The sequence below is a fragment of the Lepus europaeus genome, chromosome 8, assembly GCF_033115175.1.
Source record: "Lepus europaeus isolate LE1 chromosome 8, mLepTim1.pri, whole genome shotgun sequence".
In the NCBI taxonomy this organism is placed as follows: Eukaryota; Metazoa; Chordata; class Mammalia; order Lagomorpha; family Leporidae; genus Lepus; species Lepus europaeus.
This window is the reverse complement of record NC_084834.1, coordinates 121,883,122-121,951,840: the sequence shown is the minus strand read 5'-3', so window position 1 is coordinate 121,951,840 and position 68,719 is coordinate 121,883,122. Positions and strand designations below refer to the sequence as shown.

Here is a 68,719-nt window from a genome sequence, read left to right as displayed (position 1 = left end):
AGCCTCACGGCGCACTGTGGAGCGTGGAGCGACAGCCGGTTCCCTCCGGCCACCAGGCTGGTTTCTGACTGCACAGAGCTGTCTTGGGAAGTGATCAAAATGCAAAATTCAGGTAGTTTTTACCACATATGCACATCACCTTGGCACTACGATAAAGCTGAACAATCCCAAGTCAAATCTTCGGAGGTCGTGACCTTGGGATAAAGTCTGGCCGTGCCACGCCCTCGCATCCTGAAGCCTTCCTCCAACCGCTCTTAGAATCAAGGCCCAAGTCTGATCACGGCCCCCAGGCCCCGACAAGGCAGCCCTGCTGCCTCCAGGTCGCCACCTGGCGCAGAGCCACACCCTGGCTGGCCCTACAGCAGCCATGAGCTGGTCAAGTCCAATGTCTGCAGGAGGTCCCAGGCTGCCCGCAAACCCCTACCTGGACCGTCCTCCTCTTCAGAGCCCAGGGTCTCACCTGCTGCCCCAGCCCTTGAGAGCCATGGCTGTGGGGATGGCATCCGCCTGGTAACCTTGGCCCCACGCCCTATGTTCTCACTAGAAAGAAATACTTCGGAGAAGTTCAAAAAGCAACTTTTGGGGAATGTTTAAAAATAAACAAATACCTTATCTCTCTCTCTCTCTTTTTTTTAAGTCATGATTAAAGGCTGGCAAGAGGGCACAGTGGGTTAGGCCTCGGCCTGCGATGTCAGCACCCCATGTCCCAGCTCTGGTTCATGTGCCGGCTGCGAGGGAGACCCGGATGGAGTTCCAGGCTCCTGGTGTTTGCCTGGCTCAGTCCCAGGGGTTGCAGACATTTGGTGAGTAATCCAGAAGATGAAGATCTCTCTCTCTCTCTCTCTCTCTCTCTGCCTTTCAGGTAATAAAATAATTCTAAAAAACAGTCATGTTTACATAAACACGAAGAACTGGTAATCAAAAAGCCGGGCAAATGTGTTGCATAAAATACATTTCTTAAACATATTCCTAGCTCATAAAATAAAGAGGTGCATACAGAGGCCCTTTTTAAAAGAATATTTAAAACCCATTATTTAAATAAGTCTCTTACCAGGCAGTCAATTTAGAAGGCAAAGAAGTCAAAAAAGTCCAAACCTCTCAAACATTTCTATTTTTGTAGCTATTTGTTACAGCAGGGTTGAGAGCGGATAAAAGTCAGGTGAAGGGAGCGGAGAGGCAATTGCTAACCACAGTGTTACTGGTTTAAAATTTGAATTATAAACATTGAATTAATTTTCATTACACTTGCTTTCTTTTGATAAGATCCTTTTAAATGGAGTCTAAATTTTAGTTTAATGCACTTAAAAATAAAACGTATGCCAAGCATCAAAAGGAACCGTGGGCTGATTGTTGCAGCTTTGTGTCTGGGGAAAATGAGTCAGAATCTTCTAGCGCAGAAGCTTTTCGAAGATTCTTAGAAACCGCTATTAACCCTCTGTGGGCACGTGTTTGCTGCTGAAGCCGCTACAGACTGGAAGCTGTGTGGGCAGACACGGGCGGGGCCAGGCCCATGAGTGCCTCCGCCCCGCACTGTCCACAGGTGCTCCTGGTCCAATCAACTGGTGATCAGAGCTTTAGGATGCACGGCCCGGGCGGGAGATACAGATGGTGCAGGCAGTCTAGGGTCAGAGAGGCTGGGGAAGTCAGCCACGCGCACACGGCTCGGGGCGCTGAGCCAGTGGACACAGCCACGGCGGGGTTCAGCTGCTCACCCCGGCCTGGAGCTCATCCCCCCTGTACACCTGGGCGTGCAAACGCCACGCCAGCTCTCGATTGTGCAATCACGGGAGCTTGGCTTGCCATCTGACTTAACTTTTAATTTCCCACACGCAGAATCTTCCCTCCCAGAGCGAGCGGGTCCAGCGACCCACACCTCGCTTTCTTCTGGGAAAGGTGAGGACGGCTGGTGGCTGTGAGCATGGCCTTTATCTCCGAGGCTTGTTTTAGAATAATGGAAGCTCTCCTGTTCCCAAGCCCGCCCGTGTCCCCCCGCCGTCCCTGGAGGAGCCGGGTGGGGATGTGTCCCAGCCGGGTAGGGGGCGCAGCTGAAGCAGAGGTGCGGGGCTCCGCTCCCCGGCAGCTACCAAGCACCCCGCAGGGGCCAGGCTCCCCTCCCCCGGCCCCCACCTCCCCGCTGCCCCAACCTCAATAGGCAGGTGACTGCAGTCCCATGGGAACTGTGCCTGCTCCCCGCTCGGGCCCAAACACAGCTCCTTGGGCTCCTGTTGGTGGCACAGTTGTGGGGACCAACCGGGGCGCCCAGCTTATGCTGCGGGGTTGGGAGCCCCAACTGGGCCCGGAGAGGCCCCGGCTAGAGGCAGCCCAGGCGCCGTCTGCCCTCCTGGGGACGTCCGGAGAGGTGAGCCGGAAAGCAGGGCTTGGAGCAAGCCAACGGGGTACGTGGGCGTGGGCAGCTCCGCGGGACGGGACGGCCTGCACCTGCGCTGGGGTGGCTCCGCTACGGGGTCAGAGCCTGACCCACGGTCAGAGGGCGGGGCTTGGGGTAGGGGTCCGTGCGGGCGGCCAGCAGCAGACCCACACGGGGCTCTCGGCTCCTGGCTTCAGCCTGCCCCGGCCCTGACCACTGCGGCCAGCTGTGCAGTGACCAGCGGATGAAGGGCCGCTCTCTCCCCAGCTCTGTCTAGAAACCGCACCCAGGGCGGGGCACTTCGCCTGCAGCTAAGACCCGGGCCGCGCAGGTGCACCCGGCCTGGCTCCGGCCGCCGGGCAGCGGGCAGGACGCCGGACGGCGCGCTCTCTCAAATAGACGTGTATATGTATACATATTTAAGCCTCAGCGGTCTCGGGCCGCCCTGCAGCCGGGGGCCGCCGGGATGGCGTCGGGGTCCGCAGCCCCGCCCTGGCCAGGTGTTAAGGGCAGCGCACGCGGAATTCTCCAGAAGTTTTTTAGTAAAGGGACTCGGAGCAGCCGTGAGGGAAACGCCATCGCCCCGTTTTCCCGCCAGCGGCCGGCACGCGCCCCCCCTCCGCGAGGGCTGAGGGCCGCTTCCCCGGGCGGGCGACCCCCGAGGCCCGGCCACAGCGCGCGGGTCCTTGGGCCTGGCTCCCCGCCGTGCAGGCGGGCGCCGTCGCCGGCCCAGACGCGGCTTCCCGGCCCCGCCTCGGCCCTTCCCACAATTCCCCGGCCCTGCGGGACCCGGAGCGGAGCTCTGGCCACGCCCCCAGGAGGACCACTGTGCGGCGGACGGCGAGGGGCGTGGCCCCAGCAGAGTGACCGGGGAGGGGCGTGGCCCCAGCAAGGTGAGTGACGGGTGGGGGCGTGGCCCCAACAAGGTGAATGACGGGTGAGGGGCGTGGCCCCGTCAGGGTGAGTGCAGGTGAGGGGAGAGGCCCCAGCAGGGTGAGTGACGACTGGGGGGCGTGGCCCCAGCAGGGTGAGTGACGAGTGGGGGCGTGGCTCCGGCAGGGTGAGTGATGGATCTGGGAAAATGTAAGGATGGTAGAGGGGCCTTCCCACGCTGGGTTTCTGTTAGTCTGATTCAGAAATAGTTGTTGTTGTTTTTTTTTAATTTGTGTATGTTTGAAGATTTATTTATTTATTTGGAAGTCAGAGTTACAGAGAGGGAGGGAGAGGGAGAGACCCTCCACCTGCCACAGCAGTCGGTGCTGGGCCAGGCCCGGAACCAGTGGCTTCCTCGGGTCTCCCTCGTGGGTGGTAGTTAAGCCTCGCCTGCAATGCTGGCATCGCACACGGGATCCAGTTGAAGTCCCGGCCACCCCACTTCCATCCCGCTTCCTGCTAATGGCCTGGGAAAGCAGTGGAAGATGGCCCAGGTGCTTAGGTCCCTGCATCCACGTGGGAGACCTGGAAGAAGCTCCTGGCTCAGTCAGGCCCAGCCTTGGCTGTTGGAGCCATTTGAGGAGTGAACCAGTAGAGGGAAGATCCCTCTCTCTCTCTCACTCCTCTCTCTGTAACTCTGCCTTTCAAAGGTAAATAAATCTTTTTTTAAAAAAAGTATCTTATAGGGGCCGGTGCTGTGGCGTAGCAGGTAAAGCCGCCACCTGCAGCACCGGCATCCCATATGGGCACCTGTTCAAGACCCGGCTGCTCCACTTCTGACACAGCTCTCTGCTATGTCCTGGGAAAGCAGTAGAAGATGGCCCAAGTCCTGGGGCCCCTGCATCCGTGTGGGAGACCTGGAGGAAGCTCCTGGCTTTGGATTGGCGCAGCTCCAGCCATTGTAGCCAACTGGGGAGTGAACCAGCAGATGGAAGATCTCTCTCTCTGTCTCTACCTGTCTATCTCTCTCTGTGTAATGCTGTGGGCATTTGTGGACTAGACCAGTGAACGGAAAATCTCTCTCTCTTTCAAATAAGTTGAAAAAAAAATAAAGAAAAATAAAGCCATCTTTAAACAAAGTGACTATAATGTTGTCTTGTGCCACCTCTGTCCTTTGGGGCTGTGCCCAGGGCCTCCACCTGGCAGGCATCAGGCTGATGTTCATCCGTGTTCTGGGTCCATTTCCTGTGAATCCTCCCTGAGCCAGCATTTAGAGCTCCCGACACCAAGGGTCTCCTCTGTCTTCCTTACCTCCCCTGGTTAGACCAAAATTCCTGAAGGTCAGGTGACTTCTTATACTGCAGTACTTCAAAAAGTTTGTGGAGGGGCTGGCGCTGTGGCATAGTGGGTAAAGCTGCTGCCTGCAGCACCGGCATCCCATATGGGCACCGGTTCAAGTCCTGGCTGCTCCACTTCTGATCTAGTTCCCTGCTGTGGCCTGGGAAAGCAGTAGAAGATGGCCCAGGTGCTTAGGCCCCTGCACCCACGTGGGAGACCTGGAAGAAGCTCCTGGCTCCTGGATCAGCGCAGCTCCAGCCATTGCAACCAATTGGAGAGTGAGCCAGCGGATGGAAGACTCCCCCCTCCCGTAACTCTGGCTTTCAAATAAAATAAATCCTTTTTAAAAAGTTTGTGGAAAATGGAATTAAAGGGTAAGTTTATTCTGGTCCCCAGATACTGAAATTCATGCATAGTTTTCATATATGCATTTCTATGCATAAGATTTCAAAGTTTTTTCCTGACACCAAAATAAAGTTATCTTTTAATTCCGTTTTTCATGAGCTTTTAGGAACACCTTAGTACTTGGCTTTCTACCTGCTTGGGAGGTGGTTAATACTTTTCTAAAAATGCTTATTTATTTATTTAAAAGTCAAAGTGACTGAGAAGGAGAGACAAAAAGAGAGATTTTTTCCATCCACTGGTTCATTCCCCAGAGGTCCACAACAGCCAGTGCAGAACCAGGATCAACGTCCGGGTCTCCCATGTGGGTGGCAGGGACACGCGTACTCGAGCCCTCATCTTCTGCCTTCCCAGGAAGCTGGACCAGAAGCTCGGACCACCAGGACTTCAACCAGCTCTCTGACACGGGATCCAGGGGTCCCAGGCAGCGGCTTGACCCACTGCGTCACAATGGCTGTCCCTGGTTAATGCTTGTGAATGGAGTCAATGGTGGGAGAACGCTCAAAAGAGAACAGACCCAAATGCGATGATTTTTCACGTGTCCTGTCTTGCAGCCCAGTGCCCAACACGGACAACAACTGCAAATATGCAGCCAGGCAAAAGAGGAGCCCATGTTTACGACGAATGGGGCGCGTGGTTCTTTTGTCTTAACTAAGCGTTCCTGCACAGCTCAGATCCTGCAAGCATGGGAGTGCGGGGCTGTGCGGCAGGGCCCCCCAGTGTTCCCTCCCCCAAATCAGTTCAGGGAATCAGGGTGCCACTGACTGAACGGGAGTACAGTGAACCCCTTTCTAAAGGCTTCCCCAGTCCTCCGCACACAGGGAGACTTCAAAGTGCAGGCCACGGTCCCTCACATGAAGTAGCCACTTGATTCTTTTGGCTGTCCATCTCCACTCTACATTTGGTTGACGGTGGCCCGATCTTAGCCACACCTTTGGTGGCCCTCTAGAGTGTGGCTACGCTGAGTAAACCACAGGTAGCCAGAAGCCCACCTGAGGATCTGAGTTCCCAGGTCGGGGGTCACCAGGGCTGGAGGGACTGGGTCCGTCTTTAGGGAACTGGCAGTCCGCGTTTATGATACTGGGATTGGCTGTGTGACCTCCGACAGCTCTTAGACTTCTCTGAGTCTCGCCTCTCCACCCATTACAAGGAAAATAATTCCACCTGGTACGTGGGGGAAGCCGCAGAACTTGAAGCAGAGCAGGTGTTGGGCAAGCACGGTAATGAGCTATTTTGTACATCATTTTACATTAATTCTCCATCCGGGGCTTGTTGGGAACAGGGCAGCATAGAGCCCTTCTGTTGGCTGTTAGGAGCAGGTGAGAGCCCACGCTGTGTCGCCGCCATGGCACCCGCTTTTGCTTTTCAAGGACGAGCTGGGGTGCTGGAGGCTGGGCTGTTGGAAGCACCTGCTGCTGTTTCTTGCTTGAAGAATCGCGGTGGGTGACTGCCGCAGGATCCCAAAGGCAGAGGCCACCACACACGGCCCAGGGCTGGTGGCCGCTGAGCTGTCCAACAGCGCCCTCTAGAAGAACCTCTCACACCACAGCTACAGCCCCGCACCTGCCTAGACCCCACCCGAGCCCGCCTCAGGACAAGTCCGCCCCACACTGGCAGCTCTCAGTGCAAAGACCAAGCTTGCCTTCCCATCTGGGAAGGTACAACCCACTCAGGGGTCTGCAAGAGGGCAGTGATCACGAGGGCCAGGCTGCTGTCTGTGCCGCGGGAATGTGCTCTAAGCAAAGCCCCTCGCAGACCCCTTCTCCATCCATGACCTCCCCAGGACCCCACCCCAGAGCCCACGTGAGGGGCCAAAGGCCGAGGGGAAGGAGGTGCACCTGCTCCTCCCACCAGCTCCATTCCATCTTCCTGCCCTAGCTCACGTGGGTCCACGCCAGCCTTGGCAGAGACACAACAGGCAGATCAGGCTACAGCGGTGTTGACCAGTTGGCTGAGACAGGCACGGTCATCAGAGGATGAAGATTCACCATCAGGAGCCATTTCTATGTCTAAACCTGCTCTATGTCCTGAGGCTACAGAGCAGGAGCCTGGGCAGTGTGTGTGTGTGTGTGTGTGTGTGTGTGTGAGAGAGAGAGAGAGAGAGAGGACTTTGGGGAGGTAACTCCCCATGGAGCTGTGCAGGGTGCACCTGTTAGAGGAGGGTAGGCAAGTCGGCCAGAGGCAACCCCAGCATCTAAGAGGGGGCCTTCAAGGGGCACAGAGCAGGGCAAGGACTGGAGAGAGGAGGACGTTTGGGGAAGGTGTAGTGTCTGCGAAGGTCCCACAGACACCAGCCTCGGGGTCCCACTGCAGCCAGCACTGCCCACAGAGCACAGGGCAGCCGAGGCCACGTCCAGGCTGGGGCCTGGGTGGGGGAGGGAGCATTGCCCACCAGCCCCCTTTTGGTGACTTCGCCTGACGCAGCCCTGGACACAGAGGCCCCAAGGAGACGTTCCATGGTGGGGGCTGGGGGCTGGGGAGGGTGGAGGCTCTCTGCAACTGAGTACTTCGCCTTTCCCGGCCTCATTGGCATCTTCTGTGAAATGGAAGCGTAGCAGCCTCTGTGCACAAATCCCTGCGGCAGGGGTGGTGATGGGGACCTGAAACAAGCTGCCGTGTGTGCCACACGGCACAGAGGCTCTGTAAATGTCTCCCGGGACACCTCCAGGCACGTTATTCGCCTGTCTACAAGTTGCTCATTTGGCCATCATCTCCGGGGGCGTGAGAGCCCCCGGAAGGCGGGGACAGTTTGTCACTCTCCAGGTCTTTGCTTCCCACAAAGGCTGGGGACCTGGTAAGCAGCAGAGAGCCTTCACCAGGTGAGTGGGTGACGGAGGGCGGGAACCACAAGATGGCTGTGATTCCATTCGCCTGCTGCATCTGCGTCTGCTTGAAATTAACTCCCAGATCCTCTCCGCTGGGATCTTGGCTGCCACGCACTTGCTGGGCTTGGCTGGATTATGTAATCACTGTTTTCTGTCTCTAAGTACTATGATTATGACTCAAGTACTGGATGCAGTCATGGTGCTACATAAATAATAATTATTTTAATTATGGTTTGACCTGTGCAATATATTCTAACAACGGAGCTGACTGTGCGTTTGTGTACGTGCACCCTTGCAAGTGGAGGAGAAATGTCCTATTATGAAGGCACAAAGGAATCGCCCCTCTGCACATGACAGTTTGAAAATTGTAACACGCAGAAGCACAATGCCACTGTAATCAGAGCAAGTTTGCAGGAAGAAATGGCTTTGAAGTAGCATATAGTTCCAGTGCATTGTATTTAGATGCCATAGAATTTAATTTTACTGACAATATTTCACTTTGGATGCTAGGCAAAATGGATATATGGCAATGTTTCAGCCTTCCTATGAGTGCCTAAGAGTCCCCGCCTTGTAGATTGGGTGTGATTTTTTTTATTTTTATTTTTTGGACAGGCAGAGTTAGACAGTGAGAGAGAGAGTGACAGAGAGAAAGGTCTTCCTTCCGTTGGTTCACCCCTCAAGTGGCCACTACAGCCGGCGCTGCGCCGATCTGAAGCCAGGAGCCAGGTGCTTCCTCCTGGTCTCCCATGTGGGTGCAGGGCTGAAGGACCTGGGCCATCCTCCACTGCACTCCTGGGCCACAGCAGAGAGCTGGACAGGAAGAGGAGCAACCAGGACAGAATCCGGCGCCTGGACCGGAACTAGAACCCGGGGTGCCGGCGCCGCAGGCGGAGGATTAGCCTAGTGAGCCGCGGCACCGGCCAAGATGGGGTGTGATTTAAACAACGCAATTTGTGTAACACACTCGCTGGCTGCGCAGCATTTAATGAGTGCTCAGTATTAGAATTGCCACTTGGGAAGAGCACATAGCTAAGTAAGCATTCAACGCAAATAATGCCCTCTCTGCATTTTAATTTTTAACTCTTTTAAAAATGTTCATTTATTTGAGAGTCAGAGAGAGAGAGAGAGAAAAATTCTGTGAACTTGTTCACTCCCCGAATGGCTGGGCCAGGTCAAGCCAGGAGCTAGGAGCTCCATCCAAGTCTCCCACGTAGGTGCAGGGGTCTAAGCATTGGGATCATCTTCCACTGCCTTCCCAAGTGTATTAGCAGGAAACTGAATCAGAAGTGGAGCGGTCAGGACTCCAATCGGTGCTCTCACACGGGGTCCGGCGTTGCTGGCAGAGGTTAACCTGCTGCGCCACAACCCTGGGCTGGCCCCCGGGGGTCCAGCATCTTAACCAGGCCAGGGACCCACCTCTTCATTCATTAGTAAAATGACCTCCAGGGGCCAGCGCTGTGGTGTAGCGAATAAAGCCACTGCCTGCAATGCCTGCATCCCATATGGACACTGGTTCAAGTCCTGGCTGTTCCACTTCCGATCCAGCTCCCTCCTAATGGGCCTGGGAAAGCAGTAGAAGATGGCCCAAGTCCTTGGGCCCCTGCACCCACGTGGGAGACCCAGAAGAGGCTCCTGGCTCCTGGCTTCAGCCTGGCCCAGCCCTGAGCCTTGCAGCCATCTGCGGAGTGAACCAGAGGATTGAAGATTTTTCTCTGTGTCTCCATCTCCCTCTGTAACTCTACCTTTCAAATAAACAAAATAAATCAGCCATCCGGCACTTTACAGACCCCAGACCCTCAATGCAGCAAATGTCGATCCTAGCTCTTGAAGTGCACACAGGACGCTGTTAGCACTGGAGGTGGGTGGGGACGGACAGTGGCCCAGGGACAGAACACAGGGAGGAACGGGACAGCCCCTGCTCCTAAGGGACTGACCGCCACGCTGTGGGAGGAGATTACAACAGTTTCGGGATCCTTGTCGGCTCTCTTTCATTCCCATGCGGCGACACTTGGAGCCACGGCGTGGAATGGGGTTCCAGCGAGCTGAGGGGAGGAGGCTGGACTGAGGAAGGCGGTGACAGAGCAGGGAAGTGGCTCTGTGCTTTCAAAGTGACTTTCCCTTCGGTAGAGAACAATAGACGGCTCCTAGCTCGGTTAACTTCAAGTTACTTATCCTGTGTGTGTGAAAGGATTAAGGTGGAGAGAACTGGATTATCATGCAGATGGAAACCAGCCTGCCCAGAGCATTGGGCTGTTATCTCCCAGTCTCCTGATTTCTGGGAAGGTCACAGCAACAGTTGTCTCAGGGTGGTGACCGGCATCTTTGGTGGGAGGGACTGCGTTTTACCCTGGGCTGTTGGGGCCTAGAGCAGGAGCTTAATTGAAAATAAACGCCAGCTATAATTTTTTTAAAGATTTATTTATTTATTTGAAAGAGCAACAGAGAGGGACAGAGACAGATACAGAGACAGAACTTCCATCTGCTGGTTCATTCCCCCAAAAGGCTGCAACGGCTGGGACTGAGCCAGCCTGAGGCCAGGAGCCAGGAACTCCATCCGGGTCTCCCACATGGGTGCCAGGGGTCCAAGCACTTGGGCCATCCGCAGGTGCACTAGCAGGGAGCTGGATCTGAAGTGGAGCAGCCAGGACTCCAGGCAGTGTTCTGAAATGGGACGTCAACTTACAAGTCGTGGCTCGACCTGGGCTGCCCCGCAACACCAGCCTCTGCCCATTGTGATTTTTCTTGTACAAAGCAAAAACGAGACAAGACAATCAGGGGACAATGCTGGATTTCTAGTGAGCACTTCCTGTGCGCTGGGCGCTGTCATGCGTGTTTTCCTTGGGCCAACTCAGCAACTTCACACAGAGCGGGGGACAAGGCATAGGATGTCACAGGCTGGCTGTCCCCACATCTGACCTCCACCTGATGCTGGCATCCTGAACACGCAGGGCCCCTCAAGATCTTGTGGACGGGACCTGCCATCAACTTTTTTTGTTTTTAAATAGCTCTTTTCCCCGATAAAAGAAGTCTATTGAATTCAAGATACCAAATGCGCTACAGACATGCATATTTGTACAGAGCTAAAATATATGAGAACATGTGGCCCCTGATGCAAAGCATACTTGTGTGGCTAGATCAGCAGGCTCACTGGAGCCAAAGTAAACCTTTTAAGTGCCTACGCCACGCAGCAGACCTGCCTTCCCGTTATCTGGAAATTTAAGACGGCTTTGTCCGTGAAAATGACGGTGAGTCTGCACTTCTCTGCGGGAACAGAGGATGCTCGCCCCGCCCCCTCTGCCTCCCCCCACCCCGCCTGCCTGCCTGTCCCCAGGGTGGCTGTTAGGGGTTGCTCTGGATGGAGCAGGCGGAGAGGGGGATGGGTTAGCACGGCAGAGGGAGATGCCCTGAAAGGCACCCGATGACCCAGTTTGGATGCTTATTCTCAAACTTCTCCCTCAGAGCCAGCTGCTCCCTAGGCCTCAGCTGCTCCCTCGGGAAGGGAAGGGACCTTCTCTCCTACAGGGTACTCCAGGGCTTCCTGGCCCGGTGCCGAGGGCTGTCGAGTGCTCTCTTCCAAATGTGGTTTCCTGGAGCAACCGAGCCTGGCTGCAGGAGCTGGGTCTGTCTTCTTCACCTGTAGGAAGCCCAGCTCTGCCCCTGCCTGGACACTCCCTGCACACAGAAAGCTCTGGGTGTCTGAAAAGGACTGGACTCCTTCGTGCCTTCCAGTTGGTGTTTAAGGAGGGCCCAGGCTATGCAAGGCACAGGCACTGGGGTTGTTTGGGAAGCACACAGGCTCCTTGTGATCCAAGGGACACACACACACACACACACCATCACAAACAGACCCGCAACTAGGAACTGTGTGCGAGTCCCTGAGGGGTGTGAGCAGGATGGGGTGGCCCTGCGGCCAGGCTCCCCGCCCCCCGTGGGACCTGGGGGCTGTGGAGGGTGCTGGGGAGGAGGTGGCAGATGGGGGGGGGCAGAGGGGAGGGTTGCAGAGGGAAAGCAGTGCACACACACCCAGCTAGGAAAGACCTTGGCAGGTGCAGGAAAAGGCCAGCCTTGAAAGAGAGCAGTGCGAGGTGACATCAGAGGGGTAGGCAGGGCCCTGGGTAGGAGGTGCCGGGATTTCTTTCTAAACTCAGGAGAAGGGGCTGGTACTGTGGCACAGCGGGTTAACGCTGGCAAACTACACGGGCATCGGTTCGAGTCCTGGCTGCTCCACTTCTGATCCAGCTCCCTGCTAATGGCCCTGGGAAGGCAGCAGAGGATGGCCCAAAGCTCCTGGCTCCTGGCTTTGGTTTGGCCCAGCCCTGGCCTTTGCATTCATTTGGGGAGTGAACCATTTAGGATGGAAGACCTCTCTTTCTTTCTGTGACTCTCTCTCTCTCTCTGACTTTCAAATACATAAAATAAATCTTTAAAAAGCCAACTTAATGAGAAGTCATTGAAGACCACTAGGAAATGAAGGCCTGACGTAAGAGCTATGGAAGAGTGTGCTGTCCACGCGGACGGCGTACGTCTATTTATTTATTTGACAGAGTTAGAGAGAGAGGGAAAGACAGAGTGACTGTCTATGTGCTGGCCACACACTGGTGCCCCTGGAGTCGGGCTGGCCATGTTGTGGGTGTCACACGAGTGTGTGTACTTTATGTGAGACCCCTGGGTTATACGCTGTGGTTTGTGTTCTTTTTGTATGTATAGTATATGTCCAGGACAAATACAGCACTTGCGTGAAAAATGGGAGCTTGCATTTTAACAAGCGCTCCATGCTGTGTGGGGCAGGGTCCCACTGCAGGAGAGGCTCCCAGGTGGGAGGACTCTCCAGGCTTGGTGGGGACACAGCAGAGTCTGAGAGAAGTGGGTCAAAAAGGCGAATGAACAATGCTCACCTTTGGTGGGAATCCAGGGGTTAGGGGCAAAGGGAGGACACAGCAAAATCCTGCCAGGGAGGAGTCTGGGGGAGCCTCAGCCCTGTTTGCGGGTGTCCACTCGTACCAGGCTGATCTCAGGGGAACCGGAGAAAAACAACGTGATTCAGAACATGTGGGTCTTGACATTGTGGGGACGGGGACTCCCCACATTAGGGTGTGGGGATTGGGAGCCCTGGCTGGGCTCATGGGGACCCCAAGATAGGCTCAGCCCAGGTTCTTATAATGTAAGTGGGAGACGTGGACAGAGGTGGACAGTAGAGCAGGACTTAGTAGGAGGCAAAGGGCAGTACACATTCAGACGGGAGCCTGGGCACCCTCAGGAGAGAGAATGACCCCCATCCTGGCTGGGGAGCGGGGTTCCGGGCAGGGCCTGTTGGCGGATCTGCAGGAGGCAGGGTTTGGGGTGGACCCCAGGTGGGTGGGCCCAAAGTCCTCAGCCCTGGTGGGTCAACAGGGGTCTGGGGTCAATGGGGTCTGGGCAGTGCACACGGCTTGGGGGTTGGCAGCTCTTAACTCAGGAAACCTGCAAGTCAGGGGATCCGGGTGGACAGACAGACGGGGCTGCAAGGGGACCTCCAGGACACCACAAAAATCCTCCCGGTTGAGACAGTGCCCAGGTCACTGGTGCCTGTGTTGGTTCAGAGGTTGTGCTTTTCAGGGACTAGACTTTAAACGCCTGGGAGACGCCTTCCCGTCCTCCCCCTTGCTGTTTCTTCCCACCACCTGTCCCCACCCAGCCTTGCCCATCGCTGGAAGGTGTCCATCCGCCCTTTGACCTAAGAGGCATGGGCACAGCGTGAACCCTACCACGCAGACAGGATGCCCACGCCGCTGGCCAAGAGAGGAGAAAATGTTTTGCTCCCGACACTTGCAAGGGCTCGGGGAATGTTGGCGCCTGTGAGATGATGCTGGAAGCCAGCAGGGTCCGCACCTTCCCTCCCGGAGCGCACATCATGGCCTCGGTGGGTTGGTGGCCTCGGCCACGGGGTGCCCGGGCTCTCGGTGCTGCCGCCTCCATGTCCTTACTGCTGCGAGGAACACTGGGTAAGCTGGAGCATCCAGAAATGCCACGGGAGGACCAGGAGCGGCACCGGGAACGTGGGGCCTTGTACAATGGCATCACAGGCCTGAACCTCCAGGAAATGACCGGTTCTGCCAACCGTGCGCCCGGATTTTGAGATTCTCAGGATAATTGGAATATGCATCTCCCAGCCACCCTTCAGGGGCAGGGGTAGACCGCGCTGGTGTTTGCCCGCCGGCTGCCGGTGACGGCAGGATGAGCCATGTGTTACGTGCGCTTCTTGGGAATGGAACTTGTCCTGATCCCTGCGCTCCGAGGCTCAGCGCTGACGCTGACGCAAGCCCCAGCCCAGAAGCTGGGGAGGGCGGCGGACCCTCCAGCCCAAACTCCACTTTCTCAGCTCTTATCAGTAGCTTCGGGGATGGGCGGATAAGATAAGGGCTGAGTGCTGTGTGAAGCCTGAGCCTCTCTTTTGGAAATACAAGCACAGGCGTGCTCACTTGAATGCTGGAGGCGAGTTCTTACATACTGCAGTGCCCCAAGGAGGACTCAGGGACTCCACCCACGTGCTGAACAAACACGCGGTGTGAGCGCAGCCCTGGAGGTGCACGGGGTCAGAGGGCTGGGCACTGGGCATGTTGGGAGTTGCTAATGGTCACTGAGACCGTTGTCTGCGTGCACGCACTCACAGAGCTGGCAGTCCCAGATGCCAGCGCCCGCCCACCCACTGCTGTTCTGTCACCGGGAAATTCAAGCGCCTCCCCCCCCCCACCCCAGGAATCTAGGCTCTTCTATCTGTTTTTCTTGCTCTGTGCATGCGACAGTCGGTTGTGTCTGATTTTCTCAAGCCATATGGACACAGGTATTTAATTTCCTTTCGTGTTTCTACAATGAATACGTGCCTTTGCACGGGTGTGGTCACCCAGGGGAAGATGGACTTTGTTTGTATAGTCAGCTCTGCAAGGCAAGGGGCACTTCCCTAGCCTGTGTCCCCTGGTGGTTGATAGTTGGGCTCCAAGGCAGCTCAGCCACCACTCCCCCTCTGCGGTTGGGTGAAGTACTCAGTCCCAGGCTTCCCGCAGCGTTGAGTGCGTGGCTTTTCCTGTTGGAATTCCCGGATTGCCCAGCCCAGGGCCTGGCCTCCCCCGATGGTGCCAACTGGCTGCCCTGGCAGCTGTGGCCCGCTCTCCTCCCCTCCCCCAGCACCTACAGGAGGGTGAGGCGTTCAATGGCACCTCGGGCTCCTTAGGGCTGCCCTGGAACAGCGCCAGTGTCTGGAGGGGGCTGGGCCTTCGACCTGGTCTCTCTCCAGAATATTTGGGAAGGTTTGGCTTGGCTGGCTTCGGCCATCAATGGCAGAGCTGGCCTCTCGCGCCCTCTAGTGGGGCAAAACCTCAGCCCGGCCGACCTAGAGCTCCAGCGAGGGGCCGCCTTCTCCAGGGAGTGAGCCCTGAAGCCGATTCATAAATGCGCACAGGGCGCAACAGAGCCATTCACCAAGTGCACGCGCAGCTCGGGCCGCTGGTTCTCGAGTTTGCAGTGCAAAGTCTAGGGGCTGGGAGTCCCGGGCGATCACGGAAAACGCGCCCTAATCAAAGGCAATCTCCTGGTCATTGTTGGCCTGGGAAACATTAGCTCTGGAGCTGGCGGGCAGCACGAAGGCCTCTTATCTCCCCAGACGGCTCCACCCCGGAGTCCCAGCCGCACTGAGATTGCGCGGGGTGGGGGCGGGATGGCTCCGCGAGCGAGCCAGGCGCTGCGTAGCTGAGTGTGTGTGCAATCGCTTTGTGCTTCGTGTCACAGACTGACGGTTCTTTCGGGACACTTAAGGGCCGTCTTTGTACTGCCCCAAGCGTTCGCTTCTCTCCGAAGGTGCAAATTACTAGCTCCAGACTGCTTCTTCCCTCAGAACTGCACCACACCGTCCTTTTTTTAAAAAAAATTTATTTATTTATAAGAGAGAGAGAGATCTTGCATCCTCTGGCTCATTCCCCAGATGGCCACAGTGACCGGGATGAAACCAGGAGCCTGCAGCTCCATCCAGGTCTCCTACGTGGTTGCACAGCCCTAAGCACTCGGGCCATCTTCCGCTGCTTTCCCAGGCACATTAGTGGGGAGCTGGATCGGAATTGGAGCAGCCGGGACTCGAACCAGCTCCTATATGGAATGGCGGAGTGGCAGGTGTCAGTTTAACTCACTGCGCCACAATGTTGGCCCCTGCACAAAGTTGCAAACAGCGCCTCCACAGGGGAGATTTATTTGAGCGCCAGACCAGCTGGGGCACCCGCTGATGGCTTCCCACAACGCGGGGTGACCTGGGAGCCGAGTCAGCCAGGCCGTGGGGGAAAGCCGAGGGCCACGCTTAGGTTAGGACTGTGAGGGCGCCCTCCACTCAGATTCTCTGTGTGCGGAAAACATCTGTGATTAAAGACCTGGGGATGCTGGGTGGAGGCCGAGGCTGAGCAGCCAGAGGGCCATGGCTTTCCTGCAACCACGAGATGTGCAAGGACTGTTGTCCAGGTTGTTCATTTCCTGAGCCAAACAGGAGCCGTCGCCTGGCCTCCCAGAGCTGAGTGTCTTAGCCAGGGGCCTGGGGGAAGCCATTCTAGGCTCTGTGGGTCAACTCCAGACGAGATTGTTTTATTACCTCTGAACACGGAAGGGTCTGCACTAAAAATCAAGCCATGGTGTAAGTGCGAACCTTGAGGCTCTGGGGGCAGTAAGGAGAGAAGGCCGAACTGTGAGACTAGGGGGAGCCGGGGGAAAGGCACTGGAGAGGGGTCCAGGGCCAGCACTGGGGAGCAGTGGGCTAAGTCTCTGTTTGCAACGCACGTAGCTCCAGAAAGCATGGCTGCTCACCCAGCTCTCGGCTCCTGCATCTGAGAAGGCAGTCGACGAGGGGCCAAGTCCTTGGGCCCTGCCACCCACATGCAAGACCAGGATAGAGCTCCTGGCTCCTGGCTCCAGCCTGGCCCAGCCCCGGCCATTGCAGCCATCTAGGGAGTGAACCAGCAGATGGAAACTCTCTCTCTTTCAAATAAAGAAACAAGCCACTGTCTCTTTCAGCTTCCAACATAAGCAATGGAAGACAGAATTTTATTTCTGCTATGTTTTCAAGAAGACAGGGGGTGGATTACCAGGTTCATGAAGCAAGCTCCATTGCCTAATTTCCATGTTTGGGGGAGCCTCATGGTCCATCCTAGCTGCTGAAGCTCCAGTCACACATCTGCTTTCCACCCAGCAGAAAGACCCAACTGAGAAGCCTGTGTCCTTGAGTTTTTAGGGACCCTTTCCGGCAGTGGCAGTCACAACTTTGGCTTTCATCCAGTTGTCCTGAATTGTACCTCGCTGCAAGAGAGATAGTGAGGGGAGACTTCCGTCTCGGGAAAGAAAAAGAGAGAGCGAGAAGAGAAGAGAAGGAAAGACAGAACCATGGCAATAGGATAGCGCGCAATCGCGGGCATTGGGTCTGCCTTGCTCTTCTGTTCCTGAGAGTGAGCACCCCTGGGGTCTCCAGCCCCTGCTGGTGGGTGGAAAGCTGGGGCCCCAGAACCTGCATCCTGGGGGCGGGGCTGAGTACAGGTGTGGCTATGACCATAGCTTGGGCAGTCCTATTGCCGAAATATTGTGCTTGCACAATGACTCCCAAAATACAAGTCCATCATGTGCGCCTGGCTCCAGTGCACAACGCTGCCTTTACCGGGGCAGTGTGGGTAGCTCTCTAACCTCAACCACCTCTCATTGTGCGGGTTCAGACAGCGGCTGAACACTTGGAGACGTGGATTCTCAGGGTCTTCTCTGCCTATGGGGAAACGTTGGAGAAGCTCACAGTTCTCTCCTGGATTTTCTTCTTTGTTTTGTTTTGAAAGATGTATTTATTTACTTGAAAGGCAGTTACAAAGAGGCTGAGAGAGAGAGAGAGAGAGAGAGAGAGAGAGGAATAGAGATCTTACAGCTGCTGGTTCACTCCCCAAATGGTTGCAACAGCTGGGGCTGGGTCAGACCAAAGCCAGGATCCCAGAACTCCACCCAGGTCTCCTATGTGGGTGGCAGAGGCCCAAATACTTGGGTCATCTGCTGCCTTCCCAGGTGCGTTAGCAGGGCACTGGATGGGAAGTGGAGCAGCTGGGACTGGAACCAGCACCCATATGGGTGCCAGCGTTGCAGGTGGCGGCTTAACCCAGGGTGCCCCAACACCTGCCCTAGCGGCTTTTTCAAATGCTTCATGCTAGAAGTATTTTGTTTCCTGATTGTGTTGTTCGTGGTCGTTCCCCAACACAGCACCAGCCCCTGCCCACGCCAGGGACCCCATCTCCTGCCAGCGCCGTGCCTGCTGCTTCCCTCACTCCTGCCCACTCCCTCCTATCTGATCACAGCACAGACGCCCTGCCTCCCAGAAGTCCCCTCTGCCCAGCCGCTCGCTCGCCCCCGGCTGACCTCAGGGGCTTGCTCACCTCCACAGGCTGCTCCCCAGCGTCACCCTCCTAGGCTCCACGGGATGCGGCCTCCCCTCCAGGAAGCCTCTGGGGACCTCCGATTGGTGCCCGCTCTCCTGTGCGCTGTGACCTCACCGCGCACCTCCAGCCTCGCTGGAAGCCCAGCACTGCCACTTGGCGTTCACTGACCGCTCACCCAGGCTTCGCTGCTGTAGAGCCCTGGGCAGCCGGGGCTCAGCGAGTCCTTCCGGCGCGAAATCCCAGTGCTCACTGGTGATCGGGAGCCTGCCTCGCTGGCTTGCGATGTTCTCTGATGAACTCCGTGGAGTGGGCCCCGGGCCCACCTGACTGCGCGCGGCAGGGCCCCTCCGCCCAGTTCTTCCTTTCCCTCCACCGCGGGGCTCCGAGAGCACAAGGGCCCCTCTCCAGAGGCAGGCTGACCTCACCGGAGCCAGCCCTCCTCCCTCCCCAGCCACAGCTGCGTGCTGCAGAACGGGACGGCTGAGGCCCCTAATAAACTGCAGACCTCCCCATCTCCCTGCCCCCGCCTCCCGCACGCCGGCTTTCAAATTAAAAGCAACCCAAACCCCAGGCCTAAGGAGAAGGCGCTGGGAGGAAGGGGGACCATCGCATCTCTAAATCCAGGAAGCGGGGGTCCCCAAGAGTCGGCTCCGGGGGGGCTCGCAGCCCGCCCCGGCTGGGCTGGACCACCGCGCAAGCTCGGGGCCTCGCACCCAGGGCAGCCTGCGGCGTGAGGACCCCTGACACAGCCCCCCCCCCGAAGGAGGGCCCCCCAAGGAGCCCAAGGCAGACGCTGCACCCTCGGGCCCGGCTACCGCAGCAACTGGAGGTGAGCGACGCGCGCGCCCGAGACGGGGTGAACGCCCTCCAGGTCGCCCACGCCCCACTTGCGGGCCAAGCCTCGGGGCCCTGTGAACCCCGAACCCGCGGACCCGTCTGCAGGGGCGGGCCCGAGCACAGGGGCTGGGGGCTCCGGAAGCGGCAGCCGGGAGGGCCAGGGGTGGAAGTGGGGTGGTCAGCGCCTTGCTCTCCCGCGAGCCACCAAACGGCCCTTGCTGTTCAAATCCGGAGCCGAGACCTCCCCCAGCCCGCCCCGCCCCCCATCCCCCCGCGCCGGCGCCCCTGGGGGTGGGGAAGACAACTTCACAGGTTTGCTTCAGTGCGGTTTTCCCCACTAACGGCCTGGCTTCTGAAGTCTCCGAGAGCAACGGGACCTCGCGAATTCCAGGAGAAAAGACGGGATCGGGGTGGGGGTGGGGAGCAGATGCCCAGGCCCCCTCCGCGGGCCACGCCCCCGAGGCCCAGGCCCGGCCCGCGGGCGCTCGGCGCGGTTCGGGGCGCCGGGGGCCAGACCCGCGGGCAGCGCAGGGCGGGGCCCGGCCGGGCCGGAGTTGTTTTTTGTTTACCAGGCCCAAGGCGGTCGGCTCCAAGAGGTTGGCGGGGCCCGCACCGCAGGCCGGGCTCCTCCGCGGGGCCTCGCGTTAACCTTGCGTCCAGCCGGCCAGGACACGCCAGGCCAAGGCCAACGCCCGCGGCCCCACGCAGGCCCCCGCTCGGCCTTGGAGCAGGCAGCCTCATTCCTAACTCCTCCACGGACGCTCCAGAAAAAGGCCCAGGAGGTCGGAAAGTCGCGATCCCCGCACGGGTGGGCGCAGAAGTGGACCCCCGCCCTGTCCCCTGTGGCTCGCCCCGGCCAGGCCACACTTCCCGCCGGCTGCAGCCCCGGGACCACCCAGGGCCCTGGGCGTCGAGGGAGCCACGTGGAAGGAGCGTAGGGCGACCCCGGCCGCGCCAGAGCCCGGGCAGGGCGGGTGGCGCGGTGCGGACCGGGCTTCGAGCAAGGGCGGGGCGCGCTGGCCTCGCCCCTCCACCCCCCACCCCCGCCGCCTGGCTGCGGGGACCTCCCGCCCGCCGCGGCGCCCGGCCACCGGGTTTATTTTGCTTTCCAGGGGCAGCAGATGGCCAGCCCCCTCGGCCTCCTCTCCGTCCGTCCGCAGCGGGCGAAATCTGGCCCCTGCCGCCCCCCGACCATTTGCCGCCCCCCCACCGGGGCGCTAGCCGCGCCGTCAGCGCCCCGGGCCTTTCAACCTGGGAGAATGTCACACATGGAAACCTTTAGCAGCCGTTCGTTAATGATCACAACAAAGGCAGCGTTCCAATTAGGCAGGTAATCGCTACCAGAGGGTAGCCAAGGCTGGTCCGCGCATCCCTGTCGCCGCTCTCGGCTCCCGGGGAGCTGCGGCCCCGGGATGCCCCTCGGGGGTCCCCGCGAGCGGCTCCGGAGCGACCCGCGAGGTCGCCGTCCGCCGCCGAGCCCCGAGCCCGCGTCCCAGCGAGGCCGGGGTCTGCGGGCCCCTGTTGCTTTTTCTGGGGGTGGGCGCGTAGCTAGCGGCCGTTCGTTTTCTACAAGCATTACGGTATCCTGTGCGCATTCCGAACAACGGGCTGTTCATATATCTGCCTGCCACGGCTTCCTGAAGGAACATGTGGAAGTAATAGCGAGCGAGCCGTGCAGTCACCCGGGCTGAGGACGCGCGAGAGGCGGGCGCGCGGAGGCCCCGGCCTGCCCCCCTGCAAGCCCCGCTCGGCGAACCCCGCCTGTCCGCTGCCGACGCGCCCCTCTCGGGCCCTGCGGTGTGGGCTGCTCGACGTGCGGGAAGCAGCTCGCCCGCCCCGGCTGTTTGGAGTGCGCGCGCGCGCGCGCGCCAGGGAGGATAAAGGCTGGCGCCCCCCGCCCGCCCGCTGGGGAGGAGGGCGAGCCGGGGAGGGGACGCGCTCCCCTCCCCCACCATGGCTCCGCAGCCCCGCTCCGCCCGGCTCCGGTTGCTGGAGCGCCAGCGCCCCCTTTCCCTCGCGCGCAGGATCGTCCCTTGCCGGCGCCGTCCCGGGCCTCGCGTCGGGCGGCGCTGGGTCAGGAGCCCCGCTGGCCACTCCGGGGGCGCACGGGCAGAGTCGGACGCACGCCGCCCGCGGGCTTGCGTAGACCACCGCCCCGACGCCCGAGCCGGAGCCCCCGGGCCCCCGGCCTCGCCCAAAACAAAGGCGCAACGAGATACGTGGCTCCGAGGGCGCAAAGGTCGCCCTGCGGAAGACCGTCCCCGGCCAACGACACAGACCCTCCATTCTCTGGACCCCACTTCAGACTCCACCCAGCCTTTGAAAAACCCATCATCCTCCCATCGGACTCGGCAGTTTGCTTAATCCCATTAAGGGATTAGCAGCTCCGCCGCACTTTCCGTCAAAGACCTCCAGCCCAAAACAGCACGGCCACTCGGAGACCGCTCCCGAGGGTCCCGTTTCGAGCTGGGCCAGGAGCCTAGTACGAAAGGGACATCTCTCACTCCAGATTTATATTCTCTCTGGGCGCGGACTCGGAGTTTTATGTGTTCCTGTTGTTCTTTTCAAAGAGAATACAAAACTATTTGCAGCGCCAGAAAACAGACCCCGGGTTGCGAGGCAAAGTGGCTCTGGAGATGCTAGGGCTCTCTGCAGGCTCACGAACCCTCTTTCCCGGCAGAGCGGCGACACCTCCCCCCTGACGCCACCCCCACCCCATCTGGCCCGCTTCCCCGCCCCCTCCCCTCCCCAGTTGTTGTCGAAATCGGGGGGGGGGGTGGGACTGGACCCCCTGATTGCGTAAGAGCAAAAGGCGAGGGCGCCGCGCGGAGACGCAGAGACTCGGAGCGCAGGGAGCTCCGGGGAAACTTTTATTTTGAAGAGGCCAAGGGGGGGGGGGCTTCATTTCCTGACAGCTATTTACTTAGAGCAAATGATTAGTTTTAGAAGGATGGACTATAACATTGAATCAATTACAAAACGCGGTTTCTGAGCTCATTACGCTGGGAGCGAGCGGCGCAGAAACAGAGCAGGCGACAGCGGGCGCAGAGCGCAGGCCGTGGACTCACTTTTACCCCATGTGTAGGATTTTCATTGTGGAGTGACATCGGAGGAGAAGGTAAGGGAGAGAGAAAAGGGATTTTTGTTCCACAGGGAAGTCCCTGATCGCACGCTGGGGCTGGAGGACGCGAAGTAGCTTCCAGCGTCGGAGCGCTGGGTCGCAGTCGGTGCGTCCCGAGGCGGGTGAATTCCGAATAAACCTCCCGGGGAGGGGGGGGGGGGGAGAACGGCGGAGGGGGAGGGGAGGGAGAACCCGAGTTACAGAGTCTGCTGATTTAAAAAAAAAAAAAAAAAAAAAAAGAAAGCGCACACATTTTTCCAGACTTATTTTTGAAAGCGGTGTTTTTCTGGCAACCCTATGGCCTCCCAGTCAAATTGTTTAGGCTTACATTTTTGAGGTTTCTTTTCGGGGCGGGGGCGGTGTTCGTGGATACCGCGCTGGGGGTGGACGCAGGGGTGTGAGCGCTCCTCTTGGCAGTGGGTCTTGGAAGGCGACAGGTGTTTAATGAGTGTTTTCATTCCTGGCGCGGCGGCCGGCGGTGTGGAGCGCCGCGGGGCAACCGGGCGCGGGAGGCGCGCGGGGCTCGGCGGGAGGCGGCCGCACCTCGGGAGCAGCCCCCCCGGTGCACATGGCGCCAGCCGAGCGCGAGTGATTGCTGGACGGCGCTGCGCCCGCTGCGGACCGGGGCCAGACCCAGCCTGGTGGCGGCGGCTGCGGGGCAGGCAGAAGCGCCCAGGCTGGGGCGAGGGTGCGGGGAGCTCCCGAGCGGTTTGTGCGGCCCGTGAGCGGCGACGGAGAGCGGGCGCCGGCCCCTTGGAGCGCTCGGGCTGTGCGCCCTGGTGCGGGGGCGCCGCAGGCGAGCAGTCTGGCGTAATGACAAACACATTTGGCCTGGAGTGAAGAAGTCGTCATCACCTCGCGCTCCAGCAGCTGGGACTTAAGGACTTTGGAACGACGCTCTGAGGGGTCCTCGCCGTGCGCGGTGGTCCCCACCCCCACCGGTCCGGGCTCGTCCGCCGCCTTGGCGGGGTGGCTCCTGCAAAACCTGGGGCTGGGCCGCAGACTGGAACGACGAACAGGCTCTAAGAACTTAGAGGAGGAACGTCAGTGGCCTCGGGACGAAGGCGATCGGTGCGAGGTAAGAAGGCAGGAGAGTGGGAGGTGAGCCGCCCTGGCCCCCTGCCTCCGGCCCCTCGCCTTGCTGCCGCCGCGGTGGCCGGGGCCGTGCCCCTCTCGGCTTGGGGATGCGTGGCGCTTGTCGCCTGCACTCTCCCCGCGTCGCTTGGTTCTCAGCAGCCGTGTCCCAGCCTCCCTGCTCGCTTCGGAGCCGTCCACACGCACCCCTCCTCGTGCCGCCGTCTGTCCCCATGGAAATCGTGGGCTTTTTGTTTTTGTTTTGCACGTGAGATTAACTCCTGGCAGTGCCAAGGGAGCGGGCGGCGTCCGCTTGGCCCCGAAACAGCTGGGATCAGCGGTTCTGTGTGGACAGGGTGTCGGCCAGTTCGGGGCGAGAAGGAGTCCGGGCCGCCTGGCCAGGTGCGCGGAGCTGCCAGCCGCCTGCAGGGAAGCGCGGTGGCGGTCCCCTGCCCGTCTCTGCCGCAGCTGGCACGCCTGGCCCGCGCCTTGCGCCCGCAGCCCCTGCCAAGGACCTCGGGCTTGGCGCGCAAAGCGCCCCCCAACAAGGTGACGCTCACTCCAGCTCCGGGGTGAGGGCCGCCGGGTCCGGGCCGAGCTGCCTGCAGAAGCCCGGGGCTTGGGCGGGGTGGGAAATGGCTCTTTGGCTCCGCGGCGGGATTGCTCAATGTTTTGGACCCGCTCGCCTCGCCGCGGTCGCCCTGGATCGCCGCTCGGCGGCCTCTGCAGCGGGAGGCGGCGTCCAGGGCCGACGGGGTCCGGTAGCCCTCGGCCGCGCACAGCCCCTGGACTCAGCGCGAGGCGGGGCGGCCGCGGGCTTTCACGCGCCCCTTCCCAACTCGGAGGGCCCGAGCGCGGGCCCCCTCGGCCTGCGCCCTTAGAAGGGCCCCAGCCAGCCCCTGCCTCGCGCTCTGCTTCCACCCCCAGCGCAGCGGGACCTCGCCCGCGGGAGCCAGCGGGGACGGCTGCGCGCTCGCCCGGGTCCCGGGGCCGGCGGTGGCTTTCAGCGGAGGTCGGGCTCCTGGCCGTGAGCTGCGGCGGGATGCGGGGGAGGGGCGTCGGACAGGGCCCGGGAGCCGCAAACGCGTCTGGCGCCGCGGCCCGCCCGCTCGGTGCCTCCTGGCGACGGGCCGTGGGCGGCGCGCCGCGCTGGGACGCTGTGGCCGGAGCCTTCCTGCGGACCGCGCCGGGCGGGACCTCTGGCCCTCCGGCGGCTGCGCCCGGCGTCCGAGTGGCCGGGGGAGGAGCGGTGCTGCTGGGGAGAGCGCGGCACGCCCGCTCGGGGCCCCGACGGTGCGGCGGCGCTCGGCGTCCCCAGCGGCCCGACCCCGCCTCAGCCCTCGGGGACCGCGCGGGGCGCAGGGCCGGACCCGCGGTGCCCGAATCGCGGAGGGGGCTCGGTGGCAAGTCCTTTTGTTTTACTCTGAGACGCGAGCCGGGGTGGCTCGGAGGGCGGGAGACAGGAGAGGACGGGGGACCTGGCACCGGGGACGCCGCTCCCCGCCGCCGCCGAGCGCGGGTTCTGGAAAGCCGCGCGGCCTCCCCGCACCGTGGCCCGGCCCGTAGGAGGCGCTGGCGTGCGCCTGTAACCCTAAACCGCGGCCCGGCCCCCTGGGCGCCTCCACCCCGCCCGGGCCTCGCAGGTCTCCGTCGAAAACAATGCAAACGCCCAGCGTCTCGCCCGGGGCGCGGAGGCTTTGAGGCCGGGGGCGCGGCGCGCAGGGGCGAGCGGCCGCGCCACGCATCGCCCGGGGTCCCCGCCGACCTCGGGGCGCCGGAGACGCGGGGGAGCGGCGGCGGCCGCGGCGTTGCTGGCGTGGGCGGCTGGGCAAGCGGGCGTGGCGGGGCCCCACGGCGCCCGGGGCCGAGCGGTGCCGGCCCAGAACCGGCAGGGCTTGCGGACGGCGCTGTCGGGGCGCGGGAGCCCCGAGTGCGGGGCGGCGGGCGAGCGAGGAAGGAACCGGGTAAGACCCGCGGGGCTGCCGCGCCCCCTGCCGGGGTCCCTGGCGTGGGCTGGAGGCGGGGGGCGTCGTCGTGGCTCCCGGGCGAGGGGCGGCCGCCACCGCCGGGCGCGGTCCGAGGGCTGCCGGTGCGTGCGCTTTGGCGAAGACCGCTGACGCCCGGCGGTCTGGCCCGTACCCCGCGCGATGCTCGCGGGCGCCGGGGGTAGGGGGTGCTCGGGGAGCTCCAGGCGCTTTCGGCGGTGGTTTTCCTATCCCTGCGCCCCCTCCGCGGGCTTTCCACCGCGGCCACCAGCGACACTTAGAACTGCTACCCCAGAAAGGGTTGCAAACGAGATGGGTGTGCAGCTCCGAATTGGTGGCGGCGGCGAACCGGGGGGCGCGCATCCTCGGAGCAACATTGCCACCTGCTGGCCGTTCTCGGGAGCTGCCGTGGCCCTGGCGTCTCGGGAGGGCGCGGGTCCACCCAGGAGCAACGCTCGGAGGATGTTTCCGTTAAATTTTCCTTGAAGCTGCAAGAATCGGTGCACAGACAGCGTGTATTCTGTGGATTTTGTGTATTTTTTTTATTTGGTTGTGAAGGCAATTATCCATCTTTTGCATTGATGTGCAAAGCGGCGTTCACCTGCCGTACCTGGTTATCCTAGCACACCTGTGAGGAAGGCGGGTGGGTGTGTGTTCCTGTTTGCGGGTAAGGAGACCTGGTGTTGGCCTCTTGGCGACCAGTGCGCCACGAGCTGCTGCTCCTGAATCTGGCTTCTGCAGCCACAGCAGTTTGGGGACAGTCCAATGCAAGTGTTGTCGTTGCTTTCCCTGGCTCCATTACTGGGACAGAAAAGGTTTGAGCCAGGACTGTCCCAGCCCACACCCGTCGCTGGAATGTGCAGCCGCGCGCTGGGAAGGCAAAACAGCAGCAGGCCCTGGTGGGCCGCAGGGCTCCTGCGTGCCCCTCCCCGGCGGGGACACTAGCCCGCTGCCACCCATGCGCTCCTTCGGGCTGCCTGGGCTGAAGCTGTGAGACCCAGGAGAGCATTGGTCGCAGAGGGAAAAACAAGCCGTGTAATTTCCACAGTTAGAATTAACTCAGCAGAGCTGGAATTAGCCGAACCTCGGGCATCTGAGGTTTGAAGCCCTCGGTGGCTTTGGGGCCCCCGACAGCGCCTCCTGTGGTCTTTAATCACGCCGGGGCGGGGTGACCGTCGGTGTCCCTGGCTGTGCCGCGGGAGGCGCCGTGCAGCGCAGGAGAACGGGTCCGGCTTGGCTTGCCCTTGTCCTGTGCAGCCGAGCCCCTTGTCCCTGGCGGCTTATTTCTGTTTGAGGTGATCCAGGAGAAGGCGGTAGTGGCCGTGGCACAGGTGGGAGCTCCCAGGGCTGTGGGAGTGGCCCCGGGGAGTTGGACGTCAGAGCCAGAGAGGCAGGGCAGCTCCCGCTTTCTTAGCAAGGAGAAGCCCAAGGAGCCGCTGAGGAGCTTGCTGTATCCGAAGCATCCCAGGATTCTGCAGGAAGAAAGGCAACAAACAAACAAGAACCAAAAAACCTGGAGCGCTTGCGGCGAGCTGCACACCAGCCCCTGCAGTGCCAGCCAGCGAGCCTCGACGTAAACATTTTTTAAAAAACTTATTTCCGTTGTATTTGAAAGGCAGAGAGAGAGAGAGAGAGAGAGAGAGAGAGAGAGAGAGAGAGACTGTCCACCTGCTGGTTCACTGCCCTTCAGAGCCAGGCGCCTGGCACTCACTCTGGGTCTCCCACAAAGGTGACAGCAGCCGGGTACTTGAGCCACACACACCTGCTGCCCCCCCAGGGTAGGCATGGGCGGGAAGCAGAGGACTGGCCTGGGTGTGGGCGTACACGAAGCCTCGCTCCTGCCCCCAGCCCTGGTTTGCAGAGGAAGAGGTGGGGTTGAACGAGATGTGTCAGATGTCAGAAGCCCCTTCCATGTGATTTGGGTGCCATCTCCCGAGAGAGGAGAAGGACTGGGGGAGGGGACACAGGCCTGTCACCTGCCCGGAGTGCGCCTGGGGCAAACTGCGTTGCTGGGCTCTCTTGCTGGAGCGGCTTCGGAGGGTGGGGATGGAGACGGAAGTCTGTGCTGTGGGTGAGACGGCTGGGACGTAGCTGGGACGTCAGAGCAGGCATGCATCAGCCCACCACGGCTCCCTGCTGCTCCTGCTGCTGCTGCCGTCCCCTGCGGTGGCCCATTGCTGTGCCTCCACCTCTGGCAGGGTCCCCAGGGTGAGCCTCCGCTCCTAGGGTCGACCCCAGAGGGCCACTCACCGGGCGAGGCAAGACCTGGGCGGTCACATACGAGTCAGTGTCGTTGCCAGGAGTGCTGGCCTGGGAGCAAGGGGAGCCGGGACCTGAGACCCACGCAGTCCCCTGGAGGCTCCGTGTCCTCTGCTGCTGCTTGTGCCAGGGCGTGATGCTCACGGGGGCAGCCCCACGGGCTCTGGACACCCATGGGGAGGTTTGGTGCGGGCTGAGACCCCTCCCCTGCGCCCCCTCTGAAGCTTGGGGAGTCTCACAAGCTGCCCGCCTGGCAGGGCCTGCTGGGGAACCAGGAAGGGGCAGAAGCCAAGCACCCAGTGGCCCCTGGGCTCGCTTTGGAGCACACTAAGTGGATTAGCTGTGGCAGGCACATGTGCGCATGTGCACACACACACACAGCAGCTCCAGCGCAGGTGGTCCTGCCTCTGGCCCACACTGGGACCCTCAAAAGAGCCCTCAGCCCAGCCCGAGGAAGAGTGGAACAGGGTCCCCCAGCCCCTACCATACTTGTCTGTAGATAGTGGGGAGGGGTCAGGACAAGGCTGAAACACAGCCCTGCCGTGGGAGACCAGGTACTGCAGAACCTGGCTGTGCCGCAGCGGTGGGACTTGGCTCTGTCCTTTGCTAACCTGCTGTGAGCCTCAGCTGCCATCGAAAAACGTTATTTGTTATCTTCACTTTAAAAAGGCAGGAAGATTTTCCATCCGCTGGTTTAGTCCCCAAACACATGCTGGCCGCAGCCAGAGCTGGGGCGGGGCTAAAGCCAGGAGCGCGGAACGCCTTCCAGGGCTCCCCCACGTGGCTGGGCGACAGGGACCCACGCACCTGAGCCAGCGCCGCTGCCTCTCAGTGTCTGCACTAGCAGGAGGCTGGACTGGAAGCAGAGCTGAGCCCTTACCCAAGAGGTCGCGTGCCTGTGGCCCCAGACGCCCACCCACTGCCACTTCTTAAGATCAGCTGTGTCCTGGCGCTCTTACCAGCACCCACGACAACTTGGGCTCAGGGAATAACTGGCTCTCTTCCTCTCACGTTTTTCTCTCCGGCCATCCGCCCCCACTGGCCAGTGTGTCTCCTCCGGCATCCCCTCCATTTCCCCCATAGAAGTCAACGCGGGATAAATCAAGATTTCTGTAACTAGGTCACCATCCAGTGGAAGTGCCCATCGGATGCCAAAGCCCACACTTGGGCCATGGTCTACGCAGCCCACCTGGGGCCAGACCCAGTCCCAGGCAGAATTCTGCCCTCCCCTTCTGAAGCTAGCTTCCTGGAAAGTCGTGTCCTGGCGTCTTGCTTTGCGAGCTCCGGGGAGAGGCGGATCTAGTCCCATGGCATGCACGGGGCGCACCTTGGGGACCGCGGTGCCCAAGGTCGAGCCTGCGTGGCGGCTTTGGGCCCTCAGCTTGACCTCCTGTGGGTGAGGGTTGCGCACCCGACTCCTGTGAGCCAGTAGCAGCCCCTGGGCGGCGACCTCAGCCAGAGCACTTGGTCCGCGCCTGGGTGTGGGAACCGGGGAGGAGCCCCTGTATGGGTCGTGGCTGTGCAGTGCCAGTCCCTCCCGCTCCTCCTTTCCCCAGATTTTGTCGGGAAACTCGGGGTTCTGCAGGCTCTTCGGGGTTCGCCACATCTGCGGCGTCCCCCAGCCCCAGGCTCTGGGCACATATCCCCCCCGCTTGCTCTCTCTCTAGCCCTGTGTCTCTGTGGCTCTCCTTCCACACGGCTGGGCCCTGGGCTGTCCTGCCTCGTTCAGCCCAGCTCTGAATGCAGCAGGCTCTTGGAGGGGCCCTGGGAGAACAGAGCTGCACTGTGCCTGTGTCCTGGAGGGACTGCTAGTGGGAGTTTGGTTCGCAACAGCCAAGTCTGAGCCGGGAGCTCCTTCCAGTGCAGGGGCCCAAGCACTTGGGACACCCTCCGCTGCTTTCCCACGCATGTTTGCAGGGGGCTGGATGGGAAGGGGAGCAGCCAGGGCTCAAAGCGGCACCCATACGAGAGTCGTTATCAGCAGAGGCACTGTGCTATACACTTGTCTTCCTGAGGACATAGAGACCCTGTCACCATTGCCACAGAGCAGTGGGTGGCGGGGGTCCCTGGGGGCGTGCTGGGAGGGCCTGGGCCCCCGGTGGGGAAGTGCAGCCCCTCAACCCCTTGGGCTGTAGCGCCTGTGGCCTCTGGAAACACGGAGCAGGCGACTACAGGGGCGACAGCGCGGGCTGGCAAGCCCAGGTCCGTGCCCTGGGCTCTCTGGTTTGCCCATTCTGAACTTCATGATCTAAAAGGCCCTGTTTCTCCTCGTTTCTTGGGTCAGCTCCAAGACAACAAAGCGGGACTCAAGGGCGGGAAAGCCACGTGCAGGCTCCTAGCGCTGCAGCCTGGGTCCAGCGCCATCTGGGGCTTCTTTGAACGCCTCTTCCTTGGCGTCTCCCTGTCTCAGCTGGGCCGTCTTGGGCGGGACGTCGTTGCTAACGTGGTCTCCCTTTGGCTTTGCAGCTGTGTGGCGCGATGGGACCCTCCCCTCCGGCCTTCCTGGTCCTGGTCCTTGGCTGGCTCCTGGCAGGTATGCGCCCCAGCCCCCTCTGGGCCCCTCGCCTGGGGAGCCGTGCTCTGTGGGTTTGGTGCCTGTGTCCCGTGCGCCCAGAGCTGCAGGGACCACAAACCCCAGCTCCCTTGGCCTGGGTGTCCCCCTAGCGGCAGCTTCAGGAGGTTCAGGATCCTGGCACCGGCGTTGGTCAGGGAGAAGAGCCCCCGCCCCACCCACCGCCTCCTCTAGCACATGGGCTTCCAGGAGGGGTGGGTCAGGGCCCACAAAGGACGTTCCCAGGAACCCAGAGCGGAAAGTGCGTGCCCAGGAAGTCACACCTGCTCTCCCGTTGCCTGGCCGTCTCGGAGGTGCCTGTCCCGGTCCCCAGGACTCCAGTGGCGGGTCTGTGCTTGGCTGTGGGGACTCCCCTGGGCTCTCCCCTGGAGGTCGTCGTTTGGCCATTTGTTGCGACATCTGTCAGACGGGCCTGGCTTTTATCCATTTGCGCCTGCATCACCGTACTTTTCCAGTTGAGGCGCTAGCTCACCTGTTCGCCGTTTTAGGTCCTATCTATGGGAATGTGGTGGATCCGAGCCAGACCAGAGCCTCTGCACCCTCCTCAGGAGCTCTGCAGCCCCTCTGCAGGGTGCTGGGAGGCCTGGGTGCGCTCGGGGGCACCCTGCTCTCACACGTCCACCCCGGGGAGGCTTGGAGCCCGTTACCGAGATGGTGGCGTCTGCACGTCCCGTTCACTGGGGGCTTCCTCCTGCAGGACCGAGCCTCACGCGCTGCCAGCTCCCGCTACCCTCCATCTCCCCCGGCGACAGCGAGAGGGTGGTGCCACTGAACTCCTCTTTTACCCTGCGCTGCTCCGGGGAGAGTGAAGTGAGCTGGCAGTACCCCGTGTTCGAGGACGAGGGCCCCAGGGTGGACGTCAGGAGCGAGGAGAACAACACTGGCTATTTTGTGGCCGTGCTGGAGGTGGGCACTGCCACCGCGGCCCATACGGGCTTGTACACCTGCTACTACAACCACACACAGACGGAGGACAGCGACGTGGAAGGCAGCCACGTGTACATCTACGTGCCAGGTGAGTGGATGGGGCCGCGGGCCAAGCTCCTGTTGTCCTGTTGCTTGCTTTCTCTCTCTCTCTCTTTCTCTTTCTCTTTCTCTCTCTTTCAGATTTGGCTTATTAGTTTTTTTTTGTAAAGATTTCTTTTTATTTATTTGAAAGGCAAAGTGAGAGAGTGAGAGAGAGAGAGAGAAGGAGGCTGTTTTGGCCCCTGCATCCATGTAGGAGACCCAGATGAAGCTCCAGGCTCCTGGCTTTGGCCTACACAGTCCTGGCCAATGCGGGCATTTGGGGAGCAAACCAGTGGGTGGAAAATTCTCCTTCCTTCTCTGTCCATCTCTCTCTGCCTTTCAAATAAATAAATCTTTATTTAAAAAAGGAAGCGAGCTCTGGCTGTGGCGGTGGCAGCGTCAGTGGGGTGCACCTGTGCTGAGGGTAGCTGGGCCCGGTGATTTTCTGGAAGGCGGGGTGGAGCGGAATCCATGCCTGGAAGATTCTTCTTGCTCTTTAACCCCAGACCCGGACGTCGCCTTCGTGCCCCTGGGGATGACCGACTACCTGGTCATCGTGGAGGACGACGACTCGGCCATCATCCCGTGTCGCACCACCGACCCCGAGACCCCCGTCACCCTGCACAACAGCCAGGGCCTGGTGCCCGCCTCCTATGACAGCCGGCACGGCTTCAACGGCACCTTCACCATGGGGCCCTATGTGTGTGAGGCCACCGTGCGCGGGAAGACCGTGCAGACCATCCCCTTCAACATCTACGCCTTGAAAGGTGCCGCACCCCCACCCCCACCTCACCCTCACCCCGGGGTTCTCGCTCCGCAGTCCCCGCCCGCACGGTTGCTGGACGGCGTCAGTCTGACCTCTGTGGCTGTGACGCCACCGGGCTTCCAGGGTGCCTACCTGTGTAGGAGCTGCCGGTTACCCTGGAAGACTGCGAGGAATTCTTTTCTTTCTTGCCTAAACCTCTTAGCGTTTTGTGCACGTTCCTGGCTGCGCAGGCCCTAGAAACAAAGCTACACCCCAGGGCGAGGCAGTGGAGGCTTAGATGAATTTTATTAACTTAAGGGAAGGGATTGTGCTGAGGAGAGAGTGTGGTTGTGGGCTTTGTTTGATGTGAGCTGAGCTGGCACGGATGGGGCCCTGCGTGGTGGGCTGGCAGGTGTTTGCTCAGTGTTGCGGGGTGGGTGGCTGGCTGCTTAATGCTTGGTGAGGGCCTGCCTTGTGCCAGGCACAGGGCTAGGTTCTGGGGAGGAGCTGAGAGATGGGGAAGTGGGCACAGGATGGGAGCCAAGTGCCTTGCATGGGGCTGGCCAGCCGAGCCTGGCTGGTGACACGAGTCAGTGCCCGTGAGCGAGCTGGGGCACAGCTGCCCGCAGGTGCCGGGAGCCTGCGTTCTGCCCACGTGGCACTGTTGTCTGCTCTTGTCATTATTTTTGTATTTCCGTGCGGCCGCTGGCTGCCCCTCCGTCTTCAGGACCTCGTAGCCAGGCCTCCGAGGTTGTACAGATTCTGTCTCCCTCGAACTGATTGGTGGAGCATTTTGCGGGGTTCTCTCACCCGCGCGCACTTGAAACCTTATCATAAGCCGAGCGCACCAGGGAGACTCAGGCGCTCGTGTGTGTTCTCACTGCAGCGGCGTCGGAGTTGGATCTGGAAATGGAAGCGCTCCAGACTGTGTACAAGGCAGGGGAGACGATCGTGGTCACCTGCGCCGTCTTCAACAACGAAGTGGTGGACCTGCAGTGGACTTACCCCGGGGAGATGGTAGGTGCCCCATGGGGACGGCCGGGCGGTGCTCGGCTGCAGGTGCATCTCGCTAGGGATCACAGGCAGGTGCATCTCGCTAGGGATCATGGGCAGGTGCATCTCGCTAGGGATCATGGGCAGGTGCATCTCGCTAGGGATCATGGGCAGGTGCATCTCGCTAGGATTCACAGGCAGGTGCGTCTCGCTAGGGATCATGGGCAGGTGCATCTCGCTAGGGATCATGGGCAGGTGCATCTCGCTAGGGATCATGGGCAGGTGCATCTCGCTAGGGTTCACAGGCAGGTGCGTCTCGCTAGGGATCACAGGCAGGTGCGTCTCGCTAGGGATCATGGGTAGGTGCATCTCGCTAGGGGTCACGGGCAGGTGCGTCTCGCTAGGGATCATGGGCAGGTGCGTCTCGCTAGGGATCACGGGCAGGTGCGTCTCGCTAGGGATCACGGGCAGGTGCATCTCGCTAGGGGTCACGGGCAGGTGCGTCTCGCTAGGGTTCACAGGCAGGTGCATCTCGCTAGGGTTCACAGGCAGGTGCATCTCGCTAGGGATCGTGGGCAGGTGCATCTCGCTAGGGATCACGGGCAGGTGCATCTCGCTAGGGATCGTGGGCAGGTGCGTCTCCCTGGTGATCCATGTCCTGTCGGCGTTGCTGGGCCCCTCGCCTCTGCAGTGAGCACCAGGTGGTCTTTCAGGCTCCTCCCTTGAGGGTGGGCATTGGCCCAGCCTCCTCAGACTCCTGCATCTCACCACACACAGTGCCTGGCTTGGAGTCCTGGCTTCACTCTGGATTCCAGCTGCCTGCTAATGCCACTGTGTGCACCCTGGGAGGCCTCAAGTCCTTGGGCCCCTGCCACCCACACAGGAGACCTGGACTGTGTTCCTGGCCCCTGGCTGCGGCGTGGCCCAGCCCCAGCAGCTGTGGGCCTTGGGGGGAGTGAACCTGCAGATGGAACATGCTAGTCCTCTCTCTGCTTCTCAAATAAATGAATAAAATAGAGCGCGCGTCTTCAAAGCTTTTTTTTTTCCCTCTTCCGCTGCAGAAGGGCAAAGGTGTCACAATGCTGGAAGAAATCAAAGTCCCCACGCTCAAGCTGGTGTACACGCTCACGGTCCCCAGGGCCACGGTGAAGGACAGCGGGGACTACGAGTGCGCCGCCCGCCAGGCCACCAGGGAGGTCAAAGAGATGAAGAAAGTCACCATCTCCGTGCATGGTAGGGCCCACCTCCCGCGGGGGCCATGGGGGCCATGTGCATTGCGGGGCCGTGTGCACTGCAGGGCCGTGTGCAGGTGTGGGGGCCGTGTGCACTGTGGGCCGTGTGCACTGTGGGGCCGTGTGCAGGTGCGGGGGCCGTGTGCACTGTGGGGCCGTGTGCAGGTGCAGGGGCCGTGTGCACTGCGGGGCCCTGTGCACTGCGGGGCCGTGTGCACTGCAGGGGCCGTGTGCACTGCGGGGCCCTGTGCACTGCGGGGCCGTGTGCACTGCGGGGCCGTGTGCAGGTGTGGGGGCCGTGTGCACTGCGGGGACCATGTGCACTGCGGGGCCGTGTGCACTGTGGGGCCGTGTGCAGGTGCGGGGCCCTGTGCACTGCAGGGCCCTGTGCACTGCAGGGCCGTGTGCACTGCGGGGCCGTGTGCAGGTGTGGGGGCCGTGTGCACTGTGGGGCCGTGTGCACGGCCGCCCGTGCCCTAACGCACACTCCTCCCTCTGCAGAGAAGGGGTTCGTGGAGATCAAGCCCACTTTCAACCAGTCGGAGACCGTCAACCTGCACGAAGTGAAGCATTTCGTGGTGGAGGTGCGCGCCTACCCCCCGCCCAGGATCTCCTGGCTGAAGGACAGCCGGACTCTGATCGAGAATCTCACCGAGATCACCACGGACGTGGAGAAGGTGCAGGAGACGCGGTAAGAGCCCCGGGCGCACCTGGCAGACCTGAGACAGGGCGGCTGGAGGTCCCTGGCATGGGTGGTGTGTCGGTGGCACCAGGAGCCACCCGTCATCTTCCCCACCCCCGTCACAGACAGCGCGCTGGCTCTGCGGGGTGGGGCAGGGAGGAAGGAGAGGGTAATGGAGACCATTTGGATTGAACGCATCCCTGATGTCTCCAGGAAACAGTGTTGTTGGCTCAGCATGGAACACAGCTGCCCCGGTAGGGGGCTCCACGGGCACTAAGAATGTCCTGGCTAGACGTGGTGCCGGGACTGCTTGGTGACCCGGGCAGGTAGCTCTCGTCTCTTGACCACCGGTGGAGAAGTCTGGGTCTGCCACCCCCAAGGATCTGTAATGCAGCTTTGGGAAAAGCTTAGGTCCTTGGAGGGGAGGACTGGGGTCGGGTGATAGCTGAGGTCTCCCGGGGTTTTCGGCTGTGATCAGGATCTGAGACTCAGAGCTGTGTCTGCAAGGGCTGGCTCCTTCAGCTCCGAGCCTGTGCAGAAGCGGGGCGGCGCCGGTCTCCTCTGTCCCGTTAGCCTCAGCGTTTGCCTGCTTCCTTCTGGACTAAGCTCTGTGTGTAATCCATAAGCAGCACGTGGGAAGTGGAGTTTTCTGACGTCTGTGGAGCAGGGATGGCGGGTAGTGCAGTGCTCAGCCTGGAAGGTTCTTCTGGCTTTGGCCGGCTCCGCCCCGGCCACTGTGGCCCTCTGGGGAGGGAGCCAGTGCATGGAAGACCTCTCTCTGTCTCTCCCTCTCTCTGTCATTCTGCCTTTCAAATAAAGAAAGAAATCTTTAAAAAAAACAAAAAGAACAAACGCAAAGAGATGCCTTGTAAGAAGGCTCACTCCTCTTCTCTGTCCGTCTGCCCTGTCGCGCCTCCTCCCCACTTGTATCAGCTTCATTAGGTTCTTCTGGAACTTTCCGAAGGTTCCCAGCAGTGGGAAGGTTAGGTCCTCCACATGGGTTCCTAGAGAGCTCCCTGGCTCTTTGCTCTCCTGGGGCTCCACTGGCTGAGACGGCGGAGATCCCAGATGGTCGATATTTATAGGAAGCAGGTGTTTTGTTTAAAAAAGGTAGAAATCAATTTTTTCCCCCTAAATGAGAGAAACTCACAGGCTGTGCATTTCTAGTTCAAAAGTCAGGCTACAGCAGACCTTGGACATGACCAGCATTTGTCCCAAAAATCTGTTTTCCTCTCGTTGGACTTCAAACTGTGGAAAGTGTGGGGTGAATCCCAGAAAACGGCAGGGTATGGACAAGGGGAGAAGATGTTTTAATTTTTTACGAACCTGGGATTTCAACCCAAGACCGTGGTGGCTCCGATGAGTGGAACGGGCTCAGCGCTGCTTTGTTGAGACGGAGTCTTCTCTTTGAAGGTATCGATGTAAGTTGAAGCTCATTCGGGCCAAGGAGGAAGACAGCGGCCATTACACCATCGTGGCTGAGAACGAAGACGACGTCCAGAGCTACACGTTCGAGCTCTTAACTCAAGGTGGGGAGCGGGAGGTGCGGACCCCTGTGAGCAGGCAGGAGACTGGACGAGTGGGTGCCTCCCAGGGAGAGCCAGGCACTTCTCTCCTGGGTTGTGGGGGAGAAGCAGGGTCCGGAGTGATTCTGGAAGGTTCCAGGTTACTCCAGAGTGCTCTCACCGGGAGCTCTGAGGTTCCGGCAGCCCCCTCTGCACCTGTAGTGTGGCACCTCCAGTTCTGAGAAATCTGCAGGTCTGCTCTGTGGTCTGCATGAGCCTGGATGGCTCTGGGGAGCTTTGCTTAGCTTCGCTTTACTTGTAGACACTGTACAGTGGTTGCTCCCCAGCCGGACCACTCGAGTCTGCTCATGTCATATCATACCCATATCATATCATATATCATACCCATATATTATATCATACCCGTACCATATCCCTGTGTCATATATCACACCCATATCATATCATACCCATATATTATATCATACCCTTATCATATACCTGCATCATATATCATACATATGTCATATCATATCCATATCTTATATCATGCCCATATAATATCATATCATCATATACCCATATATCATAGCCATATCATATATCATGCCCATATTATATCATAATACTCATACCACATACTTGTCATATATCATATCCATATCATATCATAACCGTATCATATATCATATCATAACTACATCATGTCATACCCATATCATATATACTCATATCCACATCGTATCATATACCTGTACATATACCATACCCCTATCATATCACGCTGATATCATATCGTATCATACCCAGCACCCAGTCACTGAGCACTCCCCCCAGGCCCCACATGCCGGTCCTCACAGCAAGCCTGCGGTGCAAGCACTAGCCCGTCTCCCACTTAGCATCTTCCCTGCCTACTAAGACTGCACAGATGCACCTGGGCAGTGCTGCCTGAGCCAGATCCGTTGGCGGAATCCCCGGCTCTGCATCCCTGCTGAGCAAACCGGATACCATAGGCACTCTGCTCACCCTGGACTTAGCGCATCGCAGGTGCAGATCGCGAGACGCTGAAGCTGTGAGTGCGCGCTTAGCCCAGTGGCGCAGTCAGAGCCCCAGTGCTGTGCGCTCCACTGCCTCGGCCCCTCGCGGGGCGTCCGGGAGCTGTGTGCCCGAGTCCCGACCCCCGCTCACTTTGCAGGCCTCCCAGGTCCAATCCTGACTCCTCCCCTCCTCTTGCAGTGCCCGCGTCCATCCTGGACCTGGTGGACGACCACCACGCCCCCACCGGGGGACAGACGGTGAGGTGCACGGCTGCGGGCACGCCTCTTCCGGATGTCGAATGGATGACCTGCAAGGATATCAAGAGGTATGCAGGCCACTACTGCTCATGCCTTTGGGGTTGGAGGCCTCCCTGGACCAAATTCATGGTACTCGTTAATCTGGGTGTGTGCGGGACCGCGCACAGCGGTGAGGAGCTGGCCCACGGCCTGCAGCAGCTCCCAGGGGTCTCTAGCCTGAGAAAAGAAGCTGAGTTATAAGAATGGCTGTCCTAGGAGGATTGTCATGAGCGAGGCCCACGTTTCTGCCTCCTGTTTGGAGATTGGGATCGGCAAACGTGCCTGTTACTGAACTCTTGAGTTTGCTCAGAGGTTCAAGGTTAGGGACCCATAGTGATATTTTATTGAACTTGCTTTATTGAGCATGCTCAGACATGGGCGGGGCCTGAGCTGCACCTGTAGCACACCCAGATATGGGCGGGGCCTGAGCTGCACCTGTAGCATGCCCAGATATGGGCGGGGCCTGAGCCGCACCTGTAGCATGCTCAGATGTGGGCGGAGCCTGGGTTGTACCTGTAGCACACCCAGATGTGGGCGGGGCCTGAGCTGTACCTGTAGCACACCAAAATGTGGGCGGGGCCTGAGCTGCTGCCCCCTGGTGCCCTTGTCTCCATGGGCCCCAGCAACTGGTCTGACCTGTGCGTCCTCTGCCTCTCCAGGTGTAACAATGAAACCTCGTGGACGGTTTTGGCCAACAATGTGTCCAATATCATCACGGAGACCCACCTCCGGGGCAGGGGCACCGTGGAGGGCCGGGTGACCTTCGCCAAGGTGGAGGAGACCCTTGCCGTCCGCTGCCTGGCCAGGAATCCTCTGGGGACGGAGAACCGCGAGCTCAAGCTGGTGGCTCCCAGTGAGTGACTCCAGAGTGAGGCCGACTCCGAGTCATCCACTGGGCCCCGGGTCCCTTGGGGGAGCTCGGCCTTCCAGAATGGGCCAGAGGCTGAGGACGCCGGGGCCGGCAGCTGTGGAGGCCGCCCCCGGGCTGTCTGTGGGTTTCACCTCGGAGCTGCGCCTTGCAGAGGCCCCTGTGTGTGCGCTGGTTAACAAAGCTCGATAGGCAGGGGGGCTGCCCTTAACGCCAGCTCCGCCTCCTTCGCCATGGGTCAGGTGCTGCCCAGAGGCCCTGGCTGGGGCGACTTTGCGGAGCATCGCGCTCCCAAGATTGCCATGCGTCCCTTCCTCTCCCCGTGGAAGAGCTGGCGTGGTTTCCTGGGTGCCGGGCGGGGGGTGGGAGGCGGGGATTGGAGGGCTGCTGCGATCACCCCCTGAGATGAGCCGGGCCCCTCATGTCCCTCCATGACCGTGCCACCCTCTTGCCCCGGGTGTCTGCAAGGAACCTCTTCGCCAGACTCTGTCTGTCTGCCCCCCTAGCCCTGCGCTCGGAACTCACGGTGGCGGCCGCGGTGCTGGTGCTGCTGGTGGTTGTGATCGTCTCGCTCATTATCCTGGTTGTCATCTGGAAGCAGGTGGGTGCCTGCTCAGCTGTCACACGAGGTCTTCGGGAAGCTCACGGCAGGGCCGTGTTAGGGAGACGCCGGGTGTGGATCTCAGCATTCTTGCACCCCAGTAAACGTTCCATTTTCCATGAACATCCCTAAGTCCCCTGTAGGTGGCGCCGGTTGTCTTGCTGCCTGGGGGGCCCTGTGGTGCCCTGGGGCACTGGTGCCTCAGCCGGTGCCTGTCCTGCTTGCTTGTAGAAACCCAGGTACGAGATTCGCTGGCGGGTCATCGAGTCCATCAGCCCCGACGGCCATGAATACATTTACGTGGACCCCATGCAGCTGCCGTACGACTCGCGGTGGGAGTTCCCACGAGATGGACTTGTGCTGGGTGAGCTCCCGGGGGGGACAGCTTTGCGCCCTACTGGCCTGCGGCAGAATAGGGGGTCCGTGCTTTGCCAGAGCTGCCTGATAGAGCTTTGCTTTCAGAACGACATTTCTGGCAGATGAGCTCACTGGGTCACTGCCAGCTTTCTCTATCTCATTCCCGAACGAATTCTGGTTAAAGAACTTGTGACCAAGCGGGCGGAGACCCTGGGAAGCCGTGCAGAGCCACCCACTGAAATGGCTTTGCTTTGGAAGCAACACAGGTAGAGAATGAAGTAAATTTGTGGGTGGGGCAGAACAGGAGAGACCTGGCCGAGGACAGACAGCCACAGCGTGGCCCGAGGAGGCGTTCAGTGTCCCGGCAGGTGCATCTGCAGTGTGGGCTGTCACAGTACAAACACGTGTTAAGCAAAACATGTAAAAGTCAGCCAGGCAGCTCATGTCATTCCATCTTGCCTGGGACCAAGCACAGGAGGCTGCCGTCCAGGGCAGTTTGGTTTGTTTTTCCAATCATGTTTGGAATGCATGAAAGCAAGATGCAGGCAAGTGGGAGTTAGAGCCAGAGGTTATGTCTCAATGCGTAATCTAGCAATGCAAGGTTAAAAAAGTTCTTATTTATTTATTTGAAAGGCGGAGAGAGAGAGAATCTTCTATTCACGGGTTCAAGCCCAAATGCCCACAACAGGGCTGTTCCAGGCTGAAGCCAGGAGCCCAGAACTCAAGTCAGGGTCTCCCACGTGGGTGGCAGGTGCTCAGGCACTTGAGCCGTCATCTGCTCCAACCCAGGGTGTGCATTGGTGGGAGGCTGGACCAGAACCCGAGCCAGGCGCCCTGATGAAGGGGTGTGGTCAACCCGTGGCACCAGATGTCAGTCTCAGGCTGGGCAAGAGCACCCACCACCCCCAGCCCCACACAGCCCCACACGCCCAGCTGCACGCACCCTGGTGCACCGGCCACGGCACGCAAAGCCGGGAGCCGCCGCTGTGCACTGGGGTCATGGTTCTGCTTGTCTGCAGGTCGCATCTTGGGATCCGGGGCCTTTGGGAAAGTGGTGGAAGGGACAGCCTACGGACTGAGCCGGTCCCAGCCGGTCATGAAGGTGGCGGTAAAGATGCTGAAACGTGAGTGCTGCTGTCCCGAGGACTCTGGGAACACAGGGATAAGACGCACGTTGGGCCAGAGCACGCGGCTGGGGAATCACACGTTTAGGACTAGAGGCTGTGTGTGTACCCAGACTGCTTCCTCACTTAGCTTTATTTAGATTGCTCACCAACCCTGGGGTGGAAAATCAGGAGTTGATATTTCTAGTTTTTTTTTTTTATATATATAAATTTATTTATTTGAAAGGCAAAGTGACAGGAGAGAGAGAGAGGAGAGAGAGAGGAGAGATCTTCCATCTGCTGGCTCACTTACCAAATGGCTGTAACTGCTGAGCCTGCTCCAGCCCAAAGCCAGGAGCTAGGAGCTCCATCTGGGTCTCCCATGTGGGTGGCAGGGCACCAAGCACTTGGGCCACCTGCCACTGCCTTCCCAGGCCATTAGGGAGCCGGACTGGAAGCGGAGCTGCCGGCATTGGAACTGGTGCTCTGATATGGGATGCTGGGGCCACAGGCAGCCGCTTGCATTCCTGAGCCCCCGCCCTGGGCTCTCTGGAAGCTAGGGATGGGCGGGCCGTCTGCTGCAGCCTGTGGGGCAGCGTAGTGGTGGTCGGCCACAGGGTTGGCCACGTTCTCGGCTGCTGCCGAGAACCCGAGGCAGGTGGGTCAAGTGCACTGACACAGGCTGGATGTCGTCCACAGCCACAGCCAGGTCCAGCGAGAAGCAGGCTCTCATGTCCGAGCTGAAGATCATGACTCACCTGGGGCCGCATCTCAACATCGTCAACCTGCTGGGAGCCTGTACCAAGTCAGGTAGGCGCACGGGGCCGGGAGCCAAGCTTAAGTCCTATGCCATCCACCCTGGCTGTGCCGGCGAATGGGAGCCCCTGGGCCCTGCGTCCGAGCAGCCTGTCTCGCAGGGCGTCCTGAGGCTTTGCTGTTCCTTGTTTTCATGGCCATGTCCTCACCCGCTCTGGTCCCCGCAGGCCCCATTTACATCATCACCGAGTACTGCTTCTATGGGGATTTGGTCAACTATCTGCATAAGAACAGGGACAGCTTCCTGAGCCGCCACCCAGAGAAGCCCAAGAAGGAGCTGGACATCTTTGGATTGAACCCTGCGGATGAAAGCACACGGAGGTGGGTGCAGAGAGGGAGGGAGGGAGGGAGGGAGAGAGAGAGAGAGAGGGAGGGAGGGAGAGAAGGAGGGAGGAAGGGAGGGAGAGAGGGAGGGAGGGAGAGAGGTAGGGAGGGAGGGGTTGCCGTGTGTCGTCCAACGAGCATCGCACGTGGAGGGGACCCACGCCCCCTGGCTCCCATGGCTGCAGATTCAGGACAGCATGAAATGACCCTGGCCAAGAGCAAGTGCCAGGGCAGTGCCGATGGACACGTGACTTCTGCAGGGGCTGGGAGCAGGACAGCGTGGGGGAGGCCTCGCCGATGGGCTAGAATGAGAGTGAGAGTCGCAGCCCCTCTGGGAGCATCCCTGCTGCTTGTACGTGAGCCTGCAGCTCCGGCCAGGGTGCCCAGGTCTTCTACCTGGAGATCACTAAGCTTCGCACACTGGTCCTTGCTGAACCCGGGCCTGTCAATCAAGCCCTTGGCACGTGCCAAGCTCGTGTTCCTTCTGCACGATCAGGTCTCCCCGCCCTGTGGGAGAGGATCACATATTCGTGGTTATCCCGTCTCCCTGCCGAGGCCACGAGGTGCGGTTGGCTTGCTGTCCCCCCAGCCTCAGTTGGAGCCCCCACACCTGCCAGGGCCCCACACGCAGGCTGTAGCACCCACCCAGAGCCTCACCCGCCGAGTGCTGGGTGACCACCCCCGCGGGGCACCCTGGCTGAGCTGTGTTCTCTGCCTTGGCAGCTACGTGATTCTGTCTTTCGAGAACAATGGTGACTACATGGACATGAAGCAGGCCGACGGCACGCAGTACGTCCCCATGCTGGAACGGAAAGAGGTGTCCAAGTACTCGGACATCCAGCGCTCGCTGTACGATCGCCCGGCTTCCTACAAGAAGAAGTCCGCACTAGGTAAACGCGTCCATGCCCGTGCTGAGGACAGCGATCCCCCGGAGGCGTAACGTCCCCCTGAGGGCCCCACAGGAGGGAGAGGGTGGGAAGGGGGCCCCCAAACACAGTTCCCCCCAGCCTGGCTTCCGGCGTGTTTTCTGGGGAAGAATGAAGATAGGCTCCGTACAGGGGGCTGTGCGATCTATTCACGTAATCATTTTGAAGTCTGGCTAGTTCTGCTGGAACGACCTTGGTTTGGCTGTTAACGTTTTCTCCCCTCTAATGAAAGCAAGGTGATAGCTGTTGATGCCCCCACTTGGCAAAATTAAAAGTCGGCCGTCTCAGGGTGGCTCCTCACGTTTTCTGAGTCTCCAATATGGGCGAGTCTGGGGAACACACAACGGGAGGCTGCCTTTGGTGGCAGGTGCATCTGCTGAGTGCTGTTTGGAGAGGGGGACCCGTGTCTTTCCCAGTCGAGGAGTGTGTGGCAGGCTTGAATCGGTTTGCACACACCAGGAGCCATCCTGGTGCTGGCCACACCAGCTGGGCCCCCTTGCATGCCCCCGGGGGAGGCGCCCCCAGGCCTCCAGGCCGGCGCAGACCTGGAGTCGAAGGTTCTCAGGACAGATCTGACGTTGGCTCCTCCCACAGCCTCCTTTCCCCCTTGTCTGAACACTCGCCCGTTGCGGGACGCGCAGACAGGTTGAGCGGCCATGGAAGTTGTTTGGAAAATCACTGATGGCTCTGAATGCTTTCAAGGTTCCTAAGTGAGAGCTACAATCCATTAAAAAAAAAGAATGTGCTTGTTTTGCACAGCTCGCTACACAATGCCATTTTCCATTCCGGCCGTTCCAAGTTCCATTCACTTCTCATTGCCAAATGGGTGAACTTCCAAGTGCTTTGGAAAGATGAGCCGGTGCGAGATATCAGACAAGTGCTTCCTCTCCCCTCCCGTGTTGTTAAAAATAGTTGACATTGCCGGTGGACTTGGCACCGGACGTCAGGGGAACCGCTGGCAGGCAGCTCCCCGCCTGCTGGCCCGCCTGCCTGGAAGTTCTCATTGGGAGTGGAGCGCCGCGCGGCCTCCCTGCCTTCTTCCTCGACAGCCCTGTCGCTTCCAGATGGGGGACAAGGGGACAAGGAGGAGAGGGACTCGGGACTCGGGGCAGGGCGGTGGGTCCGCTCCAGATCAGGGGCCGCTTTTCTTAAGAAATGTCCAAGGGGGATTTGAAAAGCAAACGGAGCCATTCCTGGTCACTCCTTTCTCAGCACGCTGTGTGTGTGTGTGTGTGTGTAAGCCAGTAAGTGGGGTCAATGTCCCTTAGGCAAAACGCAGGGGACAGGAAGTGTTGCAGGGGTGGTCTTTGCTGAGTACTGGGTGGCGCTGCTGCCTGGGGCACCTGCATTGCACAGCGGAGCGCCAGTCCCAGTCCCAAAGCTGCTCCACCTCCAATCCAGCTTCCTGCTAGTGCAACCTGGGGAGGCAGAGGGTGGTGGCCCAGGTGCCTGGGTCCCTGCCATCCCCGTGGGAGAGCCACATGAAGCTCCTGGCTCCTGGCTGTTGCTGGGGAGTGAACCAGCAGACGGAAGATCTCTTTCTGTCTCTCTGCCTTTCAAACAAGTAAATAAATAAAACTTAAAGAAAAAAAAGACCTTGGGACAGGCACTGTGGTGTAGCAGGGAAAGCCATTGACTGCTACGCCGGCATCCCATACGGGCACTGGTTTGAGTCCCAGCTGCTCCACTTCCAATCCAGCTTCCTGCTAATAGCCTGGGGAAACTGATGGAAGATGGCCTGAGTGTTTGGACACCTGCCACTCACATGGGAGACCTGGAGGGACCTCCCGGCTCCTGCCTGCGGCCTGCCTCAGCCCTGGCTGTTACAGCCGTCTGGGGAGTGAACCAGTGGATGGAATTTCTCTCTCTCTCTCTCTCTCTCTCTCTCTCTCTCTCTCTTCCTCCCTCTCCTTCTCTCTGTAACTCTTTCAAATTAATAAATAAATTTTTTAAAGGAAAGACCTTACCTTCTTAAACATTAAAAAAAAAACAGTTTTAGATTTTTAGAACATTGGCATCTAACATAGTGAATATTATGGGATGGGACAATCTAAACATGAAATTCACTTATGTTTCATATAGCCTATACACACAGCCTGTGGGTAATTTTATAAATTTTTTAAAAAATTATTTATTTACTTGTTTGGAAGGCAGCTAGGGCTTCCATCCGCTGGTTCATTCCCCATGTGCCTGAAACAGTCGGGGCATCGTCCGGGCCTCCGCGTGGACGGCAGGGACCTGAGGATTGAGCCATCCCCGGGTGCCTCCCAGGTGCACAGCACATTCACGGGAAGCTGGGATCAGAAGCAGAGCTGGGCCTCAAACCCAGGCCCTCTGACGTGGGCTGAGGCATCCCACAGGCGTCCTGCGCATTGCCCCCAGTGCTCACTCAGGGCACCTGTGTCCACGGCACTCTCACGTGAGATCAGGCGTGGAATTTTCCACTGGCGGCTTCAGGCTGGCACTCCAAAATTTCAGAATTTGAATCATTTCAGATTTCAGGTTTCTAGGTAAGGTGTGTGTGGGGTGTGTGTGTGTGTGTGTGTATTCGTTTATTTGAGAGGCAGAGTGACAGAGGGAAAGAGAGCCATCTTCCATCTTCCTGGATCTCCATCCAGGTCTCCCAGGCCCGTTAGCAGGAAGCTGCTCAGAGGTGGAGTCGCTGGGACTCAGACTGGAGCTTCGGTCGGGTGCGCGAGCCCCCAGCAGCCGCGTAGCGCGCTCAACCTGCCCAAGACTCTGTTCTTTCTGGAGCTGGATCCGCACAGTTGAGCTCGCCGCCGTGGGGGTGGAGTCCGTGGAAGACAGTGCTGTGGATCCGTGCTGTGGGTGGGCGGCAGGGCTCACGGGGCGGCGAGTCAGGCCGTGCAGCTGCCCTGACGTTTCATTCCTGCCCTACAGAGTCCGAAGTCAAAAACCTCCTTTCGGATGACAACGCGGAAGGCCTCACCTTGTTGGATCTGTTGAGCTTTACCTACCAAGTCGCTCGAGGAATGGAATTTTTGGCTTCAAAAAATGTGAGTTCTGGAAGCAGAGACCCCTGTAGACCTGGCTGCAGGGCAGGGCGAGGGGAGCGTGGGAGGAGGCGCAGAGAGAGAGTGAGAGGTCTGGGCCCAGCTCCTCGGCCTCTGTGCTCCCTGGGCAGCAGGGGGTGGCACCCACAGAGCCCTTTCCTCCAGGGTGAACTTCCTGGGTGCAGGCCTGGATGCTCCTGGGCCCCCTGGGAGAGGCCCATCCCGCCAGGGTGAGGCCGCAGGTACAAGCCCCTAACATTGTGTTGCCCCCTTTGCACACAGTGCGTGCACCGGGACCTGGCCGCGCGCAACGTGCTCCTGGCACAAGGGAAGATTGTGAAGATCTGTGACTTCGGCCTGGCCAGAGACATCATGCACGATTCCAACTACGTCTCCAAAGGCAGTGTACGTGCTGGGGTCTGCAGGGGGTGCCTGGACCGGCTGCCTGGGCAGCCGGGTTCCCGTGCCTCAGTCTCCTCGTTTGGAGTGGGGGGGAGATGCGCTGTACCTGGTCCTGGTGCTGTGGGGGCTGAGCCTGTAGTTGCTGAAGTCCTTGGGGTGGTGCCTGGTGTCTGGCCACACCCTGTGTCAGCCGGTAGCACGTGGAATAGCACACGTTTGCAAGGGTGGTGTCCTAGTGTTTGAGCTTTTATCAGGGTTTCAGAAGGGAACCGTGACCCTCGGATGCTGAGAGCTCCCAGTGTCCAGGTGCCCGGTGCATCCATGAGCATGGCCCAGGTGGGGGCAGATGGCCCGTGCCGGCTGTCTGAGCCCGGGAGCCCCCACATCCTGTTGCCGTCGCCCGTGGGGCATGGTCCCGGGGTGACTGTGCCCCTTGTCCCCTGCAGACCTTCCTGCCCGTGAAGTGGATGGCCCCCGAGAGCATCTTCGACAACCTCTACACCACGCTGAGCGACGTGTGGTCCTACGGCATCCTGCTCTGGGAGATCTTCTCTCTCGGTACGGGCCCTGCCCTGCTGGCCCGGGCTGCCCTGGGTCCGACCGGAGCCGGGTGCTTTCCCAGCTCCGGGCTGGGGGCCGTATGATTTCCCTGATGTGGGTCAGGCCTCTGCAGGCTGAGTCGGGGTCCTGGGCTGCACCCTCCCCTCCTCCGCCCAGCCTCTGCCTCTCCTCTCTGTCCTGATGTCACCCCCCAGGGAGATCTGGAAACAGGGGACAAGTCCACACAGGGCAGCCTTGCCTGTTCATCACACATTGTGATTTTGGGTCACGTGAGCTCCCTGGGGGCTTTGCCCCTTGCTCACCAGGTGGCGCTGGGGCTCAGGCGGGGGCTGGCGTGTGTTGGGGGGGACAGGTGCGGCTCCCTTCCTGGTCTTCGTCCTGGAGGAGAGAGGCCTCCTGGGCATCTGGTGGGTCGGTCACCAGGAACCGGGCCCCGGGGGACCTGAGATGACTGAGCCTGGCCCCAGGGGTTCCCGACACTCAGTGGTCAGGCATCAGGGCTGCTTCAGAATTGTCCTCAGTCCAGAGAAGGGAGTCCTGGGGAGGCCTCAGAGGGAACTGACCTTGACCTCCCCTGGGCTGCAAACATGAAGCCGTCCACCAGCTTCCCTGCTGCCCTGGTGCTAGGCGTGTGTCATCCCTTGTGGGCCTCCTCCTTCCATCTCCCTGCCGGTCACCACCATCTCCCCTGGGCGTGGCTTAACAGGGTCTCACACCCCCTTAGCGAAAGCAGGGAGTGAGCCAAGGCCTTCCAGGCCCCGACTCTGGCCTTAGCCACAGGTCCGTGTCTGGGGCACGTGGCTTTGCTGCCCCTTGGCTCAGTCCGTCCCTGCCCTTTGGCCTCATGTAGCCAGGCACGTGGACGGACCCTAGTGCTTTTTCTGGAGATGGGGGACGTGTGCATGCAGGCTTGGACTGGACCATAACCGCTCACTGCCTGGGAAGAACATGCACTTCCAGATGTTAGGGCTCGTGGTGCCCTGTCCCCAGGGTCCCCCGTGTCCCCCATGTCTCAGCTCGGTGCTGAGTCCTGCCTGCTCCCTCTCGACTTCAGGGGGCACACCCTACCCTGGCATGATGGTGGACTCCACCTTCTACAACAAGATCAAAAGCGGCTACCGGATGGCCAAGCCTGACCACGCCACCAGTGAAGTGTGAGCCCCTCCCCATGCTGGGGGGCCGGGGGCGGGGCGCCCGGGTGCTCCTCCCTGAGCTCACGGGGCGGCCGCCCTCTGCCTCTCCAGCTACGAGATCATGGTGAAGTGCTGGAACAGCGAGCCCGAGAAGCGGCCCTCCTTTTACCACCTGAGCGAGATCGTGGAGAGTCTGCTGCCCGGACAGTATAAAAAGGTGGGCCCTTGAGGAGGGGGGGTGGGCACGTGCTCAGCGCTGCGGTGGGGGAGGAGAGAGAGAGACCTCACGCGCCCCCGGGGCTGGGGCTTCGGGCGCGCGCTCGGGTCCCTGGTGGCAGTGATGAATGGGAAGCCCCTTCCCGCAGCCAGCAGCCTCCATAGCCCCTGGCTTCTCCAGATGTTTGCGTGTGCACGTGGAAGTCCCCGGGCGTCCGTGGCCATTAACTCGTGGATTTGAGCGTGCCCAAATCCATGGAAAACTGGCTTTGAGCAGCCGACTCAGAGGGGCGGCCTCAGCTGTTATCTGCGGCTCCAGCTGGTGCTTTGTGGAACAGGAGACATTGTTCGAGGGGCGAGCGAGATTTCGGGGCACCTAGCAGGATATGTAAATGAGCGAGGCACCTTCCTGAAACCCGCCTTCAGAACCGTGGCTGCGTAGGCGTCCCATCGCCGTTGCTTCTTTCTCGTCCTTGGGGTCATGTGCTGGAAGCACCCGCAGGTTGAACTTGAACTTGAACTTGAAGTTCTCCTGCGCACCGACAGCTCCCTGCCCTTTGCAGAGGCGCAGAAGTGAGGCGGTGAGAGGCGGAAGAGCTGGAAGCTGCAGTGGGAGACAGGGTCTCTCTGAGACTTCCCAGGGTGTAGATAGCAGGGCTCTGGCATGGTGTTCCCAGTGCAGGCCTGGCCGCTCCCTTTTGGGCCCCGATGGGGCTGGAGGGGCCGGGCAGGGTACATGGCCGCTAACTCAGAGGAGGGGCTCCTAGTATATATGTATTTAAGACTATATATATTTTATTTGAAAGGCAGAGTTAGAGAGAGGGAGAGAAGGGGAGAGATTTTCCATCTGCTGGTTCACTCCCCAAATGGCAGCAGTGGTCAGGGCTGGGCTGAGCGGAAGCCGGGAGCCAGGGCACATGTCCCACGTGGGTGCAGGGGCCTAACCGCTTGGGCCATCTTTCCCAGACGCATTGGCAAGGAGCTGGATCGGAAGTGGAGCAGCAGGGACTCAAACTGGCATCCATGTGGGCTGCCGGAGTCACAGGCAGTGGCTTAACCCCCTGGGCCCCTAGCATCTTGAGACCGAAGCAGGAGGGCCTGTTGGTGGGGATGGCTGGCCCGTGCCCTTCCATCGGGTGACGCTCGCAGCCAGGAGCTGGTTTGCAATGGGTAGTGACGTCGCCTGTGTTCTGAGGGTCCGGTCGGTGTGCTGTTGGCCCCGGCACGTGCTCACGTGGGTCCAGTTGGTGTGCTCACCTGGGTCCGGTGTGGGCTCACCTGGGTCTGCACGTGCTTGCAGAGCTATGAGAAGATCCACCTGGACTTCCTGAGGAGCGACCACCCTGCCGTGGCGCGCATGCGCGTGGACGCCGACAGCGCGTACCTGGGCGTCACCTACAAGAACGAGGAGGACAAGCTGAAGGACTGGGAGGGCGGCCTGGATGAGCAGAGGCTGAGCGCCGACAGCGGCTACATCATCCCCCTGCCCGACATCGACCCCGTGCCCGAGGAGGACGAGGAGGACGGGGGCAAGCGCAACCGGCACAGGTAGGCCGCCCCCAGTGCCACCGGCGCCCCCAGTGTTGCCAGGCCCGGGGGCCGTGCGGGGGTCTGCAGGAGCCGTCAGCCGGCCGAACCCCGGGGGTGCTGCGTGGCTTTGAAGATGCGCCCCAGGGGACTCCGAGGTGTCCGCTGGGGCTGGGGGGGGGGGGGGCGTGTGTGCATGTGTGTATACATGTGTGTGAGTGATTCATGAGTGTGTGTGTGCACCTGCATGTGTTGTATGTGGGGTACTTCCCCGGTGGGTCCAGACCTTTGACCTGAGCCCTCAGGGACCTGGTCAGTAGCTGCTGTGCTGAGCGCAGCCTGTGCCGCTGTCTGAAATGGGCCTGGAGCTGAGGGGTCGTATGGAGGGAGGTGGCTCTGGGACCTCACGCACCCCCGTGCTTCCCACACCTCAGAATCACCTGGCGAGGCTTTCTGTTTATCTCTTTAAAAAAATTATTGGGGCTGGGGTTGTGGTATAGCGGGTAAAGCTGCCACTTGCAGTGCTGGCATCCCATATGGGCACCGGTTCGAGTCCCAGCTGCGCCACTTCCGATCCAGCTCTGAGATGGCCTGGGTCCTTGGGCCTCTGCACCCACACGGGAGACCCAGGAGAAGCTCTTGGCTCCTGGCTTCCATGTGGCCCAGCCCTGGCCATTGTGGCCATCTGGGGAGTGAACCAGCAGATGAAGATCTCTCTCTCTCCCCTCCTCTCCCTCTCTCTAGCTCTGTCTTTCAAATAAAATATTTGAATGGATGGAAGAGCTCTCTCTCTCTCTCTCTCTCTCTCTCTCCCCCTCCCTCTCCAATTCTGCCTTTCAAATAAACAACAAATAAACAATAAAAAATAAATAAGTAAATAAACCTTAAAGCATTCTTGAATTCTTAGTCTTCTCCTTTGAAAGGCAGAAGGGCACAGACGCAGAGAGAGAGAGAAAACGTGCTCCCGTCCACTCACTCACTCCCCAGATGCCCTCAGTGGCCGGAGCCAGGCCAGGCCGAAGCCAAGAACCAGGAGCTCTATCTGGGCCTCCTCTGTGGGTGGCAGGGACCCAATCATGGAGCCTCCCCGGGCGCACAGTCGCAGGAAGCTGGGACTGGAGGCAGAGCTGGTCCTGAAACCCAGGCGTCCATACGAGACGTGGCCATCGCAGGCGGCGTCTCAGCCGCGCACCGAACCTGCACCCCGACACTTGCCTGGAGTTCTGTGTCCGGCGAGCTTGCCGCCTGGATGCGTTAGTTCCTTACCAAGCATGAAAACCTTGGTTCCCAGTGCCCAAGCCCCAGGCGCTGATCGTGGCCCTGTTTAATTAAGTGTGGCCCGGGGTCCTTTTCTTTCCTTCCTTTCTGCTTGTTCCGTGAGCCACACACAGGAGCACGTGGTGTGGTCGGGGCCCTCGGGAACCCCTGTAGGCACAGCTGCCGGCAGCCCTTGTTGATCTGAGTGCACCTGCTGATTTTGCAAAGTACAGCTTTGGCTTCTTCTATTTTGGGAATCTTCTATTGGGAGATGCTGTTCTTACCGTGTGTTTATGTTCCTTTCGTAAACAAACCTGGGGGTCTGTGTTGGAACGGGGGCGCCAAGGGGAGGCTGGGTGGAGGCCTGGGGGCTCTTCTCCCCTTGGAGGCTCTGTGTTTGGGGGCTCTGAGGCAGTGTGCCCCAAATAACAGCCCCAAGTCAGGTGGGACTGTAGCCCTGAACTGTAAGACGAGCTGGCCCTGGGTGGGGGCATCCCAGAGCCGGGGGGAGCTTTGGGCTCAGCTGGGCAGTCAGCCCCGAAGTCACCTCCTTCTAGGCTCAGGACATTGGCCTTGGGGAGGGAGTGGGCTCAGGGGCACTGGTCACTGGGTGTGGGCAGCTGGGCGAGCCACGGGGATGGTCTGGTACTGGGTCTCGGGGTGGTCAGTCCTCCCCGCCCGCACCCCTGTGTCCTCCAGAGGAAGAGCAGGGCCAGGGCCAGGGTCCGGCTCGGCAGTGCCCGTCCCAGCGCCCGTGGCTGGGTTGGGTCCACATCCACATCAGGCCCTGGGCGAGGGGGCGCCCCCTTGGACGGTTGTCGGGACCAGCAAGTGGATGGGATTCAGAGTGAGGCCCCAGGACCAGGCGTAAGTGCAAGCAGAGCTCAGGCCTAAGGAACCCGCGGCCCAGCAGCCTCCTGGGGCCCGGGAAGAGTCAGGGCCACAGGAGTCGTGGGCAGTGGCCGCCATGTTTCCCAGCAGGCTGTGAGCTGTGGGACTCAGTTCTCGGCTTGGCAGGGGACATGGAAAGGAGGGGACCCTGTGTCCTCACTGCTACCGGTCCCGCATTGGACAGGGACCTCCTCGCCGGCAGGTGATAACCCGTGGGGACAAAAAAGACCTGAAATGTGGACAGCAGTGCGAGGCAGGATGGTGCTAAGACAAGAGGTCTCGGGTTGCAGGTCATAGGTCACAGGTCACAGGTTGCAGGCTGGGTCTTCAGGGAAGAAGCCACAGAAATATTGCATGAGTCTCCCTCCCACTTAGACTGCACAGTTGTTAGCATAGTGGCGTAGCTTATTGTGTGTCAGTCACATACGAGGGGACTCCAGAAAGTGTCTGGAAAAATGGCATTGGAAATAGGCTGCTTTTGGTGCTGCGTGGTGTTTGCACAAAGCCCCCTGTGTGCGTCCTCACACGTTTTGCTAGTGGTTGAGTCACTTGGAACTAAGTGAGGGACACCAGGACACGGCTCCCACGCACGTGCCCATGAATAACACCCCCGCCCCGTACCCGCCGTGCCAGCCCCGTGTGCATGGGTCCAGCTCAGCCGTGGGTGGGAAGACAGGAGGGGCAGCGCCCACTGCTGCGTGCCCTGCCCGTGCTCGGCGCTCACGGCTGGTACCTTGCTCATCACCCGAGCAGGCGTGCTGTGTGCATCCTTGGTATGCCCTTCGTGTAGGCAAGGAGGCACGTTCAGGTTCATCGGGTGGAGAGTGCCACCCGGGGAGAGTCCACTGCAAGACCCCCCTCGCCCTCCCCAGGAGGCAGAGAGCCTTCCTCTGGGAGGTCCAGACTTGGAGCCCTGGTGTCACAGGGGCAGGGGGCCTCCCGGCACACAGGCACCCCTGTCCCCAAGAGCAGGTGGCTGGCCCGGCTGCACCGCCCCCAGTCCCTCCCTCTGCTTGTCATTCCCGCTGCCTTGTGTTCGTGCATTGCTGGTTTCTCTTCCCCTAGGATTGAGTAGGGAAGATGGGCTCGGTGGCCGCCGGCTGCCGTGTGCCCGGTGCTCAGCCGTGCGCCCTCTCTCTCCGACCTCCAGCTCGCAGACCTCGGAGGAGAGCGCCATCGAGACGGGTTCCAGCAGCTCCACCTTCATGAAGAGAGAGGATGAGACCATCGAGGACATGGACATGATGGACGACATTGGCATGGACTCCTCAGACCTGGTGGAGGACAGCTTCCTGTGAGCCGCAGGTCCCCGCGTGTTCCCGGAGCTGCCTTGGGATCCTTTTCAGAAAACCACTCTATTGCAAGGCAGAGGTGGAGAGGATGACGTGGGGGTGCAGGACAAGGAGACCCCGGCCCGGGACTCCCCGGGGCGGGGCTGGGGGCAGAGGGAGCCGTGTGACCAGCCTCGGAGCAGGGCTGGGACGCTTGGAGGCGGACGCTGCGGGCACTGCCTCTTGCTTCGCCAGCCTCTGCGGCGTGGGGAGTTCAAGGGCGCGGTGGACCCCGGGAGGTGAGCTCTGGGTCTCAAGTCCACGTGCACAGCCGGAGTCGCGCCGAAGCTGCAGCGTCGCTGTTATGTACGTAAATCTGAACGAAGCCCTGGTGAGAGATGTGTCCTGTCTCCTCTGGACTTCGGAGACACCACTCAGCCCAGGCGTGTCTCTCCCTGTCGGAGCCGGGCTGCCGCTGGCTCTGGACTCCCAGTGTTGTACAAAACCACTTCGGAACCTTCAAAGGTGCTGGTCTTGGGAGCATCTTAGTTGTGCGTAGCGCAGAGTCATTAACCAGCCTCGTTTAATAGACGTGTGTCGTTTAGAAGCCCCCAGCCGCCTTTTCGTATCGTAACCTATGTTTATAATCATACTACTGTCATTAGTGATGCTAAGTGTGTAACACGTAACACGGGGTCCTGCCCGAGAAAGCACAAGTTAAAAAAAAAAACAAAACCTAAGTAGGTGACAGGTTTGCAACTTTTGACACTTTTTTTTTTAAAGAGCTTATGTTTCCCCATAAATGATGTTGATCGCCGCAGTGGGTCAGACATCAGAGAACAAGGTCACAGTTGTCCCGGAAGTCATGGACTTTGGTTGTGTACAAGTAGCTCCCCCTGCCTGCGGTACTGAATGGGACAAGAGACGAGCCCGGGTCCCCTGACCTCAGCGTCCCCGGTGTCCACCCGGGCCAGCATCACCCTGAGGGAAAGAGCAGCAGAGATCCTGTCTGGCCCCAAAGAGAAAGCGCTAGAAACCCGAGGCTGGGAGTAGAGGGGGGTGGTTAGTGACGGCTGTGTGTGTGCACCCCGGCTCTCCAGCCCCCAGGGAACTGGCAGCCCGCAGCCCGGATTCTGGAATTGGGAGTGGATGGGCAGCCAGCACCCATGTTCTGTTCTGATGAGCCAAGTTTCAGGAGCACTGGCATGGGTTCCTGGGGGTTGCCATGGGAAAAGCAATGATTTGAAATTTGGAGCTGGGCTGGAGGGCACCGTGCGGAAGCCCGCTATGTAAGTCCCCGGTGCCTGGCCGTGCGTCCAGATGGCTACCCTCAACCCAGCCGGCTCAGCCAAGGGTCAGGGTCAGGACACTGACTCTGGGTGTGGGCAGGTCTTCCTCAAGGTAAGGCCACTGCTTCTCCCTGCCTGAAGGGGACCGGCTCCTGCCCACCCCCACCCCCAGCCCATGGACAAACACCTACAGAAGTGATGCCACTCACGCTGCCGCCGCTCTGCACGACCAGGCCAGCGTTTTGCTCCTCCAAGAGGTGAAACCATTTCAGTGGTATACCGGGCGATGCACTGTCACTCACGCCGGCCAGGGTGGGTTCACCTTCTCGGCCGTGTCGCTTAATTGCTGACACCCAGGGCGTGACGCGTGCCAGGTGCGGGAGCCACCCTGAGGCGCTTTCTCAGCTACCCTCTGCATGGCCAGTGTGCGGTCTGAGCTGGATCGGCCAGCTAACGAGCTGACTGGGTTCTGTAGCGCCAGCGAGACCTCGGGTGCCCTGTGTGGCTAGAATCGCACCTTGGGGGTCCTCTTTGTCCCTCGCCTGCCCTTCGACAGCCCGCTCTTGCCACTCTGGTCATCGAAGCTGTGGACTCGCATGTCACCACGAGACCGGGTGCAAATCCATGGCCAGGCTGAGCGCACACTTCTACCTGGGGCCGCGTTGTTACTTTTTGCTTTTTTTTTTTTAAGAGTCCCGTGTATCTCCGATCTGTGTCCCATTTGCTTCCTGCAAAATCCCCAGAAAAAGACAATTGGCCACTGCTTCCCACTCTTTGTTTTTTTTTTTCCTGATGACAATCAAAGCCGGCGTGGGCGACGCAGCGTGCGGCTGTGGCCGCGCTGTGGTCTGCCTGCGTGCACAGAGCGGTCCTGTTTGTCTGAGAGGGACGTTGTGATGCAATGATGTTATACATCGATGTGTACATATGTGTAGCTACGTAGCCCTGCAGAATACTGCCAAAACACGTACGACGAGCTGTCTCACTGCCTTTGTTTATATTTTTTTAACTGTGATATTCCCTATAGGCACATTAACTGCTGCACTTTCGAATGTCCAAAATTTATATTTTAGACATAATAAAGAGAAGAAGACTTAAGGTGTTCCCCAAACAGTGGTGTGGAGAGTGTGTGAGGACTAACTGGTTGGGGAGGGAGGGTCTCCCGAGACAAAATGTATTACAGATGCCCCCGCCCCGTTCCCGTTTTCATTTTATGACATGTAAATGAAGATCTTTATATTTCAATAAATGATATGTAATTTAAAGTTACGCCGAGGTCCCAGCTATCTCTTTTTATTTTAATCCTAAAATGAAAGCCAGGGCAACTGCCAGGTCGCTGCTTGGGCCATCCACGTCACAGATCAAAAGGTGCCTGGGTTCGAGTCCTGCTCCCACCTGGGAGGCAGGAGGTGGGGGCCTGAGTGCCTGGGGCCCTGCTGCTTCAGGTGCTCAACGCAGAGAGCACCTGGGCTTTTTAGTGGATTTTGGAGTTTGGGCGTGGCTGGGGCGTGCCAGTCCCTGGGCCGGGCCCCTGAGCTGATCCCGGGTCCAAACGCGGCTTGTCTTCCGTGTCAGCTGTCGGCTCTCCTCCTCTGCCCCGTACGGGCCATATTCTGTGTCATCCAAACGTTCTGGAAGTGCACGAAGGGAAACGCTCACACCTTTTCCCTCCCTGTCTTCTTCCTGGTCCCTATGTGTCCCCGCCCCGCCCCAAGCAAAGCCACTCCGCTGCTGAGCGTTCTTCCTGCCTCCCAGCCCCTCTCTCTGCACACACACACACACACACATGTCTCTGTTTCCTTTCTGGGTGGCACTTGATGTAATACTTTGCAGTGTGCTTCTCTCTCTCTCTCTCTTTTTTTTTTTTAATTTTTTTTATTTATCTGAGAGGCAGAGTTAGAGAGAGAGAATGTTCCATCCGCTGGTTCACTCCTCAAATGGCTGCAACAGCTGGGACTGTACCAAGCTGAAGCCAGGAGCCAGGAGCTTCTTCCCGGCTCAGGGGCCCAGGCACTTGGGTCATCCTCTGCTGCTTTCCCAGGCCATAGCAGAGAGTTGCATCAGAAGTGGAGCAGCCGGGACTCAAACCGGCATCTTCCATCAGCTTCATAGTATCCCGTTGTGTACATCTACCACCCGTTATGCAACCACGTTCCTGTACAGTGAATTGTAGCTTTCGATCATTTCCTGTTAAAATAACGTCTTGGGGCCGGCATTGTGGTAGATACAGCAGCTGCCTGCGGCGCTGGCATCCCATACCAGCACCGGTTCAAGTCCCAGCTGCTCCACTGCTAATGTGCCTGGGAAAGCAGCGGAGATGGTCCAAGTGCTTGGGCCCCTGCACCCGCGTGGGAGACCCGGAAGAAGCTCCTGGTTCTTAGCTTCAGTCTGGCTCATACCCAGCCATTGTGGCCACTTGGGGAGTGAACCAGCGGATGGATGGAGGACCCCCCCCCCCTCCTCTCTCTGTAGCTCTGACTTTCAAATAAACATATTTTTTAAAAAATGACTTCACAAACGTAGTTGCGTGTGTATCCTCGTGCACTTACTGTTGGGGACCCCACAAATGAAATTATGTGGCCAGAGGACATGCATTGCCCAGCTCCTCAACAGGACCGCGGCCGCAAGCTCTCGGCCACGGGAGTCCCGGGCTCTCCGGAGCCCCTGCAGTCTCCCAGCCTCCTCCATCGCACCTCCCTCGGGGGGCCACAGTCTTCAAGATGGGGCCAGAAGGGATACGACAAGGTAGGTGTGGGAGCAGGTGCATTCTGGGTCCTGAAGCAGCTTTAGGGTCTTTAAACAGTGCTGCCACTCCTCGTAGCTTCAGCTCTCGGGCAGTAGGAATGGGGTATGTTGTCAGTAATTGGAGGACGGTGCCCTCTTCCACCTCAGCTCCTAACACGTGAATTCAAATAGCCTGCAGATCACAGCACACCAGCTTAGGGGTGCCGCTGTAGGCTGGGTCCTGGCTCCAGCTCCGGCCCAGCCGCAGGGAGGAGGCAGCCCGCTGGGACCCGTCATCCTGCTGCTGGGACAACGATCCTAGGTGGGGCGGGGTGGGGGGCACGCTGGCCCTGGGAGCTCCTCACCTGTGCAGCTCCACTTCCTCAGGCTCCGCCTCCTCCTGCCACGACCACAAGGGTTTTCAGTTTCTCGAAGATCCTTTGACACCGACTTCTTTGGATACTGTGGTCCTTTTGGATTTTGACAATGGCAGAGAGGACATGATGGATAGGAAATCAAGGGCTTTTCTGGAAGTCGTGTAGCTGAGATGACAGCACTGGGGTTAGGGGCCAGGACATGGGGTGGCGTTGTGGCGCAGTGGGTTAAGCTGCCGCTTGCAACGCCTGCATCCCAGATCAGAGCGCTGGTTCAAGTCCCAGCTACCCCATGCTCCATCCAGCTTCCCCCTAACACGCCTAGGAAGGCAGTGGGTAATGGCTCAAGTGCCTGGGCTCCAGCCACCCCTGTGGGAGACCAGGATGGAGCTCCTGACTCCTGGCTTCCACCTGACCCAGCCCTGGCTGTTGTGGGCATCTGGGAGGTGAACCAGTGGATGGAAGGTCTCTGTCTCTTTCTGTCTCTCCCTCTCTCTCTCACTCTACCCTTCGAGCAAATAAATAAATCTCTTATAAAGAATTGCAGATAAGTGAATCCCTCTGTCTACCCAACACGCCGCGGGAAAACAGGTTCTGGGACACATCCACAAGCGATGGGTGATTTTACACATTTTCAATCAGAACAACTTCTCACAACAGTCCCAGTGAGGGGCATTACAAACTCTAACAGCTGTGTGCGTCCTAAGAGGCGGCTCGGGACCGTGGCTCAGAATATCCGAATCCATCATAAACTGAGCCTGATTCCCTGGGGTCGCTGAGTGGCAGGGCTGCCTCCTCTTCTCTGACTCCAAGAGGATCCGATCCAGCTGCATCGCTGTAGCCCCAACCCTTAGACTCTGCTTCTGCCAGATACAATCATCTCAGCCCCACAATCTGTGGGAAAATCCCTGGGTGAGCGGATTATCGCTCACGGGTCCACGCGGTTACGTAAAGAGCAGCCGTGTCCTGGAGAACAAGGCGCGCCAGCTCCAAATGCATCCTGGTGGTTTTCCATCACCCACGTCTTAGTTTCCATACGAAGCGATGGAGGCAGCACGGGACACAGCCGGAGCGACGTCTCCGCTCCCCGTGTCTGGCTTACAGGGAATCGGAATTTTAAGAAGCTGTGCCGTGGCTGGTGCCATGGCTCAACAGGCTAATCCTTCGCCTTGTGGCGCCGGCACACCGGGTTCTAGTCCCGATTGGGGCACCGGATTCTGTCACGGTTGCTCCTCTTCCAGGCCAGCTCTTTGCTGTGGCCCGGGAGGGCAGTGGAGGATGGCCCAAGTGCTTGGGCCCTGCACCCCATGGGAGACCAGGAGAAGCACCTGGCTCCTGGTTTCGGATCAGCACGGTACGCCGGCCACGGGGGCCATTGGAGGGTGAACCAATGGCAAAGGAAGACCTTTCTCTCTGTCTCTCTCTCTCACTGTCCACTCTGCCTGTCAAAAAAAAAAAAAAAAAAAAAAAAAAAAAAAAAAAAAAAGAAAGAAGCTGTGCCGCATGGCCCTGGCAGATGGTATCTTGCTCTGTCATTATTCATGGGCATTAATGCCTTCCCTCTGCAGCGTGCGGCTGTCTGTCCTGAATCGCGTCTCATTCACACTGGCTGCTCCAAGCACAGTCGGATCCAGCGTTTTCCCCGGAGCTTGTGCCTTTCAGATCATTCGGTCAAAGTTTTAGGCCTGGTTGGGCAGTGAAGAGAATCTTTTCCGTCTTCTTCTAAGTGCTCCGTCCCAGAGGAGCCCGGAGGACCAGGTGTGGAGGAAGCAGACTCCAGAGCGGACGCCTCTCCCTTTAGCTTGGCCACTTGGTTTGTGATGAAAATGCGTGAGAGCGTGACGTCATCCTTGGGCCACGGAGAGTCGCTTGTAATTGACCCCGCCCACACATGCTTACTGGGGCACGGTCTGCTGACGGCTGAGTCGGTCCCCGGGATGCTGAAGTCCCAGCCAGCTGCCCACCTGAGGGACCATGACATCACAGGGCAGGACACAGCGGGAGGAGGAGGCACCGTGCAGCTGTGACGGCAAAAGCCCAAGGAGTAGATGCGGAGGGCAGCTTTCTAGAATCTTCTGATACAAGGGACGCGTTCAGGCAGAGGACGCGGAGTTGTGAGGGCTTCTGAGAACAGGGGGCTAGGGCTGGAGGAGCCATACACTGGCTCTGCTCCCTGCACGCTCTGTGCCGGCTTTGGCCTCCATCAAGTGCAGCCCCCTCTCTTCCCCATTGGTGTTGAGTTAGGCAGTGCTGGGGGCTCTGGGATTCAGAGCCTTGTCCTGAATACAAGAGAAGATGCTCACGTTAACAGAACAGAGAGTCTCTGCGGAAAAATATCTATTTATTTGAAAGGCAGAGTTACAGAGAGAGAGACAGACAGATCTTCCATCTGCTGGTTCACTCCCCAAATGCCCTTAACAGCCAGCTCTGGGCCAGGCTGAAGCCAGGAGCCAGGAGCTTCATCTGGGGCCCCCATGTGGGTGCAGGGGTCCAAGCGCTGGGGCCCTCTCTTGGTGCCTCCCAGCTCATTAGCAGGGAGCTGGATTGGAAGCAGAGCAGCCATAGGGGATACTGGCAACACAGGTGGAAGCTCAACTCGCTGCACGATGCCGGCTCCTCTTAGGTTTTTGTTTTTTTTCCACAGACCATGAAATCTCTGTAAGTTAAAGACAGTGTTACAGAGAGAGGTAGAGCCAGAGAGAGAGGTCTTCTATCTGTTGGTTCACTTCTCAAATGGCCGCAATGGCCGGAGCTCAGCCAATCCGAAGCCAGGAGCTTCCTCTGGGTCTCCCTTGTGGGTTCAGGGGCCCAAGGACTTGGGCCATCTTCCACTGCTTTCCCAGGCCATTAGCTGGGAGCTGCATAGGAAATGGAGCAGCTGGGACATGAACCAGTGCCCATATGGCACTGCAGGTGGAGGCTTAACCTGCTACGCCACAATGTTGACACCCATGACTTTTTAATATAAGGCTTTAATGTTGTAAGTCTCCCTGCAAGCATTATTCTATTGCATCTTACAAATGTTGGTCAGATGCAGTGTGTTAGGTAATTCAGGGTATTATCAGAGCCCAGGAAAAAAGGGATTTCCTCGGGCGGGCTGTGGAGGTGCGGAGAGGATTCTGAATGGGCTTGGAGGGGTTTCCTGCTCCCGGGCAGGGAAGAAGGTAGGTGCAGCGCGGGCCAAAAGAACAATAAGCCAGGGCTCAGTAACCGGCCCCTCCCTTGTGCAGTGTGCTCATGAATATTTGACACCCACCGTCTACTGGTGGAACAGCTCTTTGAAAGGCAGGGTTCCCGTGAGCCTGAAATGATGAAGGGCTGCAAGGTGGTTTGGCTCTTGAGTCGCCCTCGTAGCTGATCCCACTGCAGATGAGAACGGGCCGGGTCCTGAGCCGCACACTCGGTACTGATCAGCAAACGGGCAAAAGGGGGCTCGAGTGGAAGCAAGGGGCAGGGGTCTGGTCACGACCCTTAGACGGGTGTGCAGCGTCAGCGGGCAGGTTCCTTTATCAGGGAGAGGGTACGTCAGGTGCTCCAGCTTCCTGCCTGATTCAACAGCTATGAGACGCTGCCCTGCGCCCACTCCCTCACCTCCCGCGGCACGGGTTGGCAATAGCAGCGAGCAGATCAACTCTCCTGACATCCTCTCTAAATACCATGTGTATTGCTTTTCTCTAATACCATACTTGGAAAGCAAAATGCTTCTTTTTTAAAAAAAGATTTATTTATTTGAAAGTTAGAGTTACAGAGAGGAAGGGAAGGGGGAGAGTGGGAGAGAGAGAGGGAGGGAGGGAGAGAGAGAGAGAGAGAGAGAGAGAGATCTTCCATCTGATGGCTGCGACCAGGAGCCAGGAGCTTCATCCAGGTCTCCCACTCTGGGTGGCAGGGGCCTAAGTACTTGGGCAATCTTCCGTTGCTTTTCCCAGGCCATTCACCAGGAGCTGGGTTGGAAGTGGAGCCGCTGGGACTTGAATTGGTGCCCACATGGGATGTTGGTGTCATAGACAGCTTTACCCGCTGTGCCACAATGCCGGCCCCAGAGCAGTCACTTCTAACCAAGAAGTTAAGATCTGCTCCCCTGAAAACAGCAGTGTGGAGGCAGAAGGCGGGCTCAGGCTCCTGACCACACAGGTGCCCTGGTTCCGAGCTAACTACTTCCAGGTCTCCCCCCCCCCCTTTTTTTAATCTTATCATGAGCAAGATCCATTTTAAGTGACTATTTTAATATTTTCTAAACCTTGAAACAAATGCATCCATCAATGATGCAACTTTGTTGCAACAAAGAAGGAAGTTGTAGGCACTTTCATCTTTAATCCATTCTCTTCCCTGGGCTTCCAAGCCACCTGTCTGTCTTGGCTCCCCCCGTATCATCGTTGCATTTCTCTCTTTGCTGAATCTCCTCTCCCTGGGCCTCAGATGGCCTCGGGGCTCCGTCCTCGAGCCTCCTCTTTTATTGATTTAGTCTCATCTCACCTCTTGGCTTCCTGGCTTCTCTGGGCCTTACAGATTCACATCCCCCACCCCCACCGCCATCTTCATCAGGATGCCCCAGAGCGGACACCTTCCATTCAAAACCTGGCTCCTGTCCTTCCCTGGGGCTGGCTGTACCCCAGCCTCCCTCCTATCAGCCGGCGGCCGCTCCTCTCCCAGCTGCTTGGGCCCCGGCTGCTTGTCACAGTGGCTCCTCTGCTCACAATGGCTCCCACTGCCCGCCCCTCTGCCCCAGTACTTTCTCTTTTCCCCATTAAAACCCTCTGTGGTTCAGCGCAGTCTATCAGTGTGCTCATTCCAACGTCCCACCTCCTGTGCCAGAACGCGAGCTACCCCAGGACAGGACCTGTGTCTGTTGTGTCCATGCTGTCTCCCCAGTGCCCAGATCGGAGATCGGCCCTTAGCAAGGGCTCCGCAGGCGTGGCTGTGCGCGCTAACAGGTTCCCCACACACAGAGGGAGGAGCAAAGGTGCCACAGGGCAGCAGACTATGGCGAAAGCAACGCTGGGGTCTGCGCAGCTCCTGCCCGCAGGCAGCCAGGTCCCTGCCCCGGAGCCCCAGCCCCCGGTGCTCACTGCACGTAGCTTTGCTCGTCGCTAATAGAACAGCAATTGTGGTGCGCGACTATGGGAAGCTTTCAGCAGGGGCAGGGCGGCACGGTCTCATCCAGCCAAGTTGGCGCTCCATGCACGCGCTCTGGCCGGCAGAGTTAAGGCAAGAACTGCGTGTCTCATTTCCAACAGAACACAGAGTTTACCGGCAACGTTAGCAAGGCGGGAGTGTGGGAGTCAAAAGAAAGACATCCCGGAGGCAGGGGCCTTCTGGGCCCAGCAGAGCTGGGATGAAGCCCATGGCTGGGTCTCCGGTGGCGGCTGTTGTGAGACACACCGATTTGTCACGCGTGGCTTCACGTTGGGACCTCACCAAGGCTCAGAATTTCTTCCGCTTCTGGTCCGCACAGGCACGCGTTGTGCAGGGCTCCTCTCTCGTGAAATTCAAGGCTGAGGCTCTGCTTTGCTGGGAGCTACCTGGCGCAGGACCAGGCCGGGCACAGAGGGTGCACACCGTCCTCTGCGTCCAGGTGACGTCACCGTGGCTGAGGGCTCCTCACTCGATGGAGCTCCTCCGTGGCCACAGCGTCTGAAACGCCCCTTCCCACGGCTGTGCTGGGCACCCCAGAGTGAGGAGCCCCAGGGTCCCTCAATGCTGCACCCCAGGCACCTCCCTGGCCTCCTGTAGGTCGCCGCTCTGCCACCAATCTTGCCTCATTGGGCACCGAATGGAGTGAGCATGAAACACCCCGGGAAGTCTGGAATGTCGCTCTCGCGGGCTCCACTCTGCAGTGGGCTTGGATGAGATTTTTCTGGCTCGCCCTTGGCGACTGCAGAGGGCTCTGCAGACGCTCTGCCGTGTTTCGGACTCAATAATGTTTTGCTCCTGGAAAAGGCCATTTCCTCCTTGTTCCCCATCTTCTTTTCTTGTGGAAGGCTTTTTTTTTTTTTCCTTTCCACACTGTCCTCGATTTCTCTCGTGTTCCTGCATCATTGCGTTTACAGCAGTAACAATTCAAGTCGGGCGAGAAGTTTTTATAAACCAACAACAGAGTTAAGCAAAGGCTGAGTGCTGGTGGCTGGGCTCCTGGACAGTTCCTACTGAGACGATCAAAATCACCCGCCTGTTATACACCAGGGGAGTCCTTTCCACGGATGCTTCTTTTTCTTTTCTTTTCTTTTTTTTTTTAAAGATTTATTTATTTATTTGGAAGTCAGAGTTACAGAGAGGGAGGGGAGGAGAGAGAGAGAGAGAGATCTTCCATTCGTTGGTTTATTCCCCAAATGGCTGTCATGGCCAGAGCTGCACCGATCCAAAACCAGGAGCCAGGAGCTTCTTCCCAGTCTGCCACGCAGGTGCAGGGGCTCAAGGACCTGGGCCATCCTCTGCTGCTTTCCCAGGCCATAGCAGAGAGCTGGATCGGAAGTGGAGCAGCCGGGACTCGATCCGGTGCCCATATGGGATGCTGGCACTGCAGCCGGCGGATTTACTCACTATGCCACAGCGTCAGCCCCTCAATAAGCCTCTTGGCAATCTCGGGGAGCGATCGCAGCTGTTCCATCTTTTAGAGGAGAGTAAAGAAGTTCAAGGGTGGTGGGGCCCATCTGGACTTGGCGAGGGAGGAGGTGAGGTTTGTGCCAGGGGCCTCGGGGTCCAGCGGGTGCCTGAGCGATGGCTGGAAGGCTTCCGTTTGGAATTTCTCTAGAAGGGCTACAGAGGGGGACTCCAGAGTGGGTGGGGAGGCAGGAGACGGGCTGTGCCCACACCAGCCACTCGCCACGCTGCACCTGCGAGCGCCCTCCCACCTGCAGCAGGTCTTCTCCATCCCAGCCCTGGCCCGCCGGCCTCCTGCCTGCCCAGAGCACCAGGGGTGCTTCTCCATCTGCCCCTGGCTCCCAACCGCGACACTGTGTTCATTTATTGAGCTGAGCCGCAGTCACAGGCGGTACACAGGAGGGTATTGTTAAACGTTTGGATAACCCGGGAGACATGGAGAGGCTCCCAGCCCGATCATTTCTAATGAGCCATGGCTAGTGCCGCCTTTGGTGACTGCGAGCCTTTCTGGCGAGATCTAGAAAGTTCTAATGCCCAGGACTAGGCTTTCGATGCGTTCAAAGCGGCCGGTTCGGTTCTCAGAGCTCAGACCTCTTGCAGAGGCACTGGGCTGCAGATTGCCACCAGCACCACAAGGGGCCGCTAGAGAGCAACAGAAGCGGCCAAGAGTGGACAATGTCCCTTAGCCTGAGGAGGAGGGAGGCGTAGGCTCGCTTCTGGGGCTGCGCCCACTCCCGGGACTCCTGTCTGACCCAGCCCGTGTGCTCGTCCTGACCAAGATCCCTGCCCCTACCGTGAGGGCGTGGTGGGGAGGGAGGTGGCCCAGCGGGCAGGTGCGTCCAGCAGCTCCATTGCAAGCCTCTGCCAAAGGACGGCTCTTACGGGACCAAATAGCCAGAAGTGCCGCTGCCTCCAGGCAGCCCCCACCTACCACCTTAGAGAGAATTCTAGAAGAATGAGAGGCCCAGAGCGCCTGGGAACAGCATGGGCTTTTCATACAAAGCTGGTTTTCAGGGAGTGCCGACACGGCAGTGGACACACCTGTGTTTTTAATCTGGAAATGTCCCTGCCTTGTCGTCAGCGGCTGTAGTTGTCAGAGCTCGCTCAGGCTGAACACCGCTCCTGGACGTCTTCCCTGTGGTGGAGTGAGCACGCTCTCGCGGGTCCAGGACGTCCGTGGGGAGGCACTGGTGATCCACGCCCTGCGCTGAGGTCAAGACTTGCAAAGAAGGGGCTGGTGCTGCTGTGTAGCGGGGCAAAGCCTCTGTCTGCAGTGCTGGCCTCCCATATAGGCACCAGTTCGAGTCCCGGCTGCTCCACTTCCCATCCAGCTCTCTGTTATGGCCTGGGAGACCTGGATGAATCTCCCATGTGGGAGACCTGGACGAATCTCCTGGCTCCTGGCTTTGGTCTGGCCCAGCCCCGGCCATTCTGACTGCATAAACAAAATATAAGCACCAGTGGCTTACACAATGTAGAGACAGTTTTTTTTTTATTATTATTATTTCATATCAGAGAAGCCTGGCGGTCACCCAAGCGGGTGTGGTGTCTTCGCAGCCATCAGAGAACCAAGCATGTTTTGTCTGTTCCCGCAATCTTAGTGTGTGACTGTCCACAGATTAGCTCACAGTCCAAGGTGGCCACCACAGCTCCAGCCATCAGGCCTACATTCCAGGAAGGAAATCAAGAAGGCAGAAGAGCAAAAGTGTAGGTGTCTCCTCGCTGAGTCAGTTCCCCAAGGAAAAGGCTCCTGTCTCAGAAATCTCATTCAACAACTCCTGCCCGCATCCCACAAGCCATCCGCTCTGCCCAGGATGTGGGGGAATGCAGGCCCTAGCCGGACAGACCGAGACGTGGACAGTTGAGGGGTCTGTTACCCAGGCAGCAGGAAGACGGCTGCATGGTGAGCAGCTAGCAGCCTCGGTGCCCGCGGTGCTGCGAGGGCAGGAGACAAACCGCGGCAGGCCTTGTGGCACAGGCTTTGCGCTGTCCCCCGACGCCCGGCCGGCCCCAGGCCTCTTGCACCTGAACTCACACAGCTGCGTTGACCAGCTGCCTGCTCTGTGCCCAGCACGGTCACCTCTCTGGGGCCCTTGGGCGCCTCTTGGGGGTCACCCAGGACCCTCACATCCGGGGACCTCAGACGAGCTGGGAGACCCGCTGCTCCCTTGCGGCCACGTGTGGCTGCTGCAGCCCAGCTCCTGCCCTGGCTGCCTCCATCTGCTGCCCACGTCAGCCTCGTGCCCTTCCCATCAGTCCTCACTACGAGCCCCACCCAGGGGAAGCTGGGCTCGCCCCACCTGGACAGACACCCGCGCCTCCTCTCCCCTCCAACCATTCTCCGCACAGCAGCTGGAACAATAGCAATAATTCTTTTTTTAAAAGCAGATTGATAGAAAAAGTAAAGAGAAGACAGAGAGAAGGAGGGAAGGAGGGAGGGAGAGAGGGAGAGAGGGAGAAAGAGGTCTTCCATCCATCCGTTGGTTCACTTCCCAGTTGACTGCAACAGCTGGAGCTGTGCCCATCTGAAGCCAGGAGCTTCTTCCGGGTCTCCCACGCAGGTGCAGGGGCCCAAGGACTTGGGCCATCTTCTACTGCTTTCCCAGGCCACAGCAGAGAGCTGGATCGGAAGAGGAGCAGCCGGGACTTGAACCGGCGCCCACATGGGATGCCGGCACTGCAGACCGGAGCTTTAACCTGCTGTGCCACAGCGCCAGCCCCTCACTTTCTCATTAATGCAGCAAAGCTGTTGGCCCCATCTCAGGGTTTATGTGTGGTCAGTGGTGGAGAAAGATGAGCAGAACAATGGCCCCCACTGGTCACTTTGTGAGAGTTCTCACCAGGGCTACGTGCAGGGGGACAGGGCTTGTGAATGACCCCACAGGGCACAGAAGGGAGGGACGGGGTAGAGGGAGGGGCAGCTCCCACCAGGTGGGAACCCCATTTTCCGTCTCCATCCCCACCCCTGCCTTCCACGGGACCAGCGAGTTACCCAGACACCGACTCGAGCCAAGTCCACTCGGCAGCTTTTACACTCAATTAGTGACCATGACCTTGAAGCCTTGGATTTCGGGACAATGACCCAGGAACGTGCTGCCTGCTCATTGCCCTCCCTCACCCTGTTCCCCATCCCGCTCCGGCCCATCTGTCTCCCTCAGCCTCACTCCCGCATCATTGCCCGGTCCTGCTCCTGGGGCCCCGCTGACCCGTCTCAAAGCTTCCTTTGTTGGCCGAGGTACACAAAGCAGCAGTGTTGTAAGCGGTTTCCCTTCCATTGCAAACGGAGACGCCCCCCTCACCATGAAGGAAGAAGAGCACCAGTTGGAGATTGGAGGCAAGGTGGGGTCGGTGGCTTCGTCTGCCATCAGCCGCTGCCGCTGTCCAGAAGTCACGGCCACGTGCTGACCGTCCCACACGGGTGCGTATCCGAGGGGCAGCTCCTGGCTGGGATTTGGGGTCAGGGACTGTGTCCTGCAGGTTCTCCTCGATGAACAGCTCAGCTTCCTTCCACGGGCCCTGCCCTCCGCCTGCTGCACCTGCGTGGGAGTAAGCAGAATGAGGAAGCCAGGTCCTTAGCGAAAACTGCGGTGGGGCCCTGGGGCCCAGGGGTCTCACCTGAGCAGGTGAGCCGTCTTGAAGCAGGGAAGACTTTGGGAGAATCCGTCACTTCCTGGCTAGGAGGCAGGTTGGCCACCAGGGGGAAGCATCGCCCAGGGCCAGAGCTGGCCCCAACCTGCTCTTTGTTCTGGCTCCCCTATTGTCAGCCAGGCCGGGGCAGGAGAGGCAGGAGAGGGGGATGAAGGCCCGCGCAGGCGGCTGCTGTGGGGCCTTGACCATGGCTGTACAGCCCCTGGGCACTCGGTGACAGGTGCCCGACGTTGATGCATAGCTGGCATTGTGATTTATTCATGCAACTAAGCCTGAGACTGGGAGGTTCTGAAGACAGCTTGTGCTGAGAAAGGAGACGGAAAATCTGCCTCGTGGGGTCCTGCGTGGTGGTCATCCGCCGGGGGCTGTAGGTGGCTTTCATCCTCCACTTGTGGCCGGTGCCCGTGCCCCCACCAGCCTGCGTGGCCATGCTGTCGTGAGGATGAAGCAAGACGGCATGGCCAGGGCCACTCAGAAGGTGTGGAGCAGGGCCACAGAGGGAGAGGGACCGGCGCTGGTGCTCGGGTGACGCGCAGGTGAGCTGGCACCTGCAGCTGGGAGCCGCGCCGCCCTGAGACGTCTCCCTGAGCTGGGCAGAGCGTGACGTGGACCCGGCATTACATCCTAGCAGAGTTTAGTCATTTAAACAATGTCTTCAGGCCATTGTGCAGGTCGCTCGGGGTCACCAGGATTTTCTCGGTCCCACGGAAGCGGACTCTCAGCTGCAGGTGTCTTCGGTCTGGAGCTGTGGCTCAGGTTTTCCAATCCCCCTCCTACCCCGGTCTCTGAGAGGGCTCTGGGGTCGGGGGAGGGGTGGGTGACCCCACTCTCAGCTGTGAAGGGCAGCCTGGGCTCGGGCTCCCTGGGGGTCCTCTCCTGTGAGCTTTGTCCTTTGCCTGGCTCCTGCTCCACAGCCTTCGGCCTCGGTGACGCCACCTCCTCCATCCCCCAGCTCTGCCCCCCAGCCCGCTGCCCTCGGGACCTGTGTCCAGGCCTGAGCACTTCCCAGTCATGCCAGGGAAGCTGCCTGAGGCTCGTGGGACCCCTACCCTTGTCTAGAGCCAAGGCTGATGTCACCCTTTGGTGAGGCTGCGGCAGGCGCTGCTTTGTCAGGGACCTGCGACACCCCCATGGTGCCTGGCGTCTTCGGCCATGCTCGCTCCTCGTGGGGGCTCCTGAGCCCTCACCCCTCTCCCAGTGTCCACCAAACACCCATGGATTCTGTGCATCTGATCAGTCTTGTCCTCCAGAG

At 59.5% G+C, this 68,719-nt stretch overlaps 1 protein-coding gene across 4 annotated transcripts; it reads left to right on the top strand.

Moving 5' to 3' along the window:
• The first annotated feature begins 21,975 nt into the window (after positions 1-21,975).
• PDGFRA (platelet derived growth factor receptor alpha) lies at positions 21,976-55,369 on the top strand. 4 transcript variants are annotated; one of them, XM_062198824.1, is made up of 23 exons: positions 21,976-22,176; positions 29,964-30,030; positions 30,767-31,084; positions 31,584-31,844; positions 32,709-32,839; positions 33,877-34,048; positions 34,549-34,738; positions 36,143-36,258; positions 37,471-37,597; positions 38,228-38,421; positions 38,943-39,037; positions 39,269-39,401; positions 40,414-40,518; positions 41,197-41,307; positions 41,481-41,634; positions 42,361-42,527; positions 45,465-45,580; positions 45,860-45,982; positions 46,426-46,537; positions 47,595-47,694; positions 47,785-47,890; positions 49,190-49,437; positions 52,630-52,714. In XM_062198824.1, exons 2-23 carry the CDS (start codon positions 29,976-29,978, stop codon positions 52,637-52,639), a joined length of 3,144 nt encoding a protein of 1,047 aa, XP_062054808.1. In that variant the 5' UTR covers positions 21,976-22,176; positions 29,964-29,975; the 3' UTR covers positions 52,640-52,714. The 4 variants fall into 4 exon arrangements, with proteins under 4 accessions (XP_062054808.1, XP_062054805.1, XP_062054806.1 ...); XM_062198821.1 differs by lacking the exon at positions 52,630-52,714 and adding an exon at positions 52,715-55,369 and having other exon boundaries at positions 21,977-22,176; XM_062198822.1 differs by lacking the exons at positions 21,976-22,176; positions 52,630-52,714 and adding exons at positions 22,913-23,257; positions 52,715-55,369.
• Positions 55,370-68,719: the final 13,350 nt, after the last annotated feature.

Excerpts from the sequence above, each read along its gene's own strand:
- PDGFRA (XM_062198821.1), top strand. The coding sequence starts at position 29,976 with ATGGGACCCTCCCCTCCGGCCTTCCTGGTCCTGGTCCTTGGCTGGCTC. Across the intron at positions 31,085-31,583 it reads CGTGTACATCTACGTGCCAG|ACCCGGACGTCGCCTTCGTG; the intron begins GTGAGTGGATGG and ends CTTTAACCCCAG. Across the intron at positions 34,049-34,548 it reads AGTCACCATCTCCGTGCATG|AGAAGGGGTTCGTGGAGATC; the intron begins GTAGGGCCCACC and ends CTCCCTCTGCAG.